Source organism: Patiria miniata, unplaced genomic scaffold (genome assembly GCF_015706575.1).
Source record: "Patiria miniata isolate m_02_andy unplaced genomic scaffold, ASM1570657v1 HiC_scaffold_8, whole genome shotgun sequence".
In the NCBI taxonomy this organism is placed as follows: Eukaryota; Metazoa; Echinodermata; class Asteroidea; order Valvatida; family Asterinidae; genus Patiria; species Patiria miniata.
This window is the reverse complement of record NW_024037075.1, coordinates 5,297,672-5,369,366: the sequence shown is the minus strand read 5'-3', so window position 1 is coordinate 5,369,366 and position 71,695 is coordinate 5,297,672. Positions and strand designations below refer to the sequence as shown.

At 42.7% G+C, this 71,695-nt stretch overlaps 1 protein-coding gene across 1 annotated transcript; it reads left to right on the top strand.

Annotated features, from left to right (window-relative positions):
- Positions 1–15,073: 15,073 nt before the first annotated feature.
- Positions 15,074–60,228, top strand: LOC119719797 (twist-related protein-like). Its single transcript, XM_038189289.1, has 3 exons — positions 15,074–15,206; positions 32,682–33,584; positions 57,576–60,228. Exons 1-2 carry the CDS (start codon positions 15,104–15,106, stop codon positions 33,539–33,541), a joined length of 963 nt encoding a protein of 320 aa, XP_038045217.1. The 5' UTR covers positions 15,074–15,103; the 3' UTR covers positions 33,542–33,584; positions 57,576–60,228.
- Positions 60,229–71,695: the final 11,467 nt, after the last annotated feature.

Here is a 71,695-nt window from a genome sequence, read left to right as displayed (position 1 = left end):
AGAAAGTCAGACGTTTGTGTAGAATTCTCTGAAAACCTCCCAGAGAAACGCTGCCTGCAGTGCAACCGCAGCAAGGGTCAAAACAAAGGGCCTTGGAAGTTGTTCCGGAATACGACTTCTCGACTTAACAAATCGGAGAAACGACCGTGATCGAAATTCGCGTCTGATCAACCGAGAAATTAAGAGGCACTCTGTGGAAGGCCACAGGGGGATGAGCGCGCCGCAAGGCCCGCGGCAAGAGTCACCCGCGCCCGCTGAAAGACCGAACCGAGACACGAAAAAAAAAATCAAACTCCAACATTAAGAAACGATTCTTGACTGGATGATCTTGATGGTTGTCACTTTTAAGTTAATAGCCCTGATGATTTTGGCATATTTTTTCTCTCTCCCCGCGCAACTTCAACATAATTATGTTGAATGTGAAAGATCTGCAGATGGCAGCTATAAGTGGCTTCGAGCTAGTGACGGGGGAGACACTCGATGAACAAGCATTAAAGGTTCATTTGTCGAGGTTGGCTGGCCACAAGGTGGAATTGACGGGCGGCCTGGACGGTCGCTTGGCTCGCCCGGCAATTTGGTGGCTGTTGGACGGGTTATTTTGATAACGATGTACTCCACGTGTCTGCTATCGTTAGGATAGTCTCTAGTCGCTCATCATGGGATCTTGATCGATAATACATGTTGCCATGTCATTTACTTTGACTTTTTAACAAGTATTTTTTAACAGGAAAATTGGTATTTAAAATAACAGACTCGGGGATAACTCAAAACATCTCGGCTTAACTCGAGAAAGCTATGCCTCGTGATTTTTACTCAACTAATTAGAGTTTGCTACGGACTTTACTGGAACACAGATATCGCCGAGCGTCGCGCTGGTCTACTGGGTTCAAAACCAACACGGCCAAGGCCAAATGATTTCGGCTGCTTTTGCCTCCTAGATTCGGACATTATCATGATGGATCTCTCAACGCTTGGGGTGTAGAAGGTTGTGTGCTCACTCGGGCAGAACAAGTCACGAGCCACAAACTGGCCTGCATTACGGCAATCAGATATATTTACATTTTTGTACCAGTGACGATAGAACTTCCAAGGTTGTCCTTAAGATGGGTGGATACCGGTGAGGTTTACGGTAACACCATGTGGAATCATCTCTTTTGAGAAGAAGTGTGGTTTGAAAAGAACCATTGGGTTGCGAGACTCTACGTTCCGATCAGTATGCTCTGATCGTCTTCAGATCATCAATAGTTTGTTGTGACGATTTTGTAGACAAACCCTCAAACAGGTGAAATCACGGCCAAAGTGATGGAGTGATGAGTGACAAGTAACAACTCGACCTTCTAGCAGCAATTTCTTGCAACACGCCTTCGCAAACTAAGTGTGGATAACACAAAATAGGAAAGCATTAAACGTACAAGACGATCCCTAATTATGCATGCACGAAGGTGTTATTTGCTGTATATGGTGATTTGATGTTTAATGATTGCGCAACGCGTAACAACGTAACCTCATTGGCTGAAAGTTGACAGACACCAGGGTAAGGCTTCGAAAGTTTCAAGGTTGTATGTTTGTATGAACTTCAGGAATTGGCACTGATAGGACTGGTAAGTTGTGGCATAGTTATAAAGCTGAACGTGCAAGGTTTCTCCAGGTGTACCTCTAGTTTCGCATTAAGTTGCCAATAATGTCCCTCTTAAACTACTGGCATTTACAACGTTTCACCCCAGTGGCAACTTTCCAAATACTTGTCGTCTGTTGAGTGTCACTTTTCCCCCAGAAATCTTGACTCTGTCGATCTTACTGCGAAGCACTTTGGTGCTAGCCTGACACATGTTATTTCACCGAGTCCAAATCCTGAGCACAAATATTGACGTCTCGAGTATCAGGGGGATTTAATGTGTCACAACGACTACCGCTGGAAGGCGCGAACTCCAGCAAAAAGGAGGAATAAGCCCGGGAAAAAAGCCACTGCGGCCACGGAAGGAAGCAATTGCGGGAGAAGATAAATCAGTTATCAACAACCTTTATTTAGTAGCGTGCGGCGGGCCGTGGCGCGCGCGCGGCCGTCTTAATGCGCGCCGTATCCCGTGATTCCACGGGTGCGTGATGCGATACCTGCGGGTCCCTTGCACGCCTTTCACACGTGAGTAATGTGGCCCCTCAGGCTTGATCCGTTATCTCTGTGATGTATGTTACCAGACTTTTGAATAACTCGCGTTTGATGGGTGAGGATTGATGGAGCGATTGTTATCGGGACCGCGCATTATCAGATCAAAACGGCTCAACCAGCGGGGCGTTCGGTTATTCCGCACGAAGAAAACTAGAGTGAGATGTTGTCTCCACCCACAAGACCGATTGCTCTCGGAAGGAAGCTATAAATCGACATCGCGGTTCCATTGTGATGGAGCCACCTGTTCTTCCATGTACGATAAGACATCACTTGGCAATGGGTAATGCGCCCTCTAGAGACGTGCATCATGACATTTTGGTTACAGCCGCCATGTTGGATTTTTGTGATTACTCTTTTATTTGCGTTTTGGTTCATCAGGGGTACCCAGTCCTTTCCAAAATGGCAAATAATATTTCTTCATGGACACGTTCAAAAAGTCAGTGGGTGTGGGCTCATCTGTTGACAGTTTGAAACTGTAGTTTATAGTTTCCTATGAATCGGGGGCTCCGGCCCGATCGGTACAATAAATTGTCTGACAGACTCGGAGGGATTTTTTTTTTATGCCTGCGAACTACACCCACAATTAACCGACTGTCAGCGCCGGCTCTCCGCCCGGTAACTTTTGCACCTGGCCCCGCTGCGTGTAATGCGGCAGATTACTCGACGGAAATTTAGATCAGAAATTGCCTGGACGCATGTGCCGACTCGGGAGGCCAGTCGGAAACCAAGGCCCCTCTCGCGCAGGTGGCTCAATTTGTGGACTTCTTTTTTTCTCCTCTGTTTAAAGAGCAGCGATCGCTGATTGGCACAATTAACCTGATTCATCGAGACACAGAGGTGCATTGTGGGAAGCTGAGGCTCAGACTTTGCTTTGTCTTCTGCCGTTCTAGCTCACACAGTCATGCACGGGATTTTGAACATTTTAACGTACGTTACAACACAAAGAAGATCATTATGTTTTTAGATGCAGTACAGGAAACTATCTGTGAAAGCAAATCCAAACAGTTACCAATGAACAACTTTCGATTGAAGATAATGCACCACTGTGTATTTAACCTGAATTTCCTCCAATTTAGGAACTTTTGTTTTGCTTGATCCTTTTGATACCAGTTGGTATCAAATTTAGATGCTGAGGAAAATTGAGCAGAGTACTAATCATGGCAATAATTCTGTATCAAATGAATGGCTGGTGGTGAGCTACTTTTGATTAGCGTCGTTCTGTGCTAAGCACAATTCAGTGGTTATTGCAATTAGTTGCTTAGCAGATACATGAAGTTGGACCCTTTATTCTCTTTCTAATCCCTCGCGAATTGATCGGCAATCGTCCCAAATTGATCCAGTCTGACAAGAAAAGAGAACGCTATGAGAGGTCAAAAAGGCAAAGCAAGATAAAGCAAGATATCCGTGCGCAACAAGCTGCGGGCAAATTTGCCAGAGGGGTAGCGTGTTGCTAGATCAACGATCATGATATTCAAATTAATAAAGCAGTAAAGACTTGCCAACAAGACATAGCAAGGGTCTTATACCCCTTCAATGAAAATAATAAATATTCTACTGTCCACGATCTTCCAGCCATTTTAAAGTTAATATTTCGGGTAGGTCTTTCCCCCAATTCTCTCAAGTCTCAGGAATGCTAAAAATAAGAAGAGAAACTGCTGACTAGGGACAGCAGGCCTCCCTCTATGCCCCAAGACAATTTCTACAGTGAACAAATATTGAATCTTCGAAGCGTGAAGAGCGCTGGGAGGGACGTGTGTGGTGGGAAGGGCGGGCAGCTCAGGAGTCACCACCGACCCGCGCCGAGGAGGAAAAAATCACGCTGAGAAGCCCCGGGCTAGAACTTTAACAGGTCACGCCGAAAAATGATGTCTATACCGCGCAGCAACATTTTCATTGACTGTTTCCTCGTCTGAAGATCCACTTGGCTTACAGAGGTTGTAGACAGATTTATGTGCAGTATATAAGTAGTTTAATTTGGAGAGTAGTTTCCTGTTCTGTTCCTTGCTCTATCGTTAGATGTTTGCGTCAAAGTTGTCCTGTGTTTGATCAGTTGATGTTGTCGCAGTTGATCGTCTCATCCCTGATGTGTCAATATGAGATAGGATATAAGATGTAGGGTTTTGCCCCTCAATGACCTGACGTCATAAGCTAATACGGTGCAAAAGCTGAAAATCTTAAAAGCTTCCCGGGATGGATTCGAACCCACGACCTTCTGTCTATTCGTGAAGAAGGCTATAGGCCTCTGCGTTGCGGGTGTCTCAAAGGGTTTTTTATTTAATTTTTTTTAGTTTCATCTTGTAACAATTAATTAATGCACAAAAAGTTAACTCATGCATATCAAGGCAATACAAAAGCTGCGGCCTTTAACTCCACCAAATGATCAGCGAACTTGCCGGAGTCAACTGCTTTCCGGTTATAAAGTTTCGCATTTGGTTTTCAAAGGTGTCATTGGCCTATAGGCCAATGGCTTTTCTGTAAAATAAGTTGAGTTTGTCTCATGCACAGGTGTGCGAATTAATTAATTGGTTTGTGTATCTGTATAGGCTGTTATTGCTGAGTTGGGTTGGCTGTCTGGCCGACAGGTAGGTTAATGGGTTAAATGATCACTTAAGGGCTGCAGCGATCGGCGTGTTGGTTCATTGACAAGACATTGGAAGAGACATTGCTCCCCTGAAGCGACATGGGCGTCAATCATACATCATAAAGACCCGGGAGAGAAAGAGTGCAGGTGGCTGTCCATTTTATGAGTAATTACACGGGGTTCCTTTTTTCTCTACCTGCCGTTTGTGGGGAGGCCGAGGCTACAGGTTCAAAATGAAGTCGGTAATTGATTGGGAAACTCCATCCTTTATATAACTAACCGGGGCCCCTTTGATCGTGTCCTGTTGGACCCAAGTCCTAATAACAGGAAGACTCGGGCACAGCGGTTAACAACCGATGCTTTCCTCTCTCGTTAGGTCCAGTCTGAGTGAGATCCGAGTTTGTTTCCAGTCAATGTGGGCCCCGACGGGTATCAAACTTTGGGGAGTTTTAAAAAAAGACCTGCTGATGGTTTGCACCGTATTAATGCTGGAGAATCAAAGGGTAAAGGATTTTGCGGTAAAACAAAATACATGTATCTCTTTTGTGAGTTGTATGTTGTTCTCAGTTTAAAAGGAAGTGACTAGCTCAACGTCTTCGGGAGAAGACGTAGGCTGTTGGACTTCTTCAAAAAGACGGAGAAAGAGAACCTGGCTGCCTCAAAGGAGAAAGACTTGATATCACTTGGCAGTTAATTCTTTGTGGCATGTTTGTGGCGTAGGGTAGCCCACACCTGCGCTATCTGGGTTGCGTCTCGCTCTGCCCAAGTCGGCCAACTCATCTTACGTCTATAGTAGAGACACACTCAGACAAAGTTGATGATATTAGTTGGCTGAAACAAGACCGCACGGCCCGCGTCGAACCCATCTCGCCAAAAACGATCCTGTCAGTTCCCGGGGTCCGTTACGCAACGCAAAGTGTAGAAGGAAATCGTCCCAATCCGTGCACGCCTAATAGCATTACCAATCGTGGCCAACAGGCCCGGGGAGCCTTCCTGTCAAGTGCGGGAGTTCTAAGGCAAGCCATCTTCACTTCTGGACCACGCGCCTGGCAATGAGTTAACAGAGGCGAAGAGACACCGAGGAAGGGATGTGAGTCATAAGATGCAGACCTAGTTTATTATTATCATGATCAGTAAGGGTATACAAGTGTGTGTGAGAGTGTGGCTGCGGTCAGGGGCAAGGCCTAGGCCGACTAGAGTGACAATAAGGAGGCCGTGATTGCAGAGTGAACCCCCTCAAGCACGGACCCACCTCACTGTGGGGCCTTGATCCACCCCGAGTGCCAACACCCAATGGGGAAAGAAAACCCTAACAAAAAGATGTAAAGTTGTAACGTCAACCGTTGTAGAGAGCCTTGATCAATGCCTTTCCTCCCTGTAGACTATAGTAGACCTGATAGCTTGCCCAGCGGAAATAGGCAAATAGGCAAGCATGCCTGGAACGGTACCGTTATTACGCTCCATACACCGTTGTCAAAGCGTATTCGTTAGATTTATCATTTACCAATAGTCAAAATAGTCAATCTCGATTGGATTTCACGTACTCCGTAAGGCAGTGTTCTGATATACTTTCACTCATGCGCAGAACGTCGACAGTTTGATCTTCATACTAAATGAAACGATGAAAGCCAGTTATTCGTGCGACTGAAACACCAAGTGCACCGCAAAGGTAATTGCTGACTTCGTAGAACTTGGGTTTAGCCTAAGCTATGCTTTTGCGTAATGTGAAAACCTGTCTTTATGAACAGGTAATTCAGCGATGACTGCTCTATGCTCCGACACCCCTATGTTCCGACACCCCTATTTTCCGACAACCCGAACATAAGATTGTGTTACTCCCGGTTTGGGTCATAGGGTTAGGGATAGGGATAGGAATAGGAAAATGTGCAGTCGGAACATAGGTGTGTCGGAACATAGGTGTGTCGGAACATAGGTGTGTCGGAACATAGGTGTGTCGGAACATAGGTGTGTCGGAACATAGGTGTGTCGGAACATAGGTGTGTCGGAACATAGGTGTGTCGGAACATAGGTGTGTCGGAACATAGGTGTGTCGGAACATAGGTGTGTCGGAACATAGGTGTGTCGGAACATAGGTATGTCGGAACATAGGTGTGTCGGAACATAGGTGTGTAACCAATACAGTAGTCTATCAATATGCATTACATGTTAGCTTCATCCTTTATGGCCTATCATCTACGCTCTTGATGTGAAGTGTTTCGGTACAGTCTGCTTGTTTCCCCGAAATTACGGCAGCGTTTCAGAACCTAGGTATCATGTCATTCAAACTGTCCCTCCATGTTATGGTCAAGCCAACCTCTTTGTTTAAAAAAATCCATTCTTGACGAAGCATCTTGAGTTGTTTATCAGTCACTTGACCGGTAAACATGTAAGTTGTAAAGATGAGGGGAACAAGTATAAGTCTATTATCTTGCTACTGACCGCAGTGAGTATATCATTACACAAGGTTAACGAAGGTATCCGTTAAGTGATGCAAACTGTCCCGTTATTCAATACCAACAAATAATTGAGGATGAAGACAGTATTCCTTAAGAAAAATTGACCGGGGATCTGTATGGAGGATGGAACCAATAATGACCAACCCAAAGCGATGGCTATTAAGGGGGATTGCTAGGAAGTGAACGTGATGAAGAGGTGGCTGCTTTATCCAGGTTAAACTGATAAGAAATGATGTAAGTATCGGTCAACGGAGCTCCTACTTGTGTTATACAAGTGAAGAAATTATTTGCAACAGTCCAATACCCCAAGTGTCGTCGTTTATGGCTCAAGTTCAGTATCATGTACTTTCAATGTAACGCTGATCAACCATCCATTATACGGCAGACTTTGTTTAGCAGTCTTGATGGAAACTTAAGGAAAGCAGCAGCCAAGTTCGTAATTACAGAGTCCTGTCGTAGCCTCTCCTTAAAGGGAAGCTCCGTCTTCAAGTCATTTTGCAGGTGACATGTTTTAGCTCACGGGGTTGATCCAACGTCTTCTGGCACTTCCAGCGCCATAGCAGAAGTTTTGTAAATCGGTTGCCAGTAAGTTGGCGGATGTTGTTATAATTATAATTAGACACCTCAGCCAATCCAAACACAGCTAAGCACTTTGTATCTTTGGGTTTGCCATACATTGTAGCCTCTGAGGCTTGCTATGCTCTGCCGAGTTTCCAAATGTGTTTTCTCCATAAAGGAAAAAAAAGTAATGGGCATTTTATAATGCGATAAATGAATCATTCATTAGACTTGGTAAATGTGGATAATGTAAACCACACTTTCCTCAGTCCTGCCAACAAAAAAATACAAGTTCAGGGACGCTGTCGTTTTTAATTGAATGTCACGGTCGGTGACTTGGACAAGTCGAGGGACGGACTGTCGTGGCATGCGACGCGCACGTGTCGTATCAAAATACACGTCTATTTTGGCGGGAATTCGGCTGGGCTTGATGGGAAATGTACTGTGAACGACGCGATGCATGACAAAGCTTATTTGGACAAGCCTGCATGCATGGCAGACGACCAATGGCATAATTGATACCAGCATGCGCTCGCTAGCGCTTTTAATTTCGGGCGGGAAAAGTTTTTGGTTGATGTGTTAAAACTGGGATGGTTTTAAGATGGCGGGATATAAAGGATGGTAATAATATAGTAATAATAAACAGAGGACACTTTATTAGGGAATAATTTGTGTTAGTTCCGCTATGATGGGTATAATAGATGCAGGCGCTGCGATGTCCATCATTGGATGTAGCAGAAATTGCCTCTTAAGTTACAAAAAGTCTGAAATATTCCTTGTTATCTTTAATATTTTCTGTAGGTTATCATGGTGTATATGAGGAAACAAACACGAGCAAACGAGCTTGTTCAAGCCAAAATGTATTAGTCGCGGATGTTTAAAAGAGGAAATAAAATAAATACCCGTCTTACAATGATCAGAAGATCATAAGTTCAGAAATTGGCTGCAATTGAAAAGCTTTTTTGCGTTCTTTTTCCAAGCACATAATTTCGACGGTCAACTAATAAAAACACCAAACTCTAGGATCAACGGGTTTCGTGCATAATAAACGCCATCTCTAAAAAAAAATGTTATATAAAGTATGAGACTTTACAGATAACTGATGTAAATCAGCACGGTAACTATAGAGTGTATCACGATCATGAAATCATTGCGAAAATGGCCTGCGGTGAAAAACAAAAGAAATATGTCAGAAATAATTTAGCATAAGCCAGAGGGAATCTTTGAACATTATCCAACATCCACCCAGTTCCGCCACCCATTGTCTTGGATTCATCAACAGACAGTCGTGTCACAAGTGCCAGCCTTTTATCATAACCACCTGGAAAATATGGAAGTTCATTATGACGTCTTAGATCACTTCCAGGTGGGCTTACGGGGAATAGGCCCTACATAGTACGAGAACAAAAAGAGATTCACCGAATGGGTACGTGCGTTAGACAGTCGGTCATACACAAAAATCCAGAGTGTCAGGGAAGTTCCAGTCTGGGTCACTTGAATAAAGTAGGGCCACCATCTGAGGCTAATGAGATTTTGTTTTTTGTTTTTCTTTCTGGTCATTAATTTAAGGATTTCCTAGGCACAGGCTGGGAAACCCAGGGACTTTTCGGGTAAAAAAACGGTGAAGAAATATTCAGTTTTGTGGTAATTGGTGAAAACCCACAGATTGATTTGCCAGGGAACCCACGGAATAACTAACGCACGTCTTCCCGGCCAGCAGGGATTCGAACCTGGGTCGCCAACGTATAGAAGGCGAGATGCGGTAAGTATACCACTGCTCCAACCTGACTCCCCGACAACTTGAATATACCTTATTCACCAGAGAGCCATTTTCGATCGCGTCCCCTGAATCTATTATGTAAATTGTAAACTGTTGAATGGGATGGTGCCAGACTATTTTATGAATGGAGTGCGTTCCAAGCCTCAATTTAATTTTTTTTTCTAATGTGGCTTAAAACATTAGGGTATGTTTAATCACAACTTTTAAATTACTTATCAGAGCAGTAATGGACTTTTATTCCATTGCTTTCATTTCTACTCGTGAGTTCCAGAAATGAAGAGTTCACCTCGCTTTCAAGTTAATATGGCCGACTCGAAAATAAAGTCGATACGTCTAAGTCCCCCGTAAAAACAAAATGACTCGACCATTATTGAGGTGCAACTGTGCCATAAACATACTATCGAAGGAAGGTGATGTGTGTACATAAAAGCGTTTTAAAACATTCGTGCCATTCTGCTTACTTACATTGTAAGAGCTGTATCGTCTCAACTAACCGAAACTTTCGATTGTCAAAAAAAAATGCAAGAAGATGCATTTTTGGTCAATATATGGAATTCATTATTCTCTTTCGATTCACGTGTTGTGTGCCTGAAAATCAATATATTCAGCGTTAACTTTCACTTTCGTTTTAGGTTGTTTGTGTTCAGGTGTATTGGCGGTGATTAGGGCGCCGCCCACTGGGGTTCAAAAATGAACCATGAAAGTTTGTCAACCGCCCGCGGGCTCACTGACCCAAGGGATCAAGTCACCTTTGCGTCTGTTAATTACACAACCCAAACCGGTCTTAATTAATCGCCACAAATTTGACTGATTGCAGGTCACGTGTTTTATATATTTGTTTTCATGAGAATTAACAGTAACGGTTCATCTCACTTTCTGTAAGTGTTGTTTTGGCGGCCTACAATTAAGAATCCCGAGGGAGGGAGCGTAGCCCGAGGGGAGAGTGCGCCGTAAACCACCCGATGGGGGACAGGTGCTTCCCGCTAAGACTACCCGGAGTCCTATTCCTGTTGTTCGTAGCCCCGGGGTTTGAGTTTATTTTAGCCTACTGTTTATAATAAGGTTGATTATTATAAGAAGGGTTCTGGTTTCCAAGTAATTGCCAAAACAAAGTCTGGAGTTGTGCTTCTGTATCGTAAGTTGCAATTTTGCAAAATTGCTGGACTGATTTGTATGCACACTCGCACCAGGAACAGACTGGAACTCGAAAAAGTGTTGTCTCGCTTTGCTCACAAAGTGCTTTCCTCATCAGTTCGACTATCGTTACCATCTTGGTAAACTTGTCAGGTCCAAAAAAGCTTTTTAGCCGGACTAATTTAAGTTAAAATTTATTAATATGATTTCAGGGAGAATGTACATACGTATTCGTGAGCCTTACAAATTTGAGCATGTAATATCAAATGTAAAAAAGTTTTTAAAAATGCACATTCTTGTAGTGAGCCGAATTTCTTAGCAATATGAGAATAATTCTGGTTGCTGGTTTGCAGATCATTGGAAGACTAAATCTTCTACTCGTGTTCATTTTGTTTACGTACTGTAAACTATCGTTGAGAATGCAACAATAATTACTGATATTTCTTAAATCAACACCGTTTAACTAAACGCCGATTTTAAAGCACCAGGCCTTGGGCCCAGGGAGCACCGGTGTTTTGAAGTCCTTGGACGGCTGCGAGACACTTCCTCTAACCCGGCGGGTAGCCCGGAGCACTGCAGCGTGCGTGCCGCGCTGCAACGCGCCAAGGTTGGCCCGGTGTTTTGACGGTAGTCGAGGGGGGGGGGGGGGCGGGACTCCGTGTCACCTGTGGATATTATTAGAACTTCGGGAAGAGTTGCGAAATTCTGATTTGGTTGTGACATAATAGTGTTATCGTCGTGCCTTGGAAGGATACTACTAAGCCATTTACCATTAACAGGAAAAATTACTCAAAAAGCTTCAACAATGCCGTTTTCAAATTTCGAAATGCACCTTTCCCTTTTAGTTTTACTTTGCTACAGGTTCCACCAGTACAATACTTTAAACATAACTTGTCCAATATCACTTCGTAAACTGAAAATGCTACTAATAAAGTCGATATAAATATCAAATCCGGGGAAACTAAGATTCACAACATAAAGGCGAAATTCACATGCAGGAAACCAAAATATAAACTTAAGTTAAGGCTTTTGAGTGTTTGTTCAAACCCCGACACCTCGCTGCATAAATGGCAGTGATGTTTTTCCTATAATGATATATAGAAGGTATTCCATTTTCGGAGGCGGGGAAGACTTAAAATATCCGAGATAAGATGTGAAGTACACTTAGTGTAAGTCACATCCACGATAAAAAAAAATGGATAAAAAAATTTCCACACATTTGTGGGTCTGGACAGAACTTTGGGAGCTACTGAACACCTACTCCATCCCACTACTAACTTTACGTGCTGTGGTACAGCGCCGTACGGCATCCCCTACAATTACCACACCCTCGAAGCACACTTGAAGTACACCCTTAGGCCTCCAACACTGGATTATTACTGGTGTCGATGTACATGTAGCTACCTGGCGCAGCTGACAACTGTCACAACTTTCTTCTCACATCTTTTACGTGTTTAAGGACTGACCTGTGTAATAACAATGACCCCTGAGGTCAAGCAAAGGTCACGGGCCAGACATCATAAAACCTTGTGTTCCGTGGGTGTCCAAAAAGTGGTCGAGCGCCCATTTTCTGATTAAAGTTTCTTCCACGGACGAGTTGGGTTCTGCAAGCGCCCCGGACACGTGTTTCTGTCACCGTTCAGGGCTTCTCGAGATGAATTCGAGAGTGTGACATGACAAGAAACAAATCCCATCGCAAAAAAAAGTCACGGAGAGTTTAACCGGAAAAGTCTGCGAAGTTTTAACCTCCGGCTTCGGAATTAATATCGGCGAGTTGGTCAGTGTTAACCTCCTTCTATTTGACAGCGACACACCCGTGGGAGATGGCGACTTGAGCGGTCTTACAATGGGTCCTGATTCGATGGTTGGGTGACTTCTACCTCCATGCGCAAGGGGAGTCAAGACAGTTTGGACCATGGACGGTGTGAGCTCGTCGAGCAACCTGTTATGGTTTGGCCCGTCCAATGATGCAGGCATAATCAATACTCTTTCCCAATGACCCACATTTGGAAAGTGACCGGCTTGTCTGGGTGGACGGTCAAAGTTTGAGCGGTTGTAACAAGGCCACGGTGTGTGTGATTTGTATATCAAATTATTAACCATTACAAAATTAAGGTTTATTTCATTATTATAGAAAAAAAAAACACCGAAAAAAGAAAAACACAGACTTAAGACCTTTTGTCATAGAACACGTCATTGTATGGTATTAACCGACGTAAAGAGTTCGCGTAAAAATATCAGTTCTGCTTTCTTATATCAATTCAGTATGAAAAAAAAACATGATTATAAATTCATGAGGTGATATGTAACTAATTACATTAATTATAACGGCAAACGCTACATCACCATATGATGCATGCAGAACAACATGATACAAGTTACAAGTGAAAATGTCAGCGAGAACGGCAGAGAGCAGCGAGGGTCGAAACGCGGGTGAGTTTCGGGTGACTGTGCCAACTCATCACACCAGACAAAACACCGACCAAAAAGCCACGAAATTACGACTGCCGAACTGCACCTCTTGAATCCCCCTTCCCCCCTAAGGAGGCTGCCGCTAAATCCACCTCTCCTCCCCCGCGATGCTAGCTATGAATCTTCCCGATATATCTGTCATCACAGAGGGGTTTATCCTCAAACAACACGAGATGATCCGTTACGGGGCCGGGGCTCCGGCACTCGAGGACCAAGAGGTATTAGGACAGGTGAGGGAGACGGGATGAGGGGGATTTAGCGTAACCTGGATTCCATAGGTCAGGCGGGCTAATCGAAAAAATGATTCGAGATTGCAGAAAGGATGAGTAACAAATAGTCTGGTAGGGGTACAGATCGACAACAGAGAAGGACAGGTGTCATATTAAGAGGGGAGGTTTCTTATTAACTGCCTTAAAGGGTGGTATTGCAAGTTTCAAGTAATGAAAAGAGTTATGCTTGCAAACGTGTTCTGGGTCTACTCTTGCAAGTTAGTTTCCAAATGGATTATTGTTATATTCGTATTGTGCTCCTTCCTCGAGCAGCCTGTTTCAGAGCTCATTGACCTTACAAGTAACAATTTTGAATTACATTTAAAACAGTTTACAGTATGCGCATGCGCCATCCACGTTGAATGTCGATGATGTTCCATTGAAAAGGCTTCATATAAAGCATTTAAATGATCAGCTGTGCAATAATTTAAATTAGAAGAAAAGGAACTGTTTACGGATAGTTGTTCTGACCAGTCACGTCAAGATTGTCTCTGTTTTTGAGGGGGTGAGGATTGTCAATTTGACTTCCAGAAGAAACTATTCGATGAAGAGGCTGATGTGGAGCAATTGTTGAAAGTATCAGGCCTCTAGTGAATAAACTGCATGTTGTTCACAAATAAATATAGCCTACACCATTAATACCAAATCCGACAACTATCTTGAAAATACAGCGATATCTAAAATTGAGTCTGCTAGCTGACTTCAATCTTTCTTCCTCTATTAACCATCTCGCACCTATTAATCTACAACTTTATGTTACTTGCAAACTCCAGGCTACAGATTGCCACACAGATTGCCACTACTATTATTGGATTTTTTTTTTAGGTATACTTTTGTTTCCTCACGGTCATCATCACAAGTGTTGGTTATAACGGCTACATTTACCTATAGCATTTTGCGTACTACCGCCTACTGACGCACGGGGACACAAAGATAGAAGTTGAAGGCGTTTGCGCGTTCTTCCGTCATGCGCAAAGACACTTGCAATCACATCAGAGAAAATGCCGGGCTCGGCGTTGCAGCAATCGACCCGTAGAGCGACGCCCGAGTGTTAATGAGGAACATGAAAACCTAAACAGGCTCTTTGGGTGAGATAGGACCCCGTAGGGACTGTCTGGAGGGGATGTTGCTTCGGATCAGGCAGGCCGGATTGCGCGCTTCTGTCACCCATGCGAGATGCTTGCTCTCCTCGCACGCCTGAGCGCAGCGCGGGATGCTTCCCCCTTTTGCAATCAGGGCCGGTTTCCCTGGTCTCGGGTATAGCCCTGGGTGTCGCATCATACGCGTCAGGTGGACCTTCTAACTCGGAACAAATAATAACCTGATATTTCACGCCTCGTTTCTGTGTCCCCTCTTCAAAAGGAAGCGCACCACTTAAAGGGCTTCGCAAATGGAAAGTTGTTCCTCCCGTCTTGCAAAGGATTATACTTGTTGACTGAGTCTGTCAACTAAAATCCAACCAACGATTCGACTAATAACTGACCGGATGGAAAAACTAAAAAAATACTCCAAAAATAACGTACTCGATACTGAGGAGCTTTTGAATAGCAGCTAGCCCACCAGTCCACAAGACACATGAAAAGAAACTACGATTGTCTTTATTCCTTACTCAACGCCTTTTTTTACGTCTTTAATTGCGATTTCTAGGTCCATCAATAACCAAGACTTGAAATCAACGGGTGAATAATGGAGGGGTGTCACCAGCGGCCAGGGCATGTCAAAGGTCACCTACCTTACTGGCAGCGATCGATGAGGGCGCTACCACTGCTAGCAGACGCAACACAATACGGTGAGTAAAGCGTCCCTTTAAAGACAGTCTGGGTAAAACGTCAAATCTAACCATTGACGCAAGTACTTGACCAACAGAAGGTACGTTCAATGCCATTACAGTAACTTATGACTCAAACATCTCCCAACATTAAGGCCGGTGTTTCTGACTTTCTGTACAGCTTTACAGAACAGAGAATCGAAGCCACATCAAACCTCTTGTTAAACTTGACAACTTTTGGCTCGTCATTCTTACATTTTGCAATTATTTTCCATAAAAAGACAATGGGATACATCAGGGGAGACGGCAGTTAACAGTCGTGGGACGGTCTGATAACTATACAATAAATTCCCAGATGATCGGGGATTTTTTTGTCACACGGAATTTCAATTCATATTTGACATGACACTGAATATGTGACAGACGCTGACAATCACACGTGCACGCTCTAATGTAAACTGTTAACGCCTTTTCAATTAATCATTGACAGCTCTCCAACAATCCTCCTTTGTTGTACAAGGTGAGTAAAAAAAAAACGAAACCCAAATGTTGGGACTATTGTTTTAGTCAAGTTCTTCATGTAGCACTTTTAAAATCTAGGATATGAAAGCCCAATTCATAAGCTTTCTTTTAGTACAAGAATCATTCAAATCACTTACGTACTTTTCAAGTTACGGAGTTTTAAAAACAACCACCGTTTTAAAGTTCTGTCCACGGATCACAAAAAGGTGTGCGTTCTTTCAGCAAAACGAAAACAATTCACACACATCCCTATTTGTGATTTGTTTTCGTTTTGCTGAAAGAACACTGAACTTTTTTTGTGATCCGTAGACAGAACCTTAAAACGGTGGTTGTGTTTAGAATTCCGTAACTTGAAAAGTACATGAGTGATTTGAATGATTCTTGTACAACAACAGAGTTTATGAAGTGGGCTTTTATATCCCACATTTTGAAAGTGCTACATGCAGAACTTCACTAAAACAATAGTCCCGACATTTGGGTTTCTTCTTTTTTTATAACTCACCCTGTATTGAGAGAACTACTCCGCGGACACACAAAATCTGTAACAAATCTGGAGCACTCACAATCAGTTATCATTTAGAGCTATTACCATGCTCTTCGCTAGTATACTGAGGTGACAATGTCCACTCCACACACGTTTCATGAATCATAATGAGGCAAACATCCACAGAAGACTGGTACCCAATGACCCACTTATAACGGTTATCTACACAAATCTCTCAGGGAGCTTTCTGAATCAAAGATGGCTGCAATGACGTATAATAACCGTACTCTTTTAGTTTTAAACCCTCAGCGGATCACCTGTCCTTGTTTTATTCCTGTACGTTAACCACGTGTTCCCTCCCCCGTAAAATAATGCCGAATTGACCGTCAGATCTCAAGTTCAATCACGCCGCGCATCTATTTTAATTATCGACTCCGGGTTCCAACGGAAGCGATGCCGGTCCCCCGTGCGCAAGGAACTGTCCCCGTCGTGGGGGAAACTCGACCGGAATCGCCCCGCTCCTGGTCCCCGGGGAAACGAGCAGGGCACGGGACCCATCCGCGGGAATCTCATCTCACCCAGTTCTCTCGTTACTCCGCGGAATTTCAAAGTTTTGACAGATGTAATTACAACCATATCGCTATTTTCTCCGACGATATCGGGGATGGATCACATGTGTTGCAGTGGCAAGGGGGCCAAGGGCTGCCGCAATTGGAATATTGAGCGGTATGGACGAGCCCAACAGGTGTAGCAGAATGGACGGTACGAACCGACTACTTATTATGACGAAGCCCAGACATCCTACCCAAATGCAAACGTGATACAAAAGTAAACACGCATCTCGACTTGAATGTCAATGTTTCATGTCAAAATTCAAGGCTTTGTGATCATATGATGATGACTTATGAGATTTTGTGTTCTTTTCAAAAATTGTCTTGAACTTTAAACCTACACTGAATACTGCTGTACTCGTACACCAGGTGGGCTTGGTTTCAAAACGTAAATTTAACTGACTCTGAACTAGTATAACCTCTTGGTTGGCCCCCCTTCCCCCACACAAAATCGAAAACCATTGCGAGACAAGTGGCAAAAGGAACGAAAAATTATTTGACATAATGAAATGATAAAACAGCAAGGTTGTTTGATAACCGAATGGTACAATGGCATAATCGAAAAATGGTATCACAATATGGCTACAAGTAATACCACAACATCCAAATGGAATATAGTCAACGACAGAAATGAAATTAAAAAAAACAGTATTACGGCATTTCATACAAAAAGTTGTATTAGCAAGAGGGGGAAATGATACACATCGAAATACATAAAAATATCGTGGCGACGAAAAACAAAGGCACTTACGCCCGTTGTGCGGTAGTTCATGCAATCCAGTGGTCGAAGTGCAAAAGGTAATACATAAAAAACACTCTATATTTCGTGTGAGCCCCAACTATTTGAGGTTTCGCAGCACAACAGACAATCATTTAATCAGTAGACCTAATTTACCGCTCAGCCAATATTGCCGGTGTAAATCACTTATGACACTTCGGCAATTAGCCGGCTCACCCATCGCGGAAGAAGGTAATGTGCCCGGCAATTCGTGTGCCGGAGTCAAGTACATGCTCAGGGCAAAAATAATGTCGACAGACGGGGGGCAGTGTGGTACAAGCTACTTCACCCTTCTAAAAGTGGATGTTGTAAGGGGGACTGACACTGTCCTGATTAAGCTTAATGGAATGATTGATGGTAGGGGAGGGGAGGGGAGGGGGTTTGGGTACAGGGGTCACAGTGGGGTCACAGCAGGCACTGTCAACAAAATTTAAACGGTGTCTGAGGGGAGTAGACTTGAGATAAATCATTCTTAACTTCATTATGGGATAAAGGCGTATACGGGTATAAAACGTCCACTGTTATAGGTATGGACTTTGTCAAAAATCCAAGAATTAAACATTTATCATCGAGGAATTCTTCATTAAATCTGTAGTATATTGTATCTGTTTTCAAAAACTTTTCTTTCTTGTAAAGTGGAATATACCCATTCGAAACCCATAGAACCACTGCACTCTCTTCACAACTACATGAAATTGTCTTTAGCCCTAAATGATATAAAGTTGATTTTGGGAAAGATTTGAAAACTTGAGGGCAATTATAGGCGTATGGGTATTATAGTTCCTGAAATTAACACACCCAGTGTTAGTGATTTCCCCTTTTTATTGATGATACAGCATGAACTGACACACAAAGATACAGATCAGGTACTCGTCACTTCTCGTACTGACCACCATATTTTTAGCGGGAACCATCATAAATCTAGATTTCCATTTCCCGCCTAAATCGAATCTGCAGGTGCAAAGGACTGGCGCGTTTACAGACGGCATACCCAATCAATCATCCAGCATGTTCGATATGAAGAAAAAGGGCGGTGTTGACTCGAATTAAGACCGAAAATTGGAAGGGGAAATTGCTCGCGTTAGGATGTGTCTCCCGCACACGGATGGGCAAAGGTGACGAGTTAATAGCGTCTTCACCGGGTGTCTTCCTGAAGCTAATTTTGAGGAGCTGTAAGAGGCACAGAAATGTGCCAAGCACAGAAAATTATTGCTTAGAAAATTGAGATTATACCACTAACCAGCCAAAAAGCTGTGTTATGTATACTGCTTATCAAGTGGTAACTGGCTACCACCTAACTCTTGCTAAGCTCGGAATGTTATTAAGGAGGTTACCAATTACATATCATGTTAGGTCTAGCTGAATGTCTCTTGTTCTATATCTGCTAAGCTCATGGTATGGCTAAGCAGTATATATTGTATGTTTAGCAGCTCAACATGTAATAGTGCCATGGTGCCGTGCGGGGGAGTAATGGGCACGGTCAGATCTTTGCAGACACAACGGCCTGTCGTCGCAGTATTAGCGGTCATCGGGTGGGATTATCCCGAGGTGAAAATCGTTCACTATTTAAGACGGACATCAAGTGCTAGACACAAGGTGCTTCTCCAATCTGATGACTGAATAAAACAGGGGAATGCCGATGGTAATAGGCCAATATTGAGGAATAATATTTCAGTTGTATACATTTGCAATATCCTGAAATTTGGCGAATGTTGCTTAACTTACCAAACATTGGTCAAATATCAACTGACTACATTTAAGGGAGAGTTGTCACCGTTGCAATTAAGACAATTATAGGACAATTGAAGGAATTTATACCAATTATTGGGGAAAATGGCATTGGCCAACATTTGCCAAGTTTTTAACAATTAGGCCTACCTCCCCAATTAACAAGCTTGTGAGCAATATTTAAAGGAAAACGTCTGAAACTTTGGCCAATGGTTTACAATTGAATATTATGCAGTCCAGAAATATGGTTATCTAAAGTATGCTGTTTATTTTTTTTTTTCAAATATAAAACTGCTCATGACATTTTGGTCAGGGGTTCATCCCGCTACAACCACAGGCACCTCACCCCTGATCATCGGCGCACTACCACCGACACAGCTCCGCTGAGGTCACTACCAGCAAAAGCCCTCCGGGCCCCCATGAGTGCAACCCCGTAGGGCTCGCCTGGACTCCCCCCTCCAATCTCGGAAAACAGCCCGTGATTTATCACCCGACATTACTCCGGAGTTTTCACCGGTGATCCTCCCACTAGTGTAACACAATACTCCCGCTAAATTGAAAACTTCATGTTTGGTATGTCGTCCTAATCCATTTGTCTGGGCCGGTAACATGAGGTCGATAAATTCTGCACCAGATACGTCCAGCTCGCGTATGAATTCATAATTCAAATGCTCATTCAATTAGAGCGAAATAATCGAGTTCGGCCCGTTACATGCATCTACAGAAAAGAGTTGAACTTGCCTTTTCGTGTGGCGTCATCAATCATTCTATAAAAATGACCGAGTGAGCCAGTTGGGATCAGATTCGATTTCAACTTGAGACTTTAATCGATTTGAGGTTTGTATAAGGAAGAGCATGCACATCTTTGTATGGAGAAGCGGATACATTACGTGAAGTCATTGTCTCTAAAAAGAAAAAATGGTTCTGTTGGAGCAAAGCAGACAATACATCTTTCTATGGAAAAGTTTACTGATTCTCCAATTGAATTATAATTGTCTTTAAAAGAGACAAGGTCAAGAAGCTCCAGAGGAGTTAAACTCGATATTCCGGTTAGTTTATATGCTGCGACCATCATCACGCTTACTTGCTGCTTGACAATAACATAGTTCCTTTTTTTCTCAGTGCCTTTTTGTTTCCAAAGACCACAGTAACAATATACTAACAAATACTGCTAATGAAATAAATCACATGAAAATCAATTGCCAAAGTGCTCGGTAAAACATAAGAAATATTTATTTAGAAAAAAAATAAAATCCAAGAACAAGAATGGAAACAGTACATTGTTCCAAAACATGAGAGAAAGAACCACATGACGAGCTACACAGCACCATGGGTGATTTAATTAAACACTCCGGTGACTGTGACCTGCTAATTTGCGGGACAAACTAACCGCTGGTAGAGGCAGGTCAGATAATTAGTTCCCATTTAATCTTTCCGCGGTCAGGGTTATTTCAAAGAAGTGATTCGGTAACTTCAAATTCTTACAAATTATATGTGACATCTCAAACCCCGAGGCTGGTATGTTTTTCAGTTCAGGGGATTTGAGAGTCACGAGTCGTCTTCCACTCTGCAGAACAATTCTTCAGTCTTAAGAACAATTTGCCGATAGGTAATATCTTTCTTTTAATTTGGAATCGCGCTTAATCTTACAAGGTGTCTACAAACGCCAATTAAGACTGCAGTGTTAAAAAAGACTGTCAGATTCTCAAAACGAGATTTTTTTCGGAAGGAGTAATTTACATTAAATTTCAACGAGCAGAACAAAAGCTTGAGTTTTAGTTACAGTAGTTAATCATATGAAAGTCTTCGAAAGAGAACTCTCAAAACAAATTAAATTTGTAACTTTAGGTGTAGAAATATCATGTTTGTAATCTCCGTCAACGATCGCATGGCGGCACTTTTGATACTGCAAATTATATTTTTGTTGAAGTATGTGCAGATTTGGGCCTTTTCGTGGGATTAATCCGTGCGTTTTAATTTCGTAAAAGGGCCTCAAGTGAACTTGAAGCCTTGTAAAGAGTGGTACCTACTTAAATTTCTGTGCCTGTCTGATACATGTTTCCTGCAGTTATCCCTAATAGTTTTCGAATCTAAAAAAAATCCAAATCACTTGGACAACTTGACAAATCCTATATGCATTAACCCACTTGTTTAACTGAGTGTCCTCCAGACCAGCCTAATTACCCCGATTCGATCTCCAACCTAAAAACAAAAAACAGAACAAATGCACGAACACAAGTACCAAAAGTTCAGCTTTATTTGTATTGGTGGTCGATCCAGGATGATTGCTTCCTATTTAGGAGCCAGTAGTACTGCGCGGTTTGGAGGCCGTGTAGCGACCAGTCGCGACGCACACGCTAAGAACAAACCGCCTGAGTCAATAGGGGCAGGGTTAGACAAACAAAAGTCAGAAAAGTTGCGTCAATTTTTAATACTGTTGCATTGGTATTTATGTGGTTGGCGGCTTTTGTTCCAGCCAAGGGAACCTTGAAGGCAGTCGTGATGAGATGTGACGCTTGGTTCAAACTTTGGACGACTACCGAAAACATTCCGGTCTAGCCCGACTGCGCTTTGCTTTGGGAAATTAAACTCGTCTACGTGACTCCGATTTCCGTATCTAATTAATACTTAACCCCAAATCCGTGGGTTTTAACATTTTGTTCTAAAAGAAATATACCCGCAAAGTTTGCATCCTCCAAAGGAGAGCAGATTTTTTACTAAATCATCATGTGAAGATTTTCTTCCTTTTAAGTATGATCTTGGGGGTTTATTTTAATTGTGGATACATAAAGTTAAGTCATTGTCTCAAACACGAGATAAATAGTTAAACAGAAGCGACAGAGGAGTTAAACTTTATACTTCAGTCAGTGTATACAACTTCATTTGCAAGTCGGGGAATGAAAAACTTATTCATAGTTTTCGGCAACAAATTTATGATTCTACCGTACACCTTCATACCAAGGTATCTGTCATATTTATCAAGTACTTTATTAAATTGATTTAAACTATTATGCTCACATCGTCTTGGTCATATTATGATTAAGATGTTTGCCCGATAAATAAACTGATACCTGTGGGGGTATGTTCACAGCAATTCATGGTGACGGGGTTAAGTATTGCAATAGGTAAGATATGTGCGTTTATACGGAGACTTCTCAGATTTTATTCGAAACTCTGTCGGCTGCACTGCCACTAAAACAGTTCCAGAGAACGGACATGTGGTCTTCATGACGGGCAAAGCCACAGCAGACTTTCTTCTGCACTTGATGGCCAAACTCAAACAGACAACAAAATCCAGAGCAGTGCAAAAACGTTGTACCAAGTGATAACAGGCTTGCCAAATTAGCTTAAGGGTCTGTAAAGGCTTGCTCCCGTCCCCGATGCATGTTTTGATACGAATCGACCCTACCGGCGTGACAAACTGACAACATATCCTCCGGATTAATGTTCACCATGTCATCTTTATTCGAAGCATACCCATCCTTGACATTTGACCCAAACGGAGTTGTCACATTCAGGGATTTCACGAACCAGTCATTGATAGTGGTTGTAAAAAAAAAAAAAGGGGAAATCAAAATAAGGTGCGAACACGTATTAATCAAGTAGCAGAAAGGAAACCAGAGTGATCGTGTACTCCCAAGTGATGACAATATTCATTTTCAGGATAGATAGATGGGGAGGGAGTGCAGAGGGGTTCGCATTTGCCAAAATAGGTCGACGGGATGGTGGTCTGGATTTGGTGGAGGGGTAACACATGCATCCCTGTGACCTTTTTTTCAACGGAGCGAAACCAGATTCGATGGTTTATCGCGAGAGGAGCAGCCGGCGAAAAAAAAAATGGAACGAGGTGGATGAAACCAGTTGGTGGGATGTGATTAGAGACGTCAGCGAATGGGAACTGGAATCCGTCAGTCGCCATGTTGTATTAGGCAGTCGCTAATTCAACATTGTGGCTATATCAAATCCAGATTAAGATATCACACTGTGTGCTTTGCGGTTGGACGATGTTATCTGCAAGAGACCTACATGTGTAATGCAGAAAAATTGCTTGTTATAACAAGCTGGGACACAGGCTATATACTGTTAACCAATGACTCAAACCTGAGCATGTCTGGACAGAAACCAGCTGACCAAAGTCCAAGCTAAGCTAGTGCTATGAATTGTGTTAGGCTAGGGTCCAGAAAAGTTCTGGGTATACGTGGACCGTCTCTAGCCATGAGCTCCCTTTGTTTTCAGCGGAATATTGACGAGTTAACAGGTTCTCTTCAGAACCTAACACAACCCAATTTAAACAAAACGATACCCAAAGATGGTTTTACTGCGAAATACACTGTTTCTCCTTCGTGCAAATACTAGAGTCATCAACTCCTCAACCGTCCATCCATAGACAATTTCCTCCATCCACCAGGTTCATCCTATCCACACACAAAAAAGCCAGCTGACCGACTGACCGAGTGACTCACCGAAAAATCAATCAAACACCACAAAATAAATCAATTATCTTCTAAACTATCCACCTGCTAAGTGAAAATCAATCAATTAATCAAGCAATCATTTAACTAATGAACCGCTAACCAATTGCTTATTACAACAATCCGATTCGACCTGCAGTCTGAATCAACATTTATTCTTATACTCATTAATTGTTGTGAGTCGCAGTATTAGTCAAGATATTAGGGACACACCCAAACATTCGAAACAACCAGGACTCGATGATTTCTTGCTGCGGGTTTTTTTTTTCAGGGCTCGTTTGGAGCTCGCCACGCGCTTCATAATCTCTTCCAGACCTGCGGAGCGCTAGGGTGGAATCGCACCTGTGAGTGCGAAGCCCGCAGCTCCGTCGCGCCACTGATGGAAAGAATTTTGAAGTGTAAAAATAATCCATGTTTAAATTACTTGCTGTCTTGAACAAACTGGAGCCCGAATAAATCGCACGTGGAGATAACTCTGGAAAGGTGTTCTCAACCATCTCCGTTTGACTGATAGGAAGCCCATGGGAAAGTCCCTTCAAGAAAAACACGGGCTTGGAAAAAGGGTTAATGTAGCTGAAACATTTGGCACATTGACCGGGAGTGTGTATTGATCAAATTACCATTATAAACGATTGATGGAACTACTGGAAACTGTACTGGGCAAGAGTGCACGGTGTTCACCCATGGGTACACAGTGTGCCCCCATGGGTGCACGTCGTGCCCCTATGGGTACACGGTTTGCCCTCATGGGTGCGCAGTGTGCCCCTCTCTGACATTTTGCCTGAGTGAATCCTGACCTCTAAGGAGTGTCAAATATGAAATTGTTATCAATTTAAAACAATTCCCCTCAGAGGATTGTCCATCACACCCTGGCCAACGTCATTGTCTCCATAGCAACACTCGTTACTTTGGAAGATCACTCCTGAAACTGAGCACATACAATTTGCAAAACAGGGCGAAATCTTAAGAATGTGAAGCCCTTAATAATTCTCCAAATTTTACGGGTAAACCTTCCATGCGATATGGTGAATCAACATCAAGATTCATTTCATCTTTATTCTGACATATCATTAAAGGAAATTAGCAATATTACGGTGGTTGATATTGCACCCATCAATCCATTCCCTGTTTTGAAGAAATTTCTGTCCAAACTGACACTGTTTACCACAAGTTACATAACGAAGACGTCGCTATTGAATTATCAGAAAGTGAAGAAAGAATTCGCAGATGAGGACACATTCACCAGGTGTCCACCATGCACATTTCATTTCGTTTCATTTCAATTTTCATTAATACATTTTCAGGTAAATACAAAACAAAAACTCACAAAAAGGAGAAAAATGAGCATGGGAGAAGAAGGGAAATACAGACAGACAGACAGACAAACAAAACAAACAGACAAACAAAGAAACAGACAAAACAAACTTAAAACAACCAAACAAACACTCCTGACAAACAAACAACCCAACAACACGAACAAACAAACACATACTTAGGAGTGGAGTGTCCCTCAGCACAGTCTACACTACGTCATTTTATTTGGCCGTTTTGGTAACCTTTTACTGATGATGACACAAATTTGATGGGCAGCAGCTGTGCTGTAAAAGTCGGGCGGAGAGAGGCAGAAAACATAGCACTTGAATAACTAGCGAAAGGCAAAAAAAAAACATGCATAAGACAACTAGTTAGGACTACGACTACTTCACGAGATGCAGTGAAGACAGAGATGACATTAAGACAGGTAGTGGTGAGACACAGTAATTACCAGTTATAAACGTATCTTTTAGAAGGAATATGATTTTTTTATTGAGAACAATAGTTTAAGTAGGGACTAATACAGGTGCGTTTCAAAGCAGGTGTCGTCCGACCCCTCCCCCTTTCTTTCCCGCATTCGATTTAACCATAACATGACAGGGCATTTTGCAGTATATATTCCACACGCTGCCCATGACTGATCGCACGCTGCTGAAAAACGAATCAATCAAATTCGAATTCCAACGTGTGTCGAATTAGAACAACGAACAATCAAGGAAGCCGAGGTACGGAAAGACGGTATCAGGTTTTGTGATCGTGACGCTCTGACGGATCCCCTGAACACGTAGCGGGCCACGCCCGTGAAAAAGAAAAATCCCGGGGTTCCGTCAGCGGGGTTTACGCCCCAAGTGGATCAGCCAAACGGCAAAGGTGTGTCTCATGGGGCCGCGTGCACAACTTTCAAAAGATGTCATCGTCTACACTGAAGGTGCACGGGGCCGATGATGGAGTGAACACCGGAGCACCTGCTCACAATGTGTATTGTAGCGACACGTCAACACCAAAAGGCCTTTATATTTTAAGGGTCAATTACAGAAGCATGTGTCAGAATTCGCTCCTGGTACAGAACACTTGTTACATTTTTTGTTATCATTTCCTTGCGCCAATCTGGGCCTAAACTGAATTTCTGGGGGTCAGGAGTCATGATTGCACATTGATAGTTCCACATGCCTTCCACCACTGTCACCTGGGTTCGAATTCCACCAGAAAGACGTATGGATTGTGTTCTTTTTACCGCTTCTAAAACTTCAGTTTTCAACTTATGCTCCATTGTACCTTCTCCACGGGTTACTTCAGCTTGCGATTAATAGTGCACTTGTGATAAATCTAGCTTGGTTTCATTACCGGAAATAAATAATGATAATTTGTAAGCAAAAAGAAGACACATCAACAAAATCTACTTCGAATCAAAACTGGTACTCAAGACATTTTGATCTATGTGGCAATTATTAGTGAAACATCACACACTCGTGTCACTTCTCGCTACTTGCTGAATCCAGCACGTCCGTAAAAGCAGCCATCCTTCCCTCCCCTCCCCCAAAACAATGATGATTATCCCCAAGCGTTTGTCGCACACTGACATTTCCTAATCCTCTCCTAATCTCCAAACTGTTTGGATAGGCTGCGAGCTTCTCGCTCACATTACCGACGACAGACGGGGTAATCCTAGCCGATGATTGCCGTCCCACCCGCCCGGGGCCCCGTGTCCGCCGGCTGCTCCCTCCCCGCACTCCCCTCCTCAGGGGGCCAGCTCGGGTGTTGCCACGCGGGTGTCTCGGTGAATCCATGCCCCGGGCCTGTTCCGTAGCCCGTGTGCTTGCATCAAATCGACGTCCATGTTCAGATACACCACAATTCACAAACATGCCTGTGTCAACCAGTCCACCAGCTTTTACATTCACGGCTGATTTACACTAGTAAAGCGCAAAAACAAAATTAGTCCCGTTCTTGAATATATTTATTAAAAGTTAACAAGCTTGTACGTTATGAGATTCCAGTGACGTCAAGAAGGACGTCAACACTAGTAGTAAGCTTTCAAAACATTAGTCATTTTATTAAGTACCAAATTGAGAACACAATGTGAAGTGCAGCTATGCAATAACAATGACGTAATAACTTAACGTCAACACCTGTTGTAACCTCTCAAAACAGTTACCAGTTTGAGTATATAGCTCCTAAAGTAGCCAGCTGGACCCTGTATAACGGCCGATTTCCACTCAACGACAAAAACAAATCTTCTGTTCTAGGGACATAACTATTAAGAGGAGAGTATAAAGAAATCTGAATTGTGTCATGGTTAAGATGAGACACTCGCCCTGGAGCATCTCTCAGCCCCCGGGGACCGGAGCGAGACGAGCTGGGGGTCTTGGCCGATTTGTTTAGACAACAGAGAGAATCTCGGTCAAAGTTGGCCTACAAAACAGTGATCTCTCGCTACTATCATGACCGTGGGATTGACGGTAGCTGTTCACAGGTACAGGTGTGCGGGTGGGCTTAATTGTTTTTGCTGCTGCGTGTTTGCGGACGTCGTGTGGATTACTTCCTGTCTGGGCTGCCCATGAAAGTCGCACAGAGTTACAGAAATGAACCTAGAGAGTCTATAGACTAACAGGGCAATCAACTGGATGAAATAAATAGGACTTGTGGTATCTGGATTCTGGATATAGGGATATACATGTATACATACATGTTAATGGACACATGAAACCTACGGCTTTTTGGCTTCCAGCTTGTATTGTGGCCATGCAACGGGGACATTGACGAATCGGGCCTACATCGGCTTGAGCTCACACATGAGGCAGGGCCGGTTTCGTGATCCGGAGGTCGCAAGTTCAAATCCAGCCACAATCAATTTATTTTGTTCAGCCTTGTGTTTAATTTCAATTCACAAACCGTGCACTAACAAAAATCGTCGTACGTACCTTTAACATGAGCAAAGCCTATGCATTTACCTGCAAACCGTACTCATTTGATATTTTCCACACACACACAAAATCCAATGCACAGTCTGAAACCACGCAGATATCATAAAAGACATGGCATCGTGTGACTACCCCTCAGTTTTGAGTGACAGCCTGAAGTGCCATAAAAATAGACGGGGAAAAGCCTTCATCTTGAAATATCAGACAGGAGAACACAGGGAGGCAGCGGAAGCAATTAAAGAAAAGGTCGGAGCGAAAGGTACGCCCGATGGAAAAGAACCTCCCATTCCAATCGCAGTTAATACAAACCGCAAGGGAGCGGTGAAGGATGAGATTAAACCGAGGCGAGTTCCGATCGAAGTGACAAAGTATTAATACAATTATGCTTATAGGAACTTTGAGACGTGTTGGTGTGGGCTCGCAAGTCCTTCCGAACAGCCGAGGGAGAAAAAAAGTGGGTCTAGGCGGCCTGTCATGCGGATCTCCCCCTCTGCCCCATCTCTGGACCCGAGTTCTCCCCCCCCCCCCTGCAATCCTATCCCGTCGGGGACGCTGTATGTCATTAATTTGCGTGAACAAATTAAACCTTTTTGCACACCGAAACGTTTCGATTTCAGCGATGACTCCTCTCTTCCCGTTTCCTCCGCGGCCAAATATCGGCCAGATGTGGCCAGAAATGGACTCCACATTTGTCTAGTTGCGCGTAAAGGCCTCAAGCCGGTGCCTGTGCGGTTGTGTGTACTGCGGTGGATCATGAGCCGGCACATGCACCCCTTGATCGCACGCTAGGGCCGGGGTCCGCCATTCTGATGGTTTCCTATATACACGAGACCAGCCCAATCTGTTCCCCGGTCGAGTGTAAGGGGGTTGAGGTTATGAGGAACGTACTGCACCGGTGTGTTGACATGCTATCCAACAGGAACACCGTAAATAGGAGGAGAGGGTTCATATTTTTTACTTGAGACATGTAAGCTAATGAGTCACAATGCGTAACATACTCCAGTTATTCTGTAAATATAGTAACTGGGCAATTGGCCTACTAATGATAGTTCAATTTAACTTTTAGATTTCAAATTCTCATTTGAAAAATAGTACCCGACCGTGCATTGTTTAGTCAGTTTAGTACCTGTCTTATATTAATTCCTGGTTCAGTAATGAAATTTCAAATACAAAATTTGATCAATGCTTTAATAGGTTTGGTATGGCGTAGAGTACATAGACCAAAATACGCATGTGTTCTGCCACCATAGTTTGTTTATAAACCGAATTAATCTTTAATTAAAAAAGGGTCCAAAAATCATTGGTCAACAAATAGCGTCATGTGCAATGGTGCTTAGCTGTAGTTTAAACCGAACAAACTAATTGTATCGCTAACACGTTTGAATACACCTGTTTGGTATTACGTTTAATTGATTGGCCGGGTGGGGAAGTGAGTTATACGTATACGCACAAACGATGTGCTGATTATAGAATGAAAACAATCTGCGGCATATTACTGCCAAATTAGGGAGCTATAAACATACTAGTTTAATTTAGTTCGAATCTGAAGAGGGTAAAGAATGGTCTCATTATTTTCTTTATTGATCTGCGTTCACGAAAATCATTCGACCTTCGCCCTTAATCTTTTATTCGGAAGTCAATATTGAAACTGGTAAAAGAAAACAGACTATACCGAAACGTGGAGGTATTTTTTGTAATGTCAAGCGCTTTTGGGGGGTGGGGGTTGCTGGGGTTAGCAGTGCTTTTCACCAGAACTCCGTTTTCAAATTTTTTTTTTTTTTTTTTACAGGTCAAAATGATTATTCGTACAGCAAATGGGTTGTCGGAAACATGTGAGATGTAACCGCCTCTAAATTGGAGGAAACGCTTCTCGGCTAAACGTGATTATCGGCGAAGGTCCCAATTTACGCCGAGTCATGATTGGATGTGAAAGTTGGCAGAAAAGGGCTGATTGTACGATCGGCGAATTAAATTGAATCAAAAACGTGGTTAAGCTGACATTCAATTTCATGCAATTCACGGTGGATTATGATCTCGCAGAGAGATTGGATCATGATAGGATGATCGATGGATGCGGCATTTGTTTTCAATCTCAAGCAAAAAAAATCACCTCATGCCAACAATCACGGTGTTAAGCGCGCAAAGGGCAGAAACGCTGATGAAAGGTACCTGTAAATTGAGACAAATTGGGTATAGATGTAAGTGGGGAAAAGTGAGAATATTGATGACTTCATTGAATTTGAAGCCCCGCCAAGGAAATTTTAGGCTCGAACATCTTGTCCCTGAACTGACTAAAATAGACTTCATCAAGCGCCGCAACAGGCTGGCTGTCAACTTCTCATTCATCATGCCCCTTCTTGCACAGAAGAATAAAGGTTTAACTTTGTGAAACAAGGACACAAACTGAACTTGAGCTGAAAGTGAGAAGCAGTAAAAGTATGTAATTCATTAACATATTTTTTTAAATTCAGGTCTTTTGTTTCAATTTAACATCGAAACAGGTGGACAAGAGACGTTTCTCTCCATAAGCTAGTTCTTTGTTAGGGTTTTTTTTTCGCAAGAAAATGTTATACCTCAAAAAATATATGCACCTTTCAGAACCATTTTCCTCAGAGTCGACAGAGCATTATTGTCCTCGACCGTTCCAGACGGCCAATTTCTCTCCAAACTAGAACTTCTCTGAGTCGCATCACACAAGAGACGGAATGGCACACTATGCCATCCACACAACTTTCATTCCACCTTAGAAAGCCTCCAATCATGTCAAATTCATAGAAACCTTTCAATCGAAACAGGTCGGAAAATTGACTTTAAAAAAAACTCGAGGTTCCGGTCTGGCTGAAAGGCTTGCTGTGATTTCATTTAGAGAAACCATAAGGTTCCATGGTTAAACTGTCCACGCATGACTTCCGGTGCTGCGGTGCACTATACACCCATGGAGAAGGGACCGGACTGGCTCGAGCCGAGATGCGGCCGATCCGCAGCGAGCGACGGGCGCCCCCGCCCCGTATAGACTGCTACGATCCGGCCGCAAATCTCTTCACAGGGGCCAGGCATTGCGCCACACACGGTCAGGGAGTAGCTATTTTGGGTGCCCTCCCGCCAGCCCGTTAATTAATAACCGCCCGACAGGTGTATTTTGGGGCTTCTCCTTGGCCACAGTGAGCGGTGTTCTGAACTTTTTGACCCATTGGTGGTGGTGACTATGTACCCTGCCTGGGACAAGAGCACACATCTTCGATGACACCATCACATCAATTATATCACACATGAATGAAAGACTGATTTGTAGTTCAGTTTTCAGGCAATGTTATCGCTCATGTCAGACTTTTAGTTTAAAAGGAAAACCATTTTTCCAAGCAGTTACACTTCCAAGAATGTGCAGAATAATTGGCTCTGCCTCTAGTGTGAAAGAGCTATGACCCACAGTATGGTATGAGCATAGCTCTATGGTATGAGATTGGCAATCAACACGGCGAGCAGTAGCTATAATCCTTTTTGCAGCGGTAGCATTATCAGATAACAGACCATAATGCATGTCTTTGTTTATTTGAATATTATGGTTAATTACTAATTACCTAACGAAGCAGGCGATTAAAGTAACTGATCTTCCCGCTTGTGCTTATTTGCGGTCAAACAGACTGAGGCTACATCCGAATCAGCTGTCTAGCGCTAGGTCTAGGTCTGCACCCATTGAAAATACGCGGGGACGCGCTAACAAAAGACGTAGCCGTGGCTCTGGAAGTTGTGTGTACAAGTTGTTCGTTTGTTCGTGGTTGTACTACAACTACGAACAAACGAACTGGTAAACTGCTTCATTAGTCTTCAGACATTCAAATTTCATTGAATATTTGTGTGGCACATAAAGGTAAAGGTGACGTCCATGTCTGCAGCTTGCTACCCACAAAATGTGGCAAGACTGGACAAGTTGAAGTTACTTCTTATACCATATAACGTCTTACATTAATATTTTGCGAGGGAGAAGAGAACTTTGAGCTAAAGTGATCAGTTGTTCATTACAATGAGGTTGTACATTCAGGCAACTTCAAGCCAACGTAAGTTCCCAAGCAGGCTGAAGGTTTGATTAATTGTAATCGTAAGATTAAATTGGTGTGTAACAAAAGAATCCATGAAATGATCACGCAGCTCAAAACAATGACCCGCTGACAACATAAAACAGTCACACCATGACTTTCCTCTCCTCACACAGCCTCACCGTGTGTGCACCGTGCAACCACAGCCGCTTGCACTGCGCCTGCGCCGAGCTGTCGTCTGCCGGCTCTGTCAAGCGACTGGATTGGCACCTGCGTTGTTGCTATTAGGCAACTTGGCCACGCCCCTATTGCCGTAACGGTGTATATTCATGGCGAGGCCCGTCCGGTCGGTCAGCATTCTAAATGCCACTCACTGCAACGGTGCATGCCCGTGCGGAAGGTTGGGTACCGGGTACTGTACAGGAATCGGTAGTAATACTAAGTACAGTAGGGCATGAGACTTTTTGCACATTAGCGTGTGTGCACTCACTCTACATCATAGCTGAAGTTTTGACCTGTGCTACAGTTGTGTGTGTGTCGCTGCGTAGCACGTGGCAAGAACACTAGGGTTTCGGTTTTTCGTGCGCAGACTTGAAAGTTTCCAATTTTCTCCACTTTTCGTTACTTTGCAGAGCAACTTCAGAAGAGACAGTTTACAGCTTGCCAGCTGGGGCAGGGATATATCGGTCCGACTTTTGCTACCTTGTCTACTCCTCCTCCTGGCCCGAAGAGCATCGAGTGGGCCAGCTCGCCTCCACAGCCTCCGTCGCCTGCCACACCACCGAGAACGACGGCGGGTCTCAGCCGGGCCGCCGCTGCGCCGACCCCCGTGCCGGTCAAGCTGACTATGGTCCCTGGTGCCATGAAGATGGAACCGGACGACTCGCGATGCAGCAGCAACAACCTCAATCGCCACACCGACAACCAGTTCACCGTGGTGGGGATGATGAACAAGCACAGCAACAGCACGGTGACCGGGGATCACCACCTTCACCACGATAAGTACGAGTGCCTAATGAACGGGAACGATGTCCTCAAACAGCGGTACATCCAGGGCAGGAAGCGGCGCCACAGCCGGGGCGCGGGCTCCAATGACGATGAGCATTCAGACGGCAGTGAGGAAGGCTCTCTAAACGGCAACTGCAGCGGCTCCAAAGTCCGCCGGAAGGGCTCCCCTCCTCAGAACTTTGACGATCTCCAGAACCAGCGCATCATGGCCAACGTGAGGGAGCGTCAGCGAACGCAGTCCCTGAACGACGCCTTCACGAACCTCCGGAAGATCATCCCCACCCTACCCTCGGACAAACTCAGCAAGATACAGACTCTGAAGCTGGCCTCGCGGTACATTGACTTCTTGTATCAGGTCTTGAGGAGTGATGAGACGGACCAGAAGATGATCGGCAGCTGTTCCTACATGGCGCACGAGAGACTGAGTTATGCCTTCTCCGTGTGGAGGATGGAAGGAGCGTGGAACAGTATGGCTCAACATTAACATCGACTCAACTAACAAGTACGGGATCCCATGGATGAAAACGGTAAGTCAACTCTTATTTTCAAAAAATGCACTATAAATTTTTCTCTTTTTTTGTGACAAATTTTCACTGAAAAACCATGAAAATCATCTTTCCCATCACAGAAAACAGTTTTTATTACTAAGCACGCCAATTTTGAAAGATACGGCTTCGTAATTGAAAAAGAAAAGCAACTTATGGCAAAAGTCAGTTAGTTCAGCTTTTGAATGTTGAATATGTTGAATGTGAACATTATTTTTTTTTTTTAAATTCGCAAATGAATGCTTCGCGGCTTCGTTACTTGCATGTTCGGTAATTGGGAGTAGTTATGTAAAAATATTCGTGTGATTTTATTTTACAAAATGTTACAACTATAACATTTACAACCTTTAAAAAACTATTCCCTTTGTCCCGATTCTCGAAGATATTTTGTGACGGTTGTCTTGCTAAGCTTATCATCATTGATGTCATAACAAAACAAATCGGTAGTTTTATCCAGCAATGCCCGGGCTCACCATATCATTTCTATAAACTGAATTGCATCCGCATTTGATCATTTATCAAGTTGTATTTACCATCGCATGGCCTCCATCATTTCTCAAATCTCATCATTTCCAGTCGCGGCTGTCAATAGAAATGTTTTTTTTTTATGTTGGTATCATGGTTCCCTAGTTCTCGCACCGCGGTTTACTGGGATGATTAATTTAAGTGTCATGCAGTCCTTGTGAAGCACTTGCCCATTTTGTCGCTATTGCTCACGAGGTGTTTCAAGCGTTCTGCTGACAAATTTATTGTCCAGCAATGTTTTGAACGTGCGCACGGCTCAGTGGATGGCATGTGCCGATCGGCCGTCAAATGCCATGGCTTCCCTTATGCCATACCAATAGGCCTAATGTGAAATATCTCTAACCTTAAAGGTAATTTCCTAGGAAATATCTAACCTTAAGACTAATATTCTAGGAACATCCTATTAATATCCTATTAAACCTACTACAACTTGCTGCAGCGCTATTTGATTTGTGACTATGAAGTGCTCAACTTTAGCATGTTTTATAGTAATAGCAATACACGTTGTGATAGCCGACCCAAATTGTTACAAAAGGTCTCTAATGGTTTGGCAATGGTAGTGTTTTGACCAAAAATTGTGAAGCTCTATGAAATTAGTTTTCACCTCCCAAAGATATATCTTCACTACTTGTAAAACTAAATCGTGAACTCCGTAGATAGCTGTTCTTGTTAATATACACAGAGGATTATGTCAAAGTTAATGCATTATTATCGTCGACACAGATTTTTATAAAGAGAGGGATAACCTGCGCATAATGGAGTTACCAGATGTTGGATCAATTTGAATTAGCCAAGCCCGTACAATTACTGTCCACTGACAGCGGAATCCACCTGAACAAATCACTAAAAGTCTCTCTCGTGTGCTTAAATTCAGAGGCTTTAAGCAATCATTGCATCTTTCTGTATTATTAAAGGAAGATAGAATTGCAAATATGATATCATAGTAGTAAAGTAGTGATCATGATTTAAGTCCATTATCAGCTGTTTGACTGAAGTTAAAATACTTCGCTTACGACAGACTTCAAGTCAAACTTGATTATCTTTTAGTGTATTGTTGGGCTGTTTCTTTCAACATACAGCTAATCCCTCTGTACGAAGTCGAGACTCGCTATGTTTACTTAGAAAATACAGCGTGAATGGTGCGATTCAGTGTACATTGCTCAACACCTCGCACCAAGATACCACTTTTGTGAATCATTAATGTCTCGTTTTACGTTGAACCACAAACTCGGACTATTATGACTTGCTTGTGGGTGTAGAAAATAATTCAATTATCTCAACTTACCGTAAACCACTGACAACTTTCAATGCACTTGCTGGTGGGTGTAGAAAATAATTCAATTATCTCAACTTACCGTAAACCACTGACAACTTTCAATGCTGATAGTGATAACATCAAAGTACAAGAAGAGATAAGCCAGAGTGTCCATTGATTTCCTTTATATCAAGTATGAGTCCATGACTTCACTTGGCAGTTTGATGTAAACTCTGACGATGAAAGTTTGCAACTTTCGACATGAGAGCACATGCTCTGTGCATCGCATCACCGGGGATAGACGTGAATTTAGTTAGCGGGGATGACACAAAACTAATTATAGTAACACATGTGTACTGCCCTCTGAGTTAGCCGCGGGAATGTAATTCACATGTTCCCAGAGCGCCTTAATGAAAGCACTTGTAGTTGTACGTGTGTCATGTTCTAAGTTTACTACTCTATGCTACTCCCAATGCTATGGCCAGGAAACGTGTAGATTTATGCAGATTGCAAAACTGGAATCTCATTAATAATTTAGCTATCGCACTTTAGGGAGCATCATCTCTGATTACGTGACAATTAGTTGGGAATGGCGGGAAACCCCGGTTCTCGTCGTCATGGTGACGAACATGGCGAGGAAGGAAATATCCAATCACTTGCATCTTTTCTCGCAAGACATGACAAATCAAAACACGAGCCCTCATCTCTCGAATGCAAAGAAAGAGGGAAAAAATGGAAAATTGAAGCAAGATGTGTGCCGCACGTAATCTCCGTTCCAAATCGCATAAGTTGTCAGTGCCAGCAATGACTCAATATCAACTAGTCTGTACATGGATGTAGACTTTCCAGAAACAGCTGACAGTTTACAACTAACAAGGCAATGTAAATGATGTCACCATTACTTTTGGTACAACCGAATTGCAGGGGAATGTCTATGGTGGATGACAAGATAAAGATGTCCCTCAAGTGTTAAGTGTCTGTAAAACGTCTTCGATGCTCAATCGTTGCTGTCAGAAACCCATGATAATCCGGTAGCCGAAAATCGGTGACTCAATCTTCTAGGGAGTGCAGTAACATAGTGCACTGATTTTCAATTCCCATTCGCCAGACAAATTCACATGCTTCCACCACAGAGTTAAAAAATAAAGGACTTTTCCTCGGTTAGGTTCAAGCTTACAGACTAATTACTCCTTTTTGAGGGACGATTCCATTGTGCTCATCATGGTATATTTCTGTGTCTATTTCGCTTACTTCGAGTTGTAGAGAAACCACAACATAAACTTCACAACCAATAACTCATCACGGTCCTCAAACCAAATGTACCCGCTGGTTGTGTTTTAATCAGACTACTTTTTTTTCTGTTTGGGGAAAAAAAACTCTCCCAGATAGTAGTTACACTCACCCGTAGCAAGACCCTGATCATTACAGAGAAGCATGACAATTCGACCAAACGGTGCTGGAATTTCAGACGCTCAAGTCCGCAAGCGATAATGGGAGCTCTCTCATAATACTAAGATTTTGGCAGAAGAAAGACGAGCTACCCAACAAGCAAAGAGGAGGTCATGACACGAGTCGTGTGGCTCGAGGGGGGAGAAGGTAAAAAGAGAAAGGGAAAAAGCTCAGAGAAGAGCCGTGAAAATAATGATCTTTGTAAGGTAATACCAATTTCCTTGGCAGCCTTACGGGTGATAACTGGCAGCGCCGATGGACGCGGTCAGTCAACGCGGGCCGCAGCCTCGTGGTATCTGCACCTATAGCGCGTCAAGGGGAAATATTTGGACCGTGGATTGGGGTTCCTGGCATGCCGAAGGTGCTGGCAGTACACCCGGGGAGACCTTCGGTGGTCTCTTCCCTCACTCGGTCTTCCTGTTCCTCGCCGGCCAGGCGAGAGTTGAATTTCAAGGTGGGAAGCATAACACATCGCCGTGCCGCGGAGAGATTGATGCCTATAAACAGCTATAACCAAGCAGGATTTAAGGTGTTCACTGTGGATTGTGAATTACTTTATAAATAGGATTTATTTTAAGCTGAAGTAACGGGGGAAATAGTATCAATATACGCCAGAGGTTTCTCTGAATTCGACATTTTCACGGCACAGATATAACTCTCTTTTCCTGTTGATTATCCCGAAGTGATTTTGATGAGCTTCCTTATAGCTTATAAAGTTATATACTTATTCCTCATACATGAATATATGTTTTGCGTATTCTCAAACGCAGTGTTTCAATGTTTGAGTTGTAAAGAACATGTTTAATATAGCCTGCTGTGTTTTCATGTAGAAAGTACATGTATACAACATGTACTTTCATGTAAGAATAAGTGTGCTGTGCCAAAGATGACATAAAAAAAACCTGACCGCATTGGCTAACTTTCCCAAATCAGTCAGCGCACGCTATTATTCCACGACTCTTAATTAAGTAGGACCCAGCAGACTATTTTTACTTATTCAACAATGCCAAGCTGTAACCCATTAAAAAAAAATTACAAAAAGATTTTAGCAGTTATCAAATTTAGCAGAGATTTTCTTACCTGGATCCCTTGAGGCCGTTGGTCCGGCGCTGAGACCAAATTGTAGCTTGATGGGTTTCTGAGAATCCCCCGCTGGTATGAGCATGGGGCGCACGATGCCGTCTGACCTGTGTGGCTGAAAACATGCAAATTGTTAATGTCAAGTGCTATGACCTTTGACCTTTAACACACGAAGTGTGCTACATTAAACTCCACAGATAACACAGTGGTGCATGGGTTCACTGACAAATTTAATTAAATGTAATCAAACAACAATAGAAATGTCAAAAATGGAAAGTTTTGAGGGAACCCTTATTTGCCACAAAGATTTTGATTCTAAGTGAAACTTTACGGCCCACAATTTAGGGACAACCTTTGGGTGTGAATACTTTCATTTTTTGATCAATTTCAAGAAAAGTGACAGAATTTAAAAAAAAGAAAAAAAAAAAGAAGTGTCTATTACCTCAAGTTTTGTTATTAAAACATAAAGCAAGGAACAGAGTTGAAAAAACGAAAATGAGGTTTTATTCAGCTATATCATTATCAGAACAGTTCACTTAAGATATTTTTTCTCCTTTATGACCCAAAAAAATCAGTAAACGGTAAACACTCAATATTTAAAGTTAGGTTATGCCTTAGTAGGATACCTTTTAAAATCGAAACAAATAAATGACATACAGTAATTATGAGTATTAATATTTACACCGTAGATATAATAACGATGAGATGATTTCACTTTAGTGTTAGGTATAAATGTGCCGTGTGAATGTGCTTGGCAGAAAATCAGTTTTTGTTCTCAACCAACATTGTTGGTCAGGGTTGAGGCTTCACCATCATCCATGCCTGGCTCTCGTACAGAGACGTCTTATTACTTAGTCAGACAATTTCCGATTGTGGACTGGCAATGGAGTCAAGGGTCCAAGCTATTAAGAGGCCCAGAAACACGGCGGAGCCACGCGTACGATATCAGTCTCCCGCTGCTTCGCCGCGGTAGCGGAACCGGCTTCAGAAATCACGCCGGGAAAAGCGCAGTGCCGTCTGGCGGTGCGTATCCGCCGCGTTGCGGGCTTTGCGTCTCCGACGACGCCTTGCGCGCCCTCGTGTGACAAGAAAGGCTTGCTGTTTCTCGGACCATGCCGGGCGAGCGACGGCCTGGCGAGTCGATTGGGGACGGACGGGAGGCTGGCTAACGGGGGATCCCGCAGATTTGTGGAGAAATCTCGGCGCGAGGAAGACGGGAATCTTTCCGCTTCGCCCGCCAGGCCCAGCTTGAGATGAGGTGAAGTAATTATCAAGCGGATACGGAAATTGATCATGTGACTCGAACCGAAATCTGATTATAACTTTTCATCTGTTTTTGACGACAAAATCTGATTAGGCTACCCTAATCAAGTTAATTGTGCCTCATTTTACAGGATATACCGTAACAATAACCGCAGTATGTCTATTGTACAGTTGTACATCTAGTGTAAAAAATACATGTAAGCCTAAGTGACATAGTACTAATTCGGGAAAAAAATGTTCGATGAAACTCTGACAACAAAAACAAACATGCCTCAAGAATTTGAAAGAGAAGTCCACCGATGTTCTCGGCGTTGATGTCTTACTTTTCTTAATTAAGACACTTTCCTCCAACTATCATGGTCCAGCAACTGAAGGTTAGTATTATCCAACAACCTAATTTGATTTCCCGTCTGGTAACTCGCGAGCGCGGGAAGACTTCAAGTTCAACACGAAGTCGTCGCGACGGACGTCTGGTCTTGAAAAACACACGCACATGGTCATGAAAGTTGCCAGCCCCATCCAGACACAAAAGAAGAAGAGCCGGCAGACAATGATTGAGTGATCCCCGGCAGTAATTGAGAAGGGGTCAAGTCGGCTGCAAGGCCGCGGCGGATGGAAGCGGCAGGAGTCCAAGCCCGCAGATGATTTATGTCAAGCGAGCAGAGTTGTCCAAAATCAACTCAGCTGAACAGACACAACAGAGAAAGAGAGAAAAAAAGGGGGGCGAGTGGACCGCGAAGTCGAGAGTGCCGCGGGGTGTCTTTTTCTATCTTCTGCTATATAGCTTCGGGATGTGTTTTGATGTGGTGGCTCGAAATATCTCTCCGGGCCAAAACGGAAACCGGGGGAAAGGGGGCTGGGATGTTTCAGAGATTCTGGCAGGCGTAAATAATGTGATTGTTGATTTGCTGGGTAAACTGAGAGAGGTCACTTGGCGGGAACCTCTCGAGGAAGATATGACTCGGGGGAGCGTTTAACTTGAGGATTTGGGCGGCTGTTTGAGTTACAAAATGTGCGATTGGATTACCTAACACTGTTTGTAACATTTTACCGCCAAAGTTTTCCTTCGTGATTAGGGAAAATCCCAGTTTTTTTAAATGCAAGAATACGGAATGTCTTAATTTCAAGCAAATCATGCCAGCTATCATAACTCTGTTCTAGAAATCCTGACACATCTGTTTTATTCATCAACATCTTTAGTCCTCTCTTGTGAAGTGATCCACAGAATTCGAAGAAATAAAAAAAAAATCTATATCGAAGCAAGTTCCATTATAAGATCGTAACTGCAGTGTCACGTCGTGTCGCCCCCAGATTGACCTTTCGCCCCGTATATAATTACAGCAACATGAGCTAATCCGTCAAAATACGGACGTGGTGATTTTCCTATTAATAAACCAACACTGTCTAGCAATCCTGACACTTTTATAGGAGCTCACAGTATAAAAGGTGAAGTAATGGGTAAGCTGTTGTGTGCAGATATATTACCAAGATTCAGTTTATAGTTTGATCTCAAGGGAAAAATTAAAACAGTGCAAGAAAGAATTGGATTCTTGTACTTTTTTGTGGGAGTACAGTATGTATAAGAATATGACGTAACAATGCTTGCTTTTAATGTAGAACATTTTTATTCCAGTTGAAAAAGCAAGCTAACAGATAAGAAAAGAATTTCGATGTTGGAAAAGATAAACCTATCTTTTCAATTTTTTTAAGCAAAATTTGTTAACTCTGAAATGTATAGAAGACTACTACACTGAAAATTCTTTCCCTTTTGTCCCTCTTAGTTTTATAGAGGGCTTTCGTTATCGGGTATCGGGCTGTCGTTTTGAAAGGTCGTGCGGTCGCGAGTTGAAATTGATTTACGCGTACAGTTTGGTTCGTGGAACTACACGGAACAGCAATATGGAACGGATGGGTGTGAAATCATGAACATTCCTATGTATTTATGGCGTGACCTTATGGGGTAGGGGGAGGTGGTTAGTAGGTCGTACGTGGTTAAAGATAGCAATCTCTCCCCCCAAAAACACGTGTCCTAACTTCGGATCTGTTTTGTGGGTCTGGGTTCGGTGAGTAAAGACACGGGACACAGCAGGCTGGAATGTCCGACTCCCGGGACTCGCTTAGCGCGTGTGTCACCGGCAGTGGGCCATCTTATCTGTGTATTGACACCGTCTGTCGGATTCCGCCAGTGTAACCCGTTCCATACAAACATCTTTTCGGTGTTTCCAAAAGCCCCGGTAACGCGGAAGCGACCGCAAATGTTTCAATTCAGCCCCGGCTTGTCTGTCCGAGGGGGCAACCCAAGAGTGATTTGTCAACACACGCGGGAGGCTGTAAACTATGCTGCAACCTGTCTTACTCTCCCCCTCTCAGTCTCACTCTACCCTGCCTCTTGTCCGCTCGGCCCCGGTGCGTAATTTGTGGGTTTTTTTGGCGAGGGGAAATTTCAAACAGGGAGGGGGATTTGCCAGATCGTTTCATCAGGAGGGATTAACAATCAGGTGCTGGACTTCCAAACGTGACAAGTGATATTAGGGGACTTCCATAACTGGGCCTGTATTTCCCTCATTGTCGCCACTCCCTTCCACTGCCCCCGTGTACTCCCCATTACTACATCAGTACATTGCACTCTTAGAAGTTGTACCTTTGAACAGTCATACTGTCAGATACATGTATTGGTGAATTCGTGGGCTCTATATCGCAAATCTGGATGAAGTTTCCAGAAAGCCTCTTATGAGTTAGTTTTTTTGTAGAATTATTGAAGCATAAGTGAAAATCCAAGAACATTGACATAAGTGATTATCCTTAGCATCCGAAGTGAATTTTACCATAACACAATCTGTATTGTGAATCAGTTTGAAGTACATTACACTCCTTTGTAAATCTCGTTCGTATCACAAGTCTCAAGGCCAAATTTACCGACATCATGCTTACAATGATCTGTGGCTAGTAGTACTAAGCCTACGTGATAGGTCACAACTTATTTTACGAATTTATTGCTCCATATGGACCATACGACATGCATATCTGATAGAGACACAATGCTATGTATGATGATTCATGGACACATAGGTCTGTACTTATAAGAAAGTGTTCATCTTGGTACATTTTAGTGCCGTGGCAACACTTTGATTTTACCGGCACAATGCTTAAAACCACAGATTACCGACATGAAAAGATTTAAAATTACCGCCCTATTACCGTCAATAAAATAATATTGGAAAATCCACGCGTGTACACGGTAAATACATTAAAGAAGCAAGTACTCGAAACAGGTGTTTTGTGAGTTATTATAATTCGCGATTGGCCTGGAATGGGCCTGTGATGAGTGACGGCTCCGTGCATTTCACGACCAACTTGAGTAACACTTTCCTCGGTCGTTGCAACCCCCTCCCAAAATTCACCGTGCATGGGAAACAAATTTGACAAGTTTAACTTTCAAAAACTTCCCATTTACATTTGAATGGCTTCAGTGATTCCATACGTCACTGAAGTCTTCATTTTAGTATCAAGGTTGTTATAATGTAGTAATTTCAGTATGGTGATAAGCTACTAGTACTAAAACTAAAAAGTACGAAGTCGTGCATTCAACTCCAACCCGAGTACGTTTGGTTATTTTTTTTAACAAGCTCGTGGAAAACAAAGGTCAAACTGTTTTATAACACCAAAAAGGCAAATCTAGAAAGTGCAATATGTCTCAAATGTATAAAGAAATTAAGCTTTTGTAATTTTGTTCTTATAAACTCATCACTTAGGTGCAGAGCACACCTTGCATGAAAAGAGATATTATAACCATAGAGAAGGCTATCAGTAAAATGCAGATCATGTACAAACAAAACTCAATCTGTCAAGTAGTTATGTTATTGTTATTATCAAGTAATTTATAAAGAACATGAACAATGTTTTGATTCAGTTTCGTAGTATTCTTGGCCGACAAAAATACTCTGGAACAGTACCGGTGTCATATGAAATTTGGACTTCTATAAAATCTGGTCTATTTTACCTTATACGGATTCTAACCCTCACACGTGACCTCAGGCACTGTCCCAGTTATCTCCATTTACGCATGTGCAATACAAGTTTCAACCAAGGAGTCCGTATTTCATAGGAGTCCAAATTTCACACTACACCCGGTACTGCCAGACAGGTTCAACTATTTTAACGGGTGACAATATTAACGCCAAATCAGCTCGCATACTGGTTGACTATACGACAGGTTATGTTCCCGGATGATGTATGGTGCAACATATGCGAGTGCAATTTGGCATGCCAGTCAATTAAGCCATAACGAACGCCCTGATTCCCTCTAATTTGCAAATCTGCGGCCATACATCATCCTGGCGTAAAGGGCGATATTTTAACCGTAGTGGAACTAAATTTTAAAGGTATCTCTCCAGAATTTATTGGGTTTTTTTTTTGAGTGGGTGACAAGTTTGATAAGTGTAGGTGGCGCTGTCCATATGATTGATAGTCCCTGTGTATTGATACATGCAATGGCTGACATCATACTTAAAATCATAATGGCCAAGTCTTGCATGTAAATATGACATTCTTCAGGGAAACAAGGATTTCAGGTGTTTATTTATGCAAGCAATTTTGACCATCATATATTTTGAAGCCGTTGTTGTTGTATTGTACACATTTTTAAAATATGGTGAGTAATCAGTCCATTCAATATCACGCAGCGAATACTGAAGTTATAGCCTGAAGCATTTACACTATCGTCTGTTATGAGGCTAGTATGGTATAATAATGTATAATAAAATTATTTCAGACTGTAATTTATGGAAGTGCCAGCAAGATAAGACATTATCAATTATAATTTCAAGCAAAAATTATTGTAAACATCATTTTGCACTACAGAGTGAAACCCTGTGATTGCATGCATTATTGGATTTTTTTCTGGCAATTAGGGGACACCTTTCCTGTCGTTTGAATGATTTGTAATAATCATTAGCAGATTTTTCCTACACACTGTGGGTGATATTGCCACCATGATTTTAGGGCTTGCAATACACAGCATTGCGGGAGACCAAAAGTAGACTGAATATGTATGCATGTGTCGTTCCAGCACCAACTCACCTTTAACTTAGATACGGCTGGCGGGTGTCACGTGGCGCTTCCATCAACGCGGGAAGTGAAATCAATTTCGTCTTTGCGCAATCAGAGTGAGACGGTCACTCACACCGGTTTTTATTGGCTAGGAAAATTACACCTTATTCCCAGCAGACCGCGGGGACAATTGTCCAATCTGCGCGAGGAAATGTATAAGGAACGAGGTTGCCGGTGCTCACAATATACACTCAAGGAATGGTGGTATTGTTCAATCGTAATAGTATTATCGTAAATAATGATATCAGGTGTTTTTTTTTTCATTTATTACTTTCTATTTTAAATATTTGGACAATAAACGGAAAATCTAGTTAGCAGAGGCTGCCCAGGGAAAGGCAAATATAAAAAATTGTAATCAAGAGCCGTGCCCCCGCCCTTCCAAAAAATGAATGAGCAATCTGGAAAAGGGGCAATTTCGGAATGGGTGACTTTCCTTATAGTTATTGAATAAATAATATTTAGACGCACGCAGATGGTGTAGTAAATTGTTTAGTTCGTAAATATTTGATTATGTTATCTTATAATTTGCCGTTCTATAAAGTATAATTAGTTATCTAAGATATTGTATCATTCTATTCAATCCTAAAACGATCACATCATCGTCACAGTGATTTTTTTTTAACCATTGTATCTAGCTATTCAGACCATACCTGTCTGAAAAGTAGGTCTTGACAAATTAATCAAAATATTCAGTGGAACTTTTGGGACTACGGACACGGTCTTTACCCACACGTACACCAGAAACTAGTTTCTATCCTTAACTATGTATGTCAATTGTCCTATACTGAGTCTCTAGCAGAATATTAAGTTTTTTAACTCTCCTAATCTGTTATCAGGAAAATATTTTCACTTGTGCCTTATGTTTGTATGTCACTTGCAACTGCTTCACCAGCACAGTCTGCAGGCGCGGATCCAGGGGTGGGTTTTGGGGGTCAAAAAATGTTTTTAAAAACTAGCTCTGTCCAAAAATTTGGGGTTTTTTTCATAGAAATTCATTACAAATAATGCGAAAAACACCCCCTGCTCTGACACCCAAAAAATATACTGGTAATAATGTCCGCCTGTGCACAAAATACGGACAGAGCCAGCTTGGTTAAGGGGTATTTGGGGGTATTTGTACACTATTCTGTAATATAGTGTTAATAATCGTCGGATTTGAACAGCACCCCCCCCCCCCCCCGACCTATTGATTATCGGAGGCCAAGTGTCCGGAGAAAAAAATCTGCCTACATTTCAGACTTTTTTGCTGATGAAACCCCCCCCCCCCGCAAAAATTCCTGGATCCGCCCCTGGTCTGTTTGAACAAATTCAAAATAAAAACTTAGTGTTTCAACTTTTGCTATCTCTATCATTTGGCAAATACCTAGGCATAAACTTGTACAAAGTTTACCCAAAAAACGCACCTCAAACGTACCTCTATCAATCCATATAAAGACTCACAAATCTCGGCAGTTGGCTCGACCGTCTGTCAGTCAGTTCAAGCCGAAGGAAATCAGAGGTCCATCCAGCATTACACGGTAAATCAGTAAAACAAACAAGCCGGAATTTACAGTCAAAGAATCGCAGGACGATTGAATCAAAACTAGCTGTGCCGGGGAAATTAACTGGTATTTCCCCAAAGGAAACGGAGGATAGCTGCCGGCTAAGTAGTATTTACTCGTGTTTTGACTGCACATTCCACAGGATATTGTAGGCGCTGACCCGTACTGCCTGTGAAACATTTGCGTAGTGTACGCTGCAACTGTAAAAGAAATGGCGACCGTCTATTCAACTCGCGTACATACGAGCGTTGTGCCGTGTGTTACAGAAAGGAATGTTGCTTAATTTGCATAACAAAGACGCGCGCTCTGGTGACAACTTTTGGCCAATCAGCGTTCGGGTGGGAGCAGGTGTTCTCGTCTTTGTGTTCGGCTGGGTCACAGCATTTTGTCCGAGTAGGGATTGTATTACGCAGTTTTGAAACTTTTTTTTCTATTTTATCACAGAGAAAGTATTGACTCGCAATGTAATTGTATCACTTTTACTCAATTCAAAACAGTTTTTGGACTAAATGCCTTTGAGCACGGATGTTCCATTTATAATTTTCACGTGTAAACTGTCATGGATTTTGCACAGCACAAACAAAAAGAAACCGCATTGTTTTCGCCCACACGCTGCATCACAACACACATTTTTTTACACTGGCCAAACGCATTCTAGCAACTGCTTCTCAACAGCAATGTTGTGACAGCAACTTTTATCCCTATCACCCAACCCTCTGACCCCTAAAACCAGATATTTTGACAGAAAAGTCTCCCTGACCCGCTCTCACCCGTCCCCGCAAAATAGCAGTTGTCTGTGTTCAGTTTTCAAGCATAATGCCCAAATGAGAATGACCTCTGAACTTCGGGTTAGGGATTTTCCTTTCTGTTCTAACCGCGACGGCTGACTTAACCTTTCCTCGAGTCGTGAGGCGACCGATATACCCTTGTGGCGTTGATTGTGATGGATTGTCGCCAGCCCTGTAGTCTGCGCTCGTTTGCTCCATGTCACTACAGGTTCCACAAATGTTTCTGAAATGTCTTCATTTCCTTTCGAATGTAGAAGTCTTCATTAAATCGCAGTTGTAGCAATCTCCATGCATGAGTACTTATTGGTCTTGGCCTATTTCCTATTTATACCTCAGAGATCCTATTTTCTTTTGTTTATGCGTTTCCAGTGGTGTATTCTTTTGTGTTTTTATTAATAGTTTGTCTGGTATATTGTTTCTTTAATTGATATATTGGAAGTTATATCTTTTTAAAGCATTTTAATAAATGCGATAATTCTTGTGAAATACCATATTTTCATTGCCATTACTCAGGTTAATTTAAATCTTTTATTCACTCTTTGTCAAGTTGTATGCTTTTTTTTGGGGGGGGGGATTATCTTTCACATAAAACTGAGTTGATGTGAGCTATCAGTGTGGATCAACACTCCATTTATACCGATAAATTGGAAATGTGCCGTTAAGAAACATCCCCATCCGTATATAGTACAACCTGTCACACACTGAAGCACAGTTGTCAGTCTTGTGGCTCATCGAAGAGGGTTTATGTAACAGCTAAATTTGAGAAAAACAAGGCAATGCCAGCTTTCAAAACAAAGCCAGAAACAAATTTACAACTGGGGATGAAATCGTTTGGTGTCTGGTCTGTAGGATGACCGGGCAAATTCAACGACACTTCACATGCCACCTTTCCAACTGAAGATCTGAAGGGGCGCCTGTTTACGAACAATAATTGAGTGATCAAGATACTTGGGGAACTTCATCAAGGAGTTAATGGGTTGAAAATTGTCCTAAAGCCCCCATCAAAGTCTTCAGTGTTTACGCCAAAAGAGATCAAAGCCACGCCGACAGAGCCGGCGCCCGGCTATCAGTTACAGGAACCCGGTAGTTAATTGGGTCTTAACATCAGCGAGATAAGGGATCTACTGTGGAATTTCTTCCACTGCCGGGCAATTTTTTTTAAGTCATGGAGCACTGTGGCCCGCTTGTCTTGTGCGTGTGTACCGACTAGGGGAGAAACAGTATCCTCCGAGTCGGCAGATGAAGCGGGATTTCGTGTCGGGTCTCGAGGGGGGAAGACGCGTAACTTACCCCGTGTCCTTCTCCCTCAGGCCCCGGTCGGTGGAAAGTTCCTTCCGGAGGATGGCGTTTATCGCTTGGTTACATCTATTCGGATACCTGCTGTTACACTACAGCAGTATCAATGATTTCAAGTACCATCTGCTGTACATAACCACAATTTTAGTTAGGGTCTGGTGCTCCGTAATACCTTTTTTCTTGATCTGACTATACATGTATATTACCATTAAAGTTTAAAACAGAGTTACCAAGAGCATACACTACAATAATAGCAAACACTGTTAATTAAACTAGAAATTGGCAATTATGGGAAACTGCGTTCAGATTTGTGTATAGCTAATGCAAGTTTCTATCCTTAATTAATTATCTGAAACAAGTGTTAATGCTTATAATGTCTCACAAGGATAATCATTTTGCGTTAATTCGGGGTTCATCCATCAAAATGATGAAGTTCGATTTCTGAAAAAAAAAATGTGTCTTATGAATCAACCATTAAAAACGAAGGTGGCCATGAATACTTTCATTTCGAAGAAGCATAAGAGAACTTCAAAGTCCAAGATGACCCAGCTTAAAATGGTCAATCATCGTTTAACTATTGTAATCCTTCGTTCTCATATAGAAAACTTGTATAACAGACATGTTCTGTTAGTCAATGACATGTTGTTTTTCCATTGATATTCGATGGCAATCATGCTTGAGGATGAAAAGTTAACCTATAGGAAGTCATCAAGGAGAAACAAAACCAAGGCAACTGCTGATTGGCTTTTGGTTTCAAACGGGGTTCGCAGCGTGTAGCTTGTACGCTCACGTAACCGAGCCAATTATACCAGCAATTAAAAGTTTTTCTTTCTTCCAAAAGTCACGTATCGTAGCCCAAAAAGGAACGCGCTGGTATCCCACTAGCCACGCCTGACCTCTAAACCCGACTGTGGGAAAGAAACAAGACGCGGGGAACGGCAGAGGGAACCCTTGAAACACTGCGGATGTCGGTATCGCACGGCAGAACGAGAGATCTAAAATAGTCCGCGGAGCACGTACCGAGCGGGCATTAGTCGGAGACGTTGACGGGCGCTGCGCGTCGCACGGCCCGGGGCCGGACGCGCCCCGCCGCGCTGCTCCCCGGGCGATGTGTATTCAATATTACAGGGAGCGGTGGCTGTCTGGTTGGGGATCGGTAAATGGCTGTGACAGCCCGGCATGATTTAAGTCCAAACCAAATTGGATGATATCAGTGGATAGACTTACATTGTCTCGCGACAAAAATAGTCCCCGCGGTTGCAGTTCGCGTTATGGGGCCGTGGACCGGCCCCGCTGGGAGTTTCCTCCCCAGTTTTATTGGGCGGAGATTGTGTGCATCGTGTTACAACAATGGATCCCTTTCGTCCGGATTGGGGTTGTTTGTTTATATAAGTAATGCCTTTGACCTATTATTAGAAAATTGGCTGACGTCACAGTGGGTAAAGTTCCAAGAAAAGTTTTGAATGGAACAACATAAATACTTGAGGAAAATATCATGCAGAAAGTGCACGAAATACGTGAATTTATGGAAATTTGCGGATTCTGGGGTCGTTGAGTTTATAGCAGTGTAGCAGTTCCCAACTGAAATTTCTGTTGAATGTGTACCGGAGGTTTTTGCATAAAAATATTCGCCAGTGTGCTTTGAACTGGAAGTGACGACCAATATCAATGTCTGTCATGACTCTAAATAGACCAGAGTACAGACCATTGTTACTCACGAAGTTCATGTCCTCAATATTTGAAATTAAGTTATTGCACTATTACGCATGCCCTCAATGGCCTCTGCTTCACCTCACGGTAATAATAACTCCGATCGATCAGAATTACAGGTGAGCGTTATCCTATGTGTCACCCGTGTAAATCAACAATTACACATTGTATGTAAAGGTCGTCATTTAATTTTGGGCTGCAATTGTTCCTGTGAAATTGCACTCCTTGTTTTTGTCGAATTGTACCGGACGAAAGACATTAAACGCCCGGTCGGTTTTTTTTAGTTGTTTTCCCGTTGCACCTGAACACTTCGGAGACGACCCGAACGTCTTGGCGCCGGGAACGCCCCGATGTTTTACTCATCAATTTGTGCCAAATTGGATTGCGCCATCTCGGACCGGAAGTCGGAGGAGCGGGTTGACCTAGAAATGACACGGTCACAGCCTCGTTCAAATGAGAGACTAGAGACAAAAAAATGTGTCATCGCGTCAGACAATAAGACAAGTAAGCAACTATTATCGAAGGGGAGGATGAGGAATTAATTTCAGGTGTGATTATGATGACGTAGGTATCATGTGCGCGCGCAGACGGCGAATGTACCGGGAGTGGGATGAAATTTTTAAGTTCAAAAGTTCACAGTAGGTAGGGCAGACAAAATGAGGAACAAAACATCGCCATAGGCCTATATTCACAGTGGATTTCAATTCTCGACAAGTGTTAAAAACCAGAATAGTTGGAAGACCGTCGATCAAATGTCCATTAGTGAAACCCAGTTGTGGCTTTCCGCAACACAACATCGCGATCATATAATTATAAAACAAAATATCTGAAACAATGTCTGTAAAAGTTGATCACTTTTCCCATGAAACATTTCACTGCAGAGCTGCGCTTCCCCTATACCTGCCCTAAGGGGACATGCGATAGATGTATGTGTTTGTTTTGAGTACCATTTCATGAGTTTCTGTCTAATGTTTCCGTAGTTTACCCCCTTCTAATTTTATCCAGAGTCATAAGTGAAACATAGTGTGTGTACCGGTTTGCACGGGAACTATTACTGAGCCAAAAGAAACCGAGAAAGGGATCTTTCAACCTAACGCAGGCCCGGGGCTCGGGAGGGGAAGCTGTAGGCGGGGACGGGCGCAAACATTGCCGAGGGGGCCGGGGGCCTGTGACTGGGACGGCAAACACACCGCATGAACACGGTGGTGACGTGGGCAGTTTGGTTCCCTGGTGTCACTGTATGCATAGACCGGGTTTGTTTCTCTCGAGGGAGGGGAGAGTGTGAATGGTTGGTCATTGAAAAGTCAGAAGGATATATCACTTAGTGAGTTGATATTGGATTTTCAAGAATATTGTAGGATAGGAGTTAACCATCACATTGCATAGACTAGGCATAGGTGAGCGATAGATTCTAACGTGTAGCCATGTATTAAGCGTCCAGTAAAATGTGTTTTTTTCTTTTGAGTTTTTTCCATACATGACCTATGACATCAGTTCAAAATTCGAGCAGTTAGCCTACCCCTAGGCCCATATTGATCAAATTTCTAAACTGTCCACTCTGTTACCAACGCATCGTAACCATAAACCATGTTTTTGTTAACGTTTAAGTGACGTTTTTGATACAGATTTGACCCCAGACATGAATTCATCGTGTTATTGAACAGCGCCCCCAGTTGATCAATTAACACCAATATGCAATTAACGCCAAGATGTAATTAAGCGCAAGTCGTAACCGTACAATGTATGTGTGAAGTTGTGTACTGTTTTTGAATCGGTGTAAAATGTTCCAACAACTGTATTTTTTTGTATGTGGGAAATTTCTTTAAGTTAACTTAATCTCTGTCTAGGCGAAATATGTATACAGTTTCCATTTTTCACTTGAACTTGATGTTCCCTTTCTATCTTATTAAAGCCGCGAACTCGAGCAACGTTCAGCCTTGTGGTTGACGAAATTCATTATGGTTGTTCCAAAGAAGAAGGCAATTTTTAGAAACTATAATGAATATTTATGTTGTAAGTTGTAGTTGTCGTATTTACAACTTCAGAATGATATTGGTTTCTAACTTGCTCTGGCGGATAATTACATGTTTAAGGAACACGGTCCTTTAAATTTCAACGCCTTGGCTTTATCCATCCCAGTGTGCACGTGTACGTGTGTTTTTTGAGATGTCATTAAAATACCGGCAAAACCTTTCGAGATCCGCGGGCCAAGTTAACTCGCCTGCCATTCCAAGTCATTACCGATCGAGTCCTCGCAACATTTCGGTGTGGACTTCAAAAGAGAAGGCCTCATTATCCCTGATCGTCTAGATGGAGGTAAATGGCGGTCGCCGGTGCGGTACGCGGGCCGATCGCATTTCATTGGGAATTAGCCGCTCGTTTGCAGCCTGACCCATTTCTTCGGCTTGATGAGAGGTTATATGGCGATATACGACCGGTCGGGGCCAGGGAGACCTAGATTCCCCTGACCGCTGTGCTCAGCCGTTGTAGTCTCTTCCTCCATCCGTCTTAGTGCGACTCGATCGGAGCATGGAGGATTATTCCTCCACGATCAGAGCAAAATAAAATGAGCTTGAAAGATGAACAATAATTGTCAAAACGCTCGCTCGTCTTTGAAATGGGGATCATACCAAAAATGATACGAGGGTGTCACACCTGATTATGATCAAGATTATCTGTGAGGAAGCACTTTGATTTTCACTTGCAAGAAAACAGGACTACGCAAACTAAAACTCGTGCTTTTTTAAAGGACCATCACCAAATTAAACATCTCTAGAAAGTAGAATGTACTACGCCGACATTCCTTTTTAGGGGAGGGGGTCGGATAAAAATGGTTGAAATCAATTATACTTCGGCTAGTGATACGCATACAGATGTAGAAAACTGTATTCTAAAGCAACCACAAAGGTGTTTGTCGACTCTCTCAAACCAAATCAAGAGGACGTGTTGAGGATCCAATATGTAATTTTAGTCGGCAGCACTTGAAGTTCCTGAAATATGACAAGTACACATCTGTGTATACCAAGCCTGCACACATGGGTCTAGTGCGAGCTAGTCCTGCAATGATTATGCCAGAGATTTGTTCTCTGATGACTTGACCTCTGACCTCTGGTGATCAGTCAGCATGCCGAACGAGTGACGCCATGTCACCTTTGCCGCGGTTTGTTTGTTTGTGCTTTCTCCTAAAGTCAATAATCTGAGAAGTCGATTGTCACTCTCGTTTGTGGTCGAGGACCGAACACGTCTCCCAACTGAACGACGAGAGACATTTTCTCAGCCACATGAAGCTTGATCCATGTGACGAAATAATGGAAATATTTCTGCCTGGATTGTGCACATGACAGAAAATACTTGACGACCTTTGATACGCGTCAAAGGAGTTAATTGATTAGACTAGTTTCGAGACAACTCCTTTTTGGTTCATATACAGATCGTGCTGTACTTTTGAGGTATTGGTATGGATGTAGGGAGTAGAGTAACTCAACTTGAGGGAATTACAGAGTGGAGATATAGGCTATCGATTACCAACTAAAATGAATGGCTCTTCGTGGCACTGGTAAAACATAGGCAGATCATGGAGGCTACCTCCATGGGCAGATCGACTGCAATTTTGTAAGGAGTTACTTTCCAGTAAACTCATTCAGGTAAAATTAAAGGCTGCATCCCTTTTTCGTGATCCCTTATCATGGCCTAGGACTGCAGGTTTTTTTTCTGGCATCCTAACTTGAGGCTTGATGCCTGGTCGTATGGCATAAACTGGTTTATTGCTTTTAACCAGCGCTCCGTGAACAAAGACAGTTTAGGAGAGTGCCAACTAGTGGGTCTGAATGATCAGCTCAGTTGGTAGAGCGCCCGTGCAGTGTCCCGAAGGTCGCACGTTCAACTCCCGTCCAAGTCCAATTCTCATGTTGCTTGAAAAATAATCTGGATTGATTGATATCGTTTGAAATTTGTTGCAAGTTCAAGCCCTTTGGTCAATGTGTACATTATACTATTATAATGTGTACATTATACCTGGTTTATGTGCCATATGGCAATAAGTAGGTGAATCCGTTCAGGCGAAACGATATTCAATCCAATCACAAGAAAACTGCACCCCGCAATTCCCATTGTAACTCCTATTGAAATTACCTCAACAGCTCCTCGTGTAAAACACTGTCAGAATTGTGTGCCATGTGGTAATTATTGTGAATCCACACATCAATAATCGATCGAACAGCAAGAAATCTGTCTCCCATTCCCTAACATTGGTATCTCAATAATATCGCCGAAGGTAATTGGAATTTTATGGCATAAATGGTCATAATGTGAATCTTTACAGTGACTCTGTGGATAACCAATCAAAATAAAAGAAATGTGCGACCGCTTTCTCGTCCTTGGTATAACTCATAGCATGATAGCAATGATAGGCTGTTGCCCAAGGGGTCGTTATCCTCTATCCTTACGGCGGTATTTCCGATTACCGATGTAGACAGCTATAATGAGCATCCCGCCGAGAAAAATGTTTGACTGAATACTGGCTGGAACTCGAAGCACGCCGTGTGCAGTATATACAGTGGCAAAGCAGTGCTCAGTTTCCCCCGTGACAAGTTTGTGTTCACCGAGATAACGGCAGGCGCGCAGATTTTGCTCCAATTGACCAGTCTAAGATTAAAGTGCTTAGCATTGCCTTAAATTGTGGTTGGCTTTGATCTGATTTTAATAAACAAATATTTTCTCAAATTAGGATAGTTCTGTGCTAGTGAGCTCTGCGTACGATATTAGCCCCACGTTCTCGGCAATGTTTCTTTTGTTGGCGTATCTTCAATTGTATGGATACAAATTAATCAGACTCTTAGCATATCAAATTGTATAATTTTTAAGGTGTAGTTTCTTTTAAACTTAATTTCGATTCTCGCCACAGAGCCACTTGCTTCTTTATCCCTTTTTTCGAAAGCTGGCAGTAGCCATGACATTGTTTCCTCCTACTATGTCTCTCAAAAGTTTGACACATAACGAGCTATTGCCTAATTTTATTAAAATTGGAAAGGAAGTTTTCAAAAGTTGAGCAGGGTTTGTCAGTAATACATTGCTGCTATCTGATTGGTTCGTATTTAAAAGGAGTTGCTGCCCAATGTTCGAGGTTCTTTTCTCAGTTCCTGCTGGTCTTAAAAACAAAGAGAAACAATGATAGCACGAACAAATCTTGTTCCACTTCTATTTAACCAGATGTGTTCGTTCAGCCAATCAGAGCTCTCGTTCGTCATAAATCCAATCAGAGAAAGATCTCATGTTATTGCACGTCTGTGTATAACTATCATTCTACAAACATCCCAAAAGCATTCATTGGTCTGGGGAAAATGGAGCGAAATAGAGACATAAATTCAACTCGGTCTCCATCATGTCACCATGTGTGTGTTCCGCAACAACGTGATTTACGGGTTACATTAAAAAGCACCGCCGACCATGTGACAAAAGTCTTTGAGCTGGGACGCTGTGTGCTTTTCCTCGCAAAATTGATATTTCGCAAATTATTTCAGAATTCCCCGCGGTTCGTTGCAATTTACCTGTTCCTGTTGGTTTATTGAACGGTATGTTTTCATCCCCTTTCCAAATGAGGCCGCAGATTGGGGAAAGTTCTCATGAGGGACCCAGTTCAAAGTCAGCGTACTTTTTGTCTCTCCCGACGAAGCGAACGCTGGAAATTTATTGCCCTTTCGAAAGACGGTTCCCCTTTTATTTGTGATAACTGCCGCGCATTACGGGAGGTCAGAGGGTAATTGGTTTTCTTCTGCCGATTTATAACCTGATTAGCTATTGGTTCAGTCATCAATCAACTCTCCAGCCGGGCGCGCGTGGGCCAATCACGTACCGCGTCGCTTACATTTTCTATTAAGTCTGTCGAGGGGCGGTTCCATTGGATTGGAACGGGGGGGGTGACCCGGTTATTTTCCATGGTAGAGTTAAACGACACAAGTAGTTTCAGTGATAATTAACATTATATCTTAATTTTGGAATGCGGTCAGGATTTGTTGATGGAAATGCTGGAAAATTTCTTCCCGACTTGTGCGTTAAAATCGCTAGGATTTGGAATCTGTGCCCAGAAAGTAGTCAAAGTACATGTATATAAATATGAAAATAGTTCGCAGTTACTTAGGTTTTGAATTGATACAACCCATGCAATCGTTGTTTTGAGTCCACGCTGACTACACACACGCCTGGTCAACATCACGCCCCTTTCCTGTACAACTCTGAAATCGCGTCATGGTCGTAAATTACAAAATGGTTTTTCAAAAAATAGGTAAAGTCCTGGTTGTTTTTTCTAAAGAAAGGGTAAAGGAAATGAGTTGAAGTCTCCGGTGAGATTTCCTCTGGTTTGATTTACTCACTCAGTCTGGAAAATACCGTGATTTATTTCTGGTTTTTGTGATTCGATGGTGGACGGGTACTGGAAGATAAGAAGGGTACTTCTTAGGGTGGAGAGGGGCGTGACATCACACTTTGACATCACATCTTGTTAGTGTGAACTTCCTTATGAGTGATATAAAACGTATTGAGTGTCTTTAGACATGTAAGGCATGAAGTAGTTCATCGTTATTACTTCGGGTTTTTGCTATTCGGAACTGACCCCACTGAAACTCTTAAATCATTGTAAAAAAATACATAATATCAGTAACACGGTACGGAATACACGACACAGGCAAAGTACTATAGCTCCTAAATTATAACACAGAAAATGAAAATCGGAATTATTTCAGTTTTGAATGCATTCAATAAATTCTTGAAAGGGTGGCAGGGATGCAGTGAGTCCATCACAAGTTCAGTCACAAGTAAATCACAAGTCCAGTCACAAGTAAAAGAAGCTGAACAATAACAAAGGAATGCCTTTGTCAAAGCCATTTAAATAGCTTGCGAGTGAAATAAGCTATTTGCGAGCTAAATTTGAATAAAATCTACAACGCTGACTTAATCCAATGCTTTTTTGCACGTTTTAACTTTGCATTCTCCCGACCAAAGAGACTGTTACTATATCACGTGATTCGGGACAAGCCTTATGCTAGCAACCCCCAGCTCCGAAATGGTCTGGTGTCTTTGTGCCATTCTCACCCATTGCGAACAATGTATTGGTGCTGAGCGTCTGTTACGTAACTATGCAAGAGCTTGCCCCGAATCATGTGATTAGCAACATTATCTTGGGTCTGGAGAATTCAAAGTTAAAATGTGCCAAGCATTCTGAGCAAGTCAGTGTATCAGAAATTTTTCAAATTAAATCCCAAAGGGCATAAGTCACTCGCAAATGCCTTACTGAGACCGGAGGACTTGTGATGGACCTGCAGGGACTCGATGGGCTTGACTACATCCCTGAGGGGTGGGTTACTAAAAACTCCCCTCCTCTCTTCCGGAAATTGCCCTGATTCCGAGGTTGACCCAATCAGGGTTGTACTCAATTACAAGTCAATCACAAGTCAATCACAAGTCAATCACAAGTCATCACAAGTCAATCACAAGTCATCCAGACTCGAGACAAGTGACAAGCCGTTCTAATCGATTCTGACAATGTCATTCCTCCATCATTGTTCACGCCCTGTTACGTCTGATCTGATTTGTGCACTGACTCGGGACTTCGCTGGTCATAATTCACTTGTGCTTGACTCAAAAGTAATTGAATCTCTCCCGCGAATAAGCGTCAAAGGTAATGAGGCGAATGCACGCCTTTTGATTTCGTGGCGATCAAGTCCAATAATAAGGTGCAATTATAAATCTGCAATAGAGGAAACCCAAATTGGCACTGAAACCGTGGCTCTCAGTGCTAAGCCATTGTATGAATTGAGGACCTTTTCTCTTTTCAACCCTCTCAACAAATGACAGCACTAGGCCCTCGGCTTCAGAGCCAACTACTACATTTTGGAGTTCTTTTGATGACATTTGCTTCATTTCACAGATTTACTGAATGTTTCTGTACCTGTTTTGTTCACAGATGACGGACATAACTTAAAGACAACGCCGATCAACTGTTTCACGACGGGCCGACAAAGGAGGGAGAGTGTCTGAGCTCAACAACTCACTTTTTCTGGTCCGTCTTTGGACTCCTGCAGCTGCATGGGATGAACAGTGACTTGCGACTTATAAACCTGGTGTACGACAGAGGGAAGAGGCGGGGACAAGACTGGTATAAAGGACTTCCAAAACCGATGGAGGAGAGGTATGAAATGTCCTTGGAAAGTGGCCAATAACGTCAACTTCTTGACGAGGACAAGTGGTCACTGTTTCAAACATTTCTAATGTGAGAGCGCGGTACTGTAAACCATGTGTACAATTGGAATTGAGGATCGGCAATGCAATGAAACATCAGGATTACAGACTCCATGATTTAGCGGAAGGTCACTCACTGTGGTGCCAGACTTCCACCCGACAATGATTTAGCTGTTAACCGCCCACGGCTTATTGCCAACTTCGAATCTCACCCAAGTTGGAATTTGTTAGACGTGTTCACCTGTACACTTGGTCTGCAAACACCAAATGGGTGCGGACGTTTCGCAAACTGGACCTAGCTCACTCTGCCGCAAATTGGATTCATGCTTACCCTCCGCGCTTGGACAACGGTAATTCATGATTGAAAGTTTCGGACTGTACTTACCGCCGGGGCCATGCAAGATGCACTGGACGAGATTGCAAGGGAAAGACTATGCAAATTGGACTGGTTTCCCCTCGTATATAGTGTTTTCTCTATGGACTTGTACAGTGTCTGTTCAGCAATAATTTATAAACAAAAAACATTTTAAAGAATATTTGAAGGATAGTTTTTTTCCACAGATGGCATGCCTACTGCGATTTCTGCTCGCCATGCAATAAAGCGTTTGAAGCCACTTTTTATGCTGTTTTTAAAAAAATCTTCGTGCGTATTGTTGAAACAAAAACAATGTACTTTTTTTCTATTTAAGAACCGAGTTTGTCTTGATGTTTATAAGTTGTGACTTTTTAACTGTTAACACTGAGGTTCTGTCTATCTGTTTTCTACCTATCACGAAAGTGGACAATAAGTCCACGGCTGTATTGTTGCTTTTTTTTGGGGGGGGGGGGAGGGGGTTATTATCGACTATTCGACTTCAACCGGCGAAAGTAGATAATCGATGTATTCGAATAGTCCCAGAGTAGCGTAGTTAGTTAGAATCTGTGTTCATCCTAGGGGTCAACGAACTCTCTTCGAGGTATTCGAACTATCCTGGGGAATCAGTTTCGACTTGTTCAAGGGATCATCGTCAAATTATTTGGCTAAAATAAAGCAATGAGAATGCGAATTAATAGATTTCTCAAGAACCACCTACTTCATTCAGCTACAGTTTTACAAAGATGACAATAATGGTTTGTGAAATTAAACACAACAGTGTTTCGAAATGTTGCAAAATTCTTGTCTTACTGAGATGAACTTGTTTCATAGAGCACATTGTAGTTGTGTTAACCGATATCGTAGAAATAGAGTTGTGATCTAATTATAGGAGATTTAGATCAAATATAGCACCTTAACCCTGTGACCAAAAAAAAATTATAATAATTCCTGACCCCAAAATACATTTTGTGTTTTGATTTAGGGGGTTATTCTTTCCACTTGGAGTCTTTCAGAAAATGACTTGAGAAAAAATGACCATTTTCCTCTTGAAAATGCACCCTACCGAGACCCTGTCTTACATTTTAGGCATCACTCGTCAATCCTAGCAATCGCTGACTGGCATACAGCTTCAATCCTTATTTGCCTAAGCCTGTCAGCCTTCTGTGCGTTACTTAATTTCCATTGCGTGCATATCATTACCAACAAGGGGCGCTGATTGGCCCTTTTAAAAGTCCTAACGCCAATACCAAAACAACGGCGAACGAATTCCACGTGGAATTTGACAATCTTAACTTTTACAATTCCCAGTTTGAACTTTCTACTGCGCCATGCGTATTGCGTACGCGGCAAAAGCCAAACAGTCCTGCCTGCCATCTTTCTTTAACCAGACGTCCAATTTTATGAAGCTTGAGCAGACGAAAAAGCCAAGAAACTCTTAATTCGGCTGTTTTTCTTAGAAGAATTGTTTCAGTCTCGTATCTTTATAAAACTGGACTTCGATGGTACTCCTAAAAGTAGTTAGTTCAGTCTTCATGCAAATTGAAGTAGATTTTGTAGGGATCTTTAGATAATACCTGTTAATTCCGCCGATTCTTGAAAATGATTTTGTTGTCGACAAATAGCGAGTTCAATCTTTGCCTGTTAAAAATCAATGATCTCTTTTATGTGTGTAATAAATGACTTTCACGGCATATTATACTGTACCACTGTGACCCTTGACCCTGATTTCGTAGGCCATGAGATAGTTGTAGTGGCTGTTTCATTATTGTACGTACTTCACTGTACACAACAGTCTGAGATCATTCAAGAGGCACGAGTTAAATTCTTTAGACATCCATGGACTTCCTTTAATGTATTTTTATTCATACATTATGCAAATAGTATGCAAATTGCATGCATATTAAGTTTCTCTAGTCCTAGTAGTGATGAACCTTGCATACTGGGTCCAAGGTTGATCATGTCAATTGCTCTTCTGCTACCTGATTTATAAGGCTTCCAGTGATTTGTTTGTAAATAAATTGATTTGGGAAATATAAGAACGCTCCTCGAATGTCGCTCTGTTTGTTTGTTTGTTTGTTTGTTTGTTTACAAATGTCTCCCCAAGAAATGTCTGTGTAGCATTATAAGGGGTATACAGTACACGCCGACTTAGGATCGTGACGCTTGTAGTGCAATTTAAATAATGTAGTTCGGTATTCCAACTGCGCATGCTCACAGCAAGATTTACCGACTTCGCTTTGGGGTAAACGTAAAGATAAGAGTAACAAAGTCTGTGGCGTAATCTTAACAAATTTTACAATCATAATTTTGTCATGTAATCACAGAGAAGTTTGGGATACTGTTCGCGCAAAAGCTGGGGTATAAAAACACTGTAAAACATGGTGCAGTCCATTTTCGTATATTTGTAATCTTTGGTCGAATTTCATTGGTACCCTTTACGATTTTGCATTCGTACGGCGGATAGTTTATTTCGAAGAAAGAAAATCGTGAAATTTCGATGTCTGCAAGAGCAGTTGGAATCCTGAATTTGTCTAACATTTCAAAAGTACTAATCGGGACGATCTGGGGCGGGTTCACTTAAACCTTCACCGGTGCAAGAAGATTTGAATATTCATGAAGCACATGTGCTGAAATACGCGTAGCAACAGCAACTGGGACAGGTTCATACCGAGAACCATCACAAGGTGTTTTGTACAATTTCCCGCCAACCCAGGGCCGGTTCTGGGAGATCACTTTTGACAACATGACGGCAACATAGTCCCATTTTCCCACGAGGTGCAGCGCGCATGAATGACACCCTTCCGCCGTGTTAGCCCCTGGGACTCACCGCTGCTTCTCCCCTGATACATTGTTCGCTGGCAAACATCTCACATCGTACATGGTTTTGTCCTACTTATATGACTGTTCCAATTTAGAAGTTTACAACTCCTACAGCAGTAACACTCGTTGATTGTTGGTCCTTGACTATGCCCTGACATCTACCGTCAGACTAGACTTGATATGAGTCGTATAATCAACCAGTCCATGCGCGAGACACGTCTATCACCAACGAATGGTAAACTTGTGCCTGATGTAACTTGCGCTCGCAATTCCTTGCAGCTGAAACAATTAGCAACCACTAGCTCGACTTACACACAAGTCTAATAGGCGTCGTATTTTGCTCATCACTTTGGCCAATGAACTTGTCATATTTTGCGGTAAGCGCTATTGAAAACACATTCAGGGCGAGCACTTTATATTATAGCATGATATAACAACATTTCCGCGGTGGAGCGTCTGCACACAATCACATACTATCACCTGCGACAACTCAGGGGAAACAGATACAAGTACACAAAAGGCTATTCTGACGTCATCGGAACTTCTGAGCCCAGAGTGAATTGTGCCCGCTATAGCGGCCAAATTGCGCATACCGAGACACCTAATGGTGAACTTCACTCACTGAAAACTTTCTGCTACGGTGTAACGAGCGCCCTCACCAGGCCGTGCACAAATCCGATGAGATGAATTCGAGCCGCTTCCACACTCGTCTTGCGTTAAAGGTGTGCGTCTCCAATTCGCAGAACCTAAACTACCGTTGCATATTACATTTCAAAGTGGCAGTTCCTTCAACACGATGTTCTGGGACCTTTAAGAGAAAAGATTGTAGTGGCTTTCTGACTATTTAAGATAATTCCTGACTTTTCATAACCTGTGAGTGGAGTGGGAGACAAAAGATTTTGCGGTGACAGTGTTTGAGGATTGACCCCACAAACAATACCTTAAAATAATGAACTTGCATGGAATTGGGGCTTGAGTAAGTACACCACGCCCACAAAATTCACCCATGTTATTAAGAACCGCCTATGGCTATAAAACATGAACCGTTTCCAAACGATACATACCACCCAGCGATTCTTGTGCCATAAAACCGTGCATGCTATATTGTATTCAACCTCGACCTCTTGATCCAAATACCAAATTGTAATCCACGAACATTATACCATAACTTGCTGCAACACCTGCCGATTGATAAATCAACTCGCACTCTGGGAAAGAGAACAAGGTCTTCATCGCCTTGGTATCGCTGTAATTACAAAGTATTTGAAATGGCCGGCCTTTGTGGACAAAGTGTCTACGCCAACTGGGTGATATATAGTCGGCAGTCGACTGGGTCCCGTTCATAATCCTCCCGTGCAAATTTATGAGGATATATTGCGAGTTCACCTACGGTACTAGGGTATCTGGCGGTGTTGCACTAATCTTCGAGTGCATTATACAATGCTAGTCTTCCATTACCTTTTACGAACTCTATTGTAGTTTAAGCAGTCCTATTTTTATTGCTGCGCATGCGTTTCAATACGGGCGATTCACAATAGTGCGCCTCCAAGAGTTTGCAACGCGTTGGCCAATCACAATGCGCGAAATCAGTCGACCTTTTCCAAACGCGCATTAGGTCGACCGATTTTGCGCATTGTAATTGGCCAATGCGTTGCAAACTCTTGGAGGCGCACTATTGTGAAACGACCGTATTAACTAGCATGTTAATGGTTATGCGTGCATAAAACCAGATTTTTTTTTCGGAGGCTACTCCGAATCATTTACGTCATTCCCCTATATCATTTTCATTGTTTAAAGCGGAATGATTTTTTTGTAAGATGATTCTAACGCCAGAGTAAATCTGCTAAAAGAATCGTTTGAACAAAACAAAAAAATATCTTTGCCAATAAAAATGCAGTGTATATACACTGTTCTTCAAAAAGTGACCGGTTATTACACGAGTTTGCACGCATTCTTATTTCAATCGTGATGATAAAGATTTATGTGGAAAAACTGACTGGAACGGCTGTCATTGCTGCGAAGTTCAAAACACGCAGTTGCTTGTTTCTGTGTTTTAGATCATTTCTATATAAAACCTGGTCAAAAAACTCAGTGATGAGTTCGACTTTAAAGCCTAAGCACTTGGTCTCAGGGAACGTGATCTTCGCAGCCGGGCCGCAAAAGGCGGAGGAGAGGTGTGACATTCCGCGCTAGGCGAACACGGAAGATCAAAAGCCCCAGAGCCCGCCATCTTGACGAATCCTCACGGTGAAATGTGAAGAGATATCTTGAATTTCAAACTCGCGGGGCCCGACACCAGCCTTCGATTGCTTTGTGACACCTATCTGTCACACGTGGGGAACCCTTGGCCTGCTTGTTGTGACAGTGATATGTTGTAATGACAAAAGCATGCAGACAAAATGACAAAACCACACCGATCAGGAAAGTAGTGTTAAGAGTCCCTCTATAACTTAGAATTTTCAAAATCTCGGTTTTGTCTATGACTCCTGCTTACCTTTGACTCCTGAAGAATAATTAAGTGTCCTCACCAAATAGAAAACAACTCTATAGCTACCATTGACTTGTGATGTTCTTGAAACGGGAGATTGAGCCGGAGCCCCCAAATCTCCTTGAGACGAACCCGGAGACGGAACCTAATTTGGAAAAAGGCTGCAGTGTAATTGGCTTGCGTGATGAAATGAAAAGGTGATCGTGACCACATCGAACAAAACGAGGCTTTCGAGTAATTGGTTTTTCACATGAGTAGAAGAGCATACTCATCTGCTATTCATTATGACTTATCCCTCAGTTTGACATACTGATAAAAATATGGAAATAATGAGGTTGAAAACGTTGAACGTTTCTGTGATTTCAGTTGAAAATGAGAAGAAAAAAACTGCGACAATCCAAGCCAAGAAACTAATTATGAGTGACATGTCCTGCAACTGTCAAAATTCCGGATGTTTCCGCCATCATATTACCGAGTTGACACAAGGGTAATGAACGCTAAGGTGAAGAAGTGTCCTGTATAAGGAGGCCATTAACGGACAAAATAACCTTGAATTGCGCCACAATAGAACCAGTAAGTCGTTCACCAGGCTCTGGGCTCACTTCCGATTTGTAAGTACCAATTATGGGCCTTGGTGTCCCCCACTTAGTTCAGTCCCAAGTCCACGCGTCGGTAATCAGACGGGTGGCGGAGGTGGGGTGAGGGTAGGGGTGGGGGAAGACTGTGACCCCCTTTAGTTATAGGACGGGCCACATTGCCAAGGCTGAAGGACTTTACCGGATGTTCAAAATGAACAAATTAAAAAAACCTTGGGTCACGTCCAAGTTTGGGGTTCATTCAGATCCAGTGAGAGGGGACGTGGAAAGTCTGGAATTCTGCAGCGTGATCATAATAGGCCATTTTGGGGGTTTAAACAGACATGTACCCAAGGTTACCCACGTACGTTTGTGTGAAGATGCAATTCAAAAAAATTGTCTTTTACAATCTTTCATATTTTGATTTTAGTAAAGTTAAGTATATTTAAGGTTCTTAACTTCTTAATTAAAAGTATTTTTTTCTGTATTATTTGTAACCAGAAAATGTTATTCGAGTACATTTTAAGTAATATATTTCCCAATGGTGTAAAAAAAAGTTTATATTTTGATAAATGTTGGGAAAGATGTTGAACTGTATACACTTGCCCATTCCCACCCCCATTTCATATAGGCTGTACTGCTAAATCCAAGTACAACATAAAACCTGCGAATTGGAACAAGCAACAACCGATTCCCCCGTGTTCCACGGCTCTTATTAGACTTGGTACGATAGGCAATAAAATTCATGGTCCAATGGCTGAGTGAAATCATCCCTTTTACAGCAGCCATAATTTGTGTTCCTTCAAGGTCAGTGACACACTACAAAAGCAAAAACTGCCGTCTTCTTCCAGTGTGGTCTTCGTTTGGTTCACTGACCATTTTTGGACATTGACTGCGGCCATAAAACCCAAAATAATCATATTACTTGGTACTATTGAGAGTTTATCCTTGAGTTTGACACATAATGCAGTTTCACGCGCTCCGGTATTGGCTAATAAATTACCACAAGATCCAAACACCGTCCCATATCTGTCACTGTGTTGTCCGTGTCTCCCACTCACCGCGAGAACTACAAACCTGTGAGCGAGCAAGGACGGGCCAGCTCACGGGAGAAGGCAAGGGGAGTTAGCACCCAGCTAGACAGATCTGCTTGTTTTCACAGGGTGCCCGGCGTTTATTTCCCCAAAGTTCATTAACGGGGTTTGTGTATGCAAACAGACTGTCACCGGGGACGCTGTGATGATGTTACCGGGAGCTCTGTACGGGTTGGTTTCTGCGGCTTCACGGTGAGCTCTTCGCCTTGACCGTGTTTTTGCCAGAGAGTTGCCGAGACTCGAACCTGACAGAGAATAATACACAATATTGAATACTGGGTACTGGCTGCGAATCTTGTTTCTTTAACACAACAGGAGATGGGTTGAGGAAGGACCTCGTATAGAACCATGATAAATGACAAGTTTTGCATTCAGAGACATTGTTGAATCAGTTTCGGCCGGTGTACGATAACAATTCATAAATCTGATCACCGCGGGAGTGGGGCGAAATAAGCTAGTAATAACGAAATAACGGCAGGACATTTATGATTTACCGCCGCTACATGTAGGGTAATAGGCAATCTATTGGCAGGCAGTGCCAAACAGAATTCGGTAGTCTAAATAAATACATTTTTTATTGGGATTGCGCTGAGCATAACGAGCAGAGAAGATAAAACAGTCGCGATGACAACACAAGGTGGCGCTGTTTATTCCTGAATGAGGCTCGTTCGATATCTATTATAATGGGCACTGTGGATGAGTGGTACGCTTGCCTGCGCGAGCCTCATTAGGATATCAAAAGAATTAGACAACGAAATAACTGAACTGTTGAGAACTTTAATTTTTAACCTGAATAGGTAACAGCCCCTATGCACACTTTCAAGACAACTTATTTTTCCACTGAACTTCCAGTGACTATAGACATACACAAGGGGAAACATGAAAAGTTCTGAAGATACGAACTGAAAATCGTACCGCTCAATTTCTTTTCTTTTTTTCCTGCAAGACCAAACAAAAGGAAACTGCCCAGCAGTGTTGTAGTCGAGTACTTTTTTCCGAGTACCGAGTACTGCCGAGTACTTAGGTTGCCGAGTACGAGTACTTGTACCCCCGAGTACAAGAACGGGTCTCCGAGTACGAGTACTTGTACTTCCGAGCACGAGTACGAGTACTTGTACTCCCAAGTACGAGTACGAGTACTCACTTTTCCGAATACGGCCATACGGCAAATGGTTCATTGTGCGTAATTGGACCAGGCCCAGTCGGACCGATATACAGACCCACTCACGGCTAGCCGTTAAGTCCGGACTTGCACAGAGGAAAATCAGGAAATCTCGATTTCTCCACAAGCCAATCAATCATTTCAAACTGAAAGTATCGATAAAATAAGGCCATGGTAAGTGAAGCTATAACATTTGTTCCCGCCGAGTACTGCTATTCCAGTACGAGTACTTTAATGATCGAGTACAATTTCGACATGTCGAGTACGAGTACTTTGCTGCCCGAGTACGAGTACCGTCATTTTGAGTTCGAGTACTTTGACATTCGAGTACGAGTACGAATACGTCAACACGGCTGCCCAGGCCCTCTAGGTACAGTAGGGCACCAGAATACCCACAAAAATGAAGGTTCAGATTTTAACAGAATTATCGACGAACTTCAGATGTAGGCTTTGCATTTGGTATTAACGAACAAGATGTGCCTACGTTTAATCCCCTTTCGGAATCATATACATTGAACATCCAGCCCCATGAAATGTGAATGCTACTCTATATATACAGATTGTGAATACAAAATTTAATAACACCAAAAAATACTGAGTTTATGATGAGAGAGAAAAAAAATCTCGGTCAATGACTTGGAGTTGATTGACGGAACGGGACGCGGGGGCAAGGCCGGGCACTGAGACGTGGCCGGAAAAAAAATCTGCAACACTATGGAAATCATTGATCCAAACTGATGAAGTTGCGGGAATGTACTGTATGCTTTTTGAGCGTGAAGTCTGTTTTGGGCCGGACGAGACGGGAGGGGGGGGGGGGTGTGGATTAGAAAAGCTTTTCTGTTCTCCCCTTTTTCCAGGGTTTTGGAAGCTCAAGCCCCCCATCCCCGGCCCTCCGGAACTGGAATCACAAGCACATGCAAGACTTTCATTTTAATGAAAAATGAGTATTAACCAAATCAACAACTTTTGGGGGTAAATTTTGTTTCCCTGCATTTCCGATTCCTGACAGGCTCAGGATAAAGCGGGCACAGAGCGTGGGCTGATGGGGAGAATCTTCGCGATAGTCCCCCGGCCGATGATGAGCCGCGCGCGGAGGCGGTTCAATTCCCCGCGGACTCGGTGTCGGTACACCGCAATTACCACGACCGCTATAATAGCTAGCTGCAGCTGACGCGGATTTAGTATACCGGGGGATGAATATTGCAGATTCCGCCCGGGCCGGTAGCGTCATTTCGACCCGCCAGAGGTTCAAGGGCGACCGCTGCGACGGTAATCGAACTCGGAAGAAGGGGGAAAAAGTCAAACTATGGGTACGAAATGAGAGAAGCTCTCTCCTTTTTATCCCCTTTTATCTAACACATCTGTCATCGGCACAGTTGTTGCTCATTTATTGCGAGAGTTTTTTTCGAGATGAATTTAGAGTTTCTTGGTCTGGGTATTACGCTGGCCTAATGGTTATGACTTTGACACACTTTGGGGATTGAGTTTACGAAGACCGGATTGAAGCCGACATTGTTTTGACAATATGTCAGTCTGTGTCTACCAAGCCTCCTATAAGCCCTCAGAATGAGCCTACAAGACGATCTCTACTTCAAGGACATACACCTATTTTATATGAAGTTTGCTTATCATATATAGTTACTTTTCAGGTCTTCACAAAAAGCAGCCAAAAAAGGTCACAATCTGCCACGATAAAGTCCTCAGTAGAACAGACGGTATTATAGTTTCGTCAAACTGCACTTAATATCACATTGAAGAGAGAATGAGTTCTAAACGACACTTTAAAGGAGACCCGATAAATACAGTAACAGACGGTCCAGCAGCACACAATTAATTTTTTCTGTAAATCAATGTTCTATATATTTCGAGAGGCATGACGGGACGAGCCAAACCCGTAGGCGGCCTCATGAACTCACTACGTGTATACAAGGGAATTTACTGATTGCGAGAAACAAAAAAAACGAAGGAAATTGATATTCAATGCCAGATAACATGCACGGTCTATGAAATAAACCTTTGTACAGCAAAGGTATACGACATGCACGCATATTTGGCGATTCATAATTATGCAAAACAAGACTGCGTCTTGACCTCCAGATTCTGACAATTCAGCGGGCGCCTTCTATCGGGTCACGGTAACCCGTTGTTGTATTACAAAAACATGGTAGTCAAAATTGACCAATCAACAGCTTAGTCCATATTTCTGAAGTCGACTCCCATTGGCTTGCGCGGCGGAGTCGCATAAAATTGGTATTGCTCAGATATATCAGACGTTGTTTACGGAGAGGGCTCGGTGGACAACGGGTGAGAATCGGACAATACGGAGAATGTGCGGCTACGAAAAAAAATGGATTTGATGAATACTGCAATAAACCCATGGTTTCAACAAAATGTGTTATCTGGACCGGCACAAGTCAAACATAAGTCAAGTCGTTAGCTTTTCAAAAGAAATCACCGGGCAAATTAATGTATTGAGAACGGCTTTATGAATATTTTTAAATATTATGATATACTTTTGACTGGACTTGCGAAGATGGACTGTGCATTCAAATCAGGAGTCTATCTCGAAAATCCCAGATAAAATATGTGGAGAAATTGTACATTTAATTGTTCATTTCACTTGAAAATATGGCCAGATGTGGCATTACGGAAAAGGTTGTCCTATGACAATTTCCTGCACTAGCCATATGCGTGTAAATCTCCCTTATACCCAAAACTAAAATTTCACAAACAAGAAGTCCGCGTCATTCGAGCTGACAAATCGTATTAAGGCGCCCGAAATTGGCGGGCGGGCGGGCCAGAAAGGGTCGCAAATAAATTTACACAATTTTTTTTATTAAATTACCTCAGCATGTCTGGTGTCTTGATGAAGATGAATTGGGGGAGGCGGCTGGACACGCTTCTGGGCGGGAAGCGAACGCCGTGTTGCATTACCGCCAAACTGCCCCAGTATTGCCAAGCAAAAATGCATTTTCACGCCGCTGAAAATATAAAGGCACGAAGCAGCACAAACTTGGTTTTTAGTAAAGTTAGCTAACTGTAGTTTTTGGGAGTTTCATCTAAGTAAAGTCAAGTACATAAGGTCGTCGTGAAAGTCTCGGGGACAAAGATGTGATTGGGTGATAGAATTGGTGTCCGCACGTAAGCTCATGTTGCTATTTGCGCATGACTGGTATCCTGCGGCCGCCATATTGGAATCAGAGGTGCTGGCTAAGTTCAACACTTATTTCGAAATTAGGCCGGCATCATCTCTAAAAAGAGAAGGAGTGTTTCATATGACACAATATCCAAAAATCTGACTCTATTGATTCATATCCCGAAGCACCTAAGCCGAAAATCCGATGTATGGGACGCGTTCGGTTAACACGGGACTTGTCTTTCAGGTAGGGTCTTATCACCGATAATCATGGGGGCTCACGGGCCCCTCACCCCGGGGCCTTATGAAGCACTGGCACGTTTTCGTCACCTTCTACTCGTACTTCTGGATCTCCGCGTCAGAAACGTCACCGAAAAATACTCACGTCAGTGCTGCAGTATCAGTTACTTAGACTGAGTTTAGGGATTCAACATGCAAAATAACTGTCTCTAAAAAGAAATTTTGTTTAAAGGGAACTATCTTTTTAAGACAATTTTTAAAAAAGAAATTTTGTTTGAAGAGAACTATCTTTTCAAGAGAGTCACTTCGCGTGGAATATCTGCAATTTTCAAATTGTACTTTTTTCATTTTTCATAGCCTCAGATCTCAGTATGATATTTTTTCTCAATATAGCTGCGAGAATGGGAACCTCAAACTTATCTAGATACAAAAATCTAAAACTCTACTTTGGACTTTAGTAAAAAAATAAATAAAGTTTCTGAAAAGGCATTGATCCTTTGCTTACGTTTATCTGAAACCAATATGTAGGCTTATGGCTGCCAAAAAAAATGTACTTGTGTTTATGCTTTAGGCTCGTACGTGTGCAAGGGGGCGATATAGAGAGTGTCCTTGGGACAGATTCAGTGACAGTCTGGGTTATTGGCAAAGAGGACTAGGGTTGGGTTAGGGTGGGACAGGACAGGGAAATGAGAAGAAATAGGTTCGGGGGAAGGAGACATTCAACCTATTTCTGGCCAAAAAAAAGGTTCTCAAGTGCATAGTCTGGAGTCCTTCAGAGAGGCGTGTCTCTTGGGGGAGGGGTAGGCAAACAACATTTTGTAAACACCATTTTGTAAAAAAAAAAAAAGGAAGATACGTCATTGTCGGTTAAATTAAAAGTTATCTCTTTCGGTGATATACGTTATTGGTTTCGGAAACAAATTTGAATAGACTTGAATCGGGCTACACAGCGCCTCCCCGGTTTTATGAAGATGTGAACTCGGCATAATAGGTAATAAACTCTTGAATCAAGCCTACACATTTCTATATGGAGAAGTTTGAGGCCTATTTTGTTAGTTCGAAGGGAGGTAGAGAGGGGTTGGGGGTTGGGAGGGACAGTTCGACTCCACCCACTGCCTCCCGGCTACATGAACCTCTGCTTTAGCTTGTAACTGTCAAGCCTCGGCAAGTCTTCAGAGAGGCTGACAACATTTTGCCCGGCGCAGGTCCAGCCCCTTGGCGTAGAAAATCAGTCATGCATGGGCAACATCCCAAGGGTGTCTGTCAGACATTTTTCTTTCCAATTTTGACATTTCGCACACCCTCCTCCGTTCTCCAGACTGTTAAAACCCTTTTGCTTTCGTTCACGTTCTAGCTTTGTGTGGTTCAACCTGAAATCAAAGATGGCGTCAGAGAAAGGAATGGCACAATATGATCTCAAGAGGGCGCCCTCTGACCTAACTGCTGATGCGCATCTCACGGCTTAGGGAGAAGTCGAGTAAAGTGACTTGCCTAACGGACACTAACCCATCGACACCAACGACTAGATTCTAACTTGATCGACGCATACATCCACACAACATTGGACACGCCTCAAAGAATATTAGAACAACTTCAAAAAGTACCATTCGATGACAACATTGTGCAGTGCTACAGCCTCTTTAAGAGTCACTCCTGAGTCCTTTAGTTCTGTAGACTTGTTCTTTCCTCCTTTGTTTAGCAATGGCTCTGCCACTTGCACTCCTAGAAAGACGGAAGGGTAGTGTAGGCCCGGCTCGGGAAGTAAAGGTAAAACCACAGCGGGCACATGGGAGCGGAAACCATTCAGGGCAAGTTTTAAAACGGCCGGATGTTTTCATGAGTAATGATTTCTTTTTACGGCTATATAAAAGACAGACTCCAGAATTGGGTTGAACACAACACGTACGAGTACTTCCATCATAAATAGTTTGTTTCTTTCTCGATTCTTCAGGTTCAGTTGACTTCACTTGTCCCT

Excerpts from the sequence above, each read along its gene's own strand:
- LOC119719797 (XM_038189289.1), top strand. The coding sequence starts at position 15,104 with ATGGAGGGGTGTCACCAGCGGCCAGGGCATGTCAAAGGTCACCTACCT. Across the intron at positions 15,207-32,681 it reads AGCAGACGCAACACAATACG|AGCAACTTCAGAAGAGACAG; the intron begins GTGAGTAAAGCG and ends GTTACTTTGCAG.